At 44.1% G+C, this 72,089-nt stretch overlaps 1 protein-coding gene across 2 annotated transcripts; it reads left to right on the top strand.

The window, feature by feature from the left end:
• Positions 1-12,535: 12,535 nt before the first annotated feature.
• Positions 12,536-54,545, top strand: SMAD7 (SMAD family member 7). Of its 2 annotated transcripts, none has more exons than XM_032781527.2 (4): positions 12,536-14,635; positions 15,847-15,900; positions 22,568-22,639; positions 52,490-54,545. In XM_032781527.2, the coding sequence occupies exons 1-4, from the start codon at positions 14,137-14,139 to the stop codon at positions 53,026-53,028; spliced, it is 1,164 nt and encodes a 387-aa protein (XP_032637418.1). In that variant the 5' UTR covers positions 12,536-14,136; the 3' UTR covers positions 53,029-54,545. The 2 variants fall into 2 exon arrangements, with proteins under 2 accessions (XP_032637418.1, XP_032637417.1); XM_032781526.2 differs by having other exon boundaries at positions 22,565-22,639.
• Positions 54,546-72,089: the final 17,544 nt, after the last annotated feature.

Here is a 72,089-nt window from a genome sequence, read left to right as displayed (position 1 = left end):
CTTTTCCTGGAAACATTTCTATTGGACTTAGGTTTTACAAAACCTACATGTAGGACAAATGAGACCTCTCCATGCCTTTTTAGTACATTTGCACATTATGGACAAATACAATTGCCACCCCCCCTTCCCCCAAAACAATAACAACAAACAACGAAAAACTGATGAAAATTAATTACTGTGATTGGCAGAATTTTGTTTGTCAAAATCATACCCGGTCTACACCAGACATTTTTGCTGGTAAATAGTGTTAGCTAGGGTGTGTGATAATGCTCAGGCCTAAGCAATATGGACAAATTTTCAGTGATTTTTTTTTTATTTTAAACTTAAAAGTAATTTGTAATTACCTGAGGACAAGAAATTCAGACATGTAATTTTAAAAAAATTATTTGCACTACTATAAGTTAAATGTTGTACATGTTTAATTTTGATTAAAAAGCATGCTCCCGGCATCAGATCTCATATGCCAAATTTCAGTCACAGTGGTTCTCAAACTTTTTATAATGATGAGCCCTTTCACACAGGAAGCCTCTGAGTGCAACCGCCCCCCCCCCGCATTAAAAATTGGGATTTATAATTTAATTTAATTTGAATTTAATTTAACTGTGGCTCCAGCTGTCAGCCCCACTGACCCCCAGTTTGAGAACTCCTGGTCTAGAGAAACTTTCTGGGTCAGATTAGGAGAAAGCAGTGGTAATGCTGGGCAGTTCTACACGAACATAGGAATTCTCTTAGGGGAACAGACAAGCAGCCCATACAGAGCTTGATCCTCGCGTTTTTACTCAGGCTAAACTCCCCAGTCAATGAGAATTTTGCCTGAGAAAGGACTGCAATCAGACTCCTAGTTCGATATCTCACGTCCAACAATGACTAATGCTTTGTGTTTCAGAGGAAGAGAAACGCGCTCCATAATACATCTGGCTATGCCACTGCAATAAATATACAAAAGACATGTAAATAATGTTAAGGTTATGACCTATAGTGTTAAAAGGAAGGAACTCCAAAGCTATAACCATACCTGCCAACAATAGGAAAATGAGAAGACTGAGATTTTCCTCTTGCCTGCATGACATTCTCCCATCCTCTCTCCAGTTTCTTCTCTCTGCCATTGGGGGTGGGGCGGAATGTCAACATCATTTTTAATGAGGAAATTTAAATCTCCACCTGCCTTTAAGTTGTTCTAGACAGTGGTGAAACAAAGTAACTCTCTTCTTTCTGGGCAACTTGAATGTGCTCCATATCTTGGCTCCATCCAACATCAGCCAGTGCTGTGCTGACATTTAAGGTCCTGAGATTTTGAAGCCATATTTAAGGACCTAAGAAATCCCCCTAAAGCCTGAGACTCATGCCAAAAATCTTGAGATTAGCCAGTGAGGCTTATGACTGAAGCACGGTACTTAACTCATTGACACTCCACCCTTCACTTGTCCCTTTGGGCATAGGTGTTGCAGCGTGATGTTTCATACTAGGAGGTCTAGTTTCCAAAAGACAGCATTCATGTTGGGTCTGTATTCTAGCTGCTCATGGAGCATCTTGCCCAACCTCCACAGTGCTGCTAGCACAAGGTACTTCTGTCAGTGCTGTGTAAGTAATATGAACAGGGAGAAGGTGCTTTGGGACCGCAGACAGATCAGGAGGTTTGTGTGAGAACAGAAAGATCACATTCCTCCACTTCTAAGCCTTACCCTAGATGCTAGAGGTTTTGGGTGAATAAGGATAGGGGTCTGACATTGGCGTGAGTCTCATCACGCTGGCTAATCACGATGCCCGAAATGGCAAAGTTCTAGATATACACGTTACCCACAGCCTGGATCTGGCCCAGAATTTTCCAAAATATTACTACTAGTTGGAAAATGTAGAAAAGACACTTGACAAACGTAATAATTTTTTTAATGGTTTTGTGTTACACAATTGTAAATACAATTCTGAAAATGGGAACCCTCTGTTTTTCAAACATGTGTAGCTTAAAAAACACCCATAGAATTTTTAAATGTTCTGTTCACTTAAAAATCTCTCTTGTTGCAAGCTCTCAACTGGACTGATTATAAGGTCTGAAATATAGTGAATATAACAATAAAGTGTGCAGAGTAGATAATGTGACACCGTTATTGCACCAAAAAAAACAGTGTATAATTCTTTTCCATTCAGAATACATACTATACATTTGCATAGTATCTTCCATCCTACAGGATTCCACAGAGCCTCACAAACTATATACATGCACATTCAGAAATGCAGCCATCTCTGGGTTGGATCCTCCCAAGAAGGAACCTGAAATTTATAACATGTTTGTTGGTCCAACAAAAGGGATCACACTTTCTTTCTTTTACTCTGTGAATCAGATCTTCCATTTGCCTCCATTTTCTGATTCTCTTCTTTGTACTTGACTTTACTCTCTTTTTCTCCTCCCTCAGCTCCTGTCTCCCAAGCTACCTATTACCATCTTCCACAATATAGTCTGTGTGCACCACTCCCTCGATTCCGCCTCTGCTGAAATCCTATTCTTCGCTGTCATTGTTTCTCAACCTGATTAACGTAAATCCCTTTTCTTTGACCTTCCTAATCTCCAGCTCCCTAGATGCCATGGGCCAAATTCAAGGCGCAATGTGCTTGCTTCCTCCAGGGCTGAATATGGCCTCCACAGGGCTGCCAGCACAAATTGCTTGTTAGTGCTGTGTGAGTAATATGGGCAGGGAGAAGGGTGCAGTGGTGCCACAAACAGATCGGGAGATTTGTGTGAAAACAGAAAGACAATATCCCTTGATGACTTCAGTCCTCCTATTCAAATGTACAAAGAAATATAATCATATCACCCCATCCTGAGATAATTCCACTGGCTCCTCATTCAGGTCAGGATCACTATAAAAATGTCCTCCTTGTTATTAAAATCTTCCATGGTCTTGCCCCAGGCTACATAATAGATATTCAGAGATGATGAGGGCAGAAGGAATCACGGTGATCATTGTTTGACCTCCTATATAACAGAAGTCATAAGACTTCCTTGAATTAATTCCTGTTTTAATTACAGTATATGTTTTAGAAAAACAGACAATCTTGATTTAAAAATTACCAGTGGTGGAGAATCCACCACATCCTTATGCAAGTCGTTCCACTGATGAATTACCCTGTGTTAAAAGTTTGCACTTTATTTCCAGGCTGAGGCTTGTTCTGCAATACCAATTTATGATGGTATAACTCCATTGCTCAGGGTATGGATTTTCCTGAGCAATGTAGTTATACCAACCTAATTCCTGGTGTAGACAGTATTATGTTGATGGGAGGGCTTCTCCCGTCAACACAGCTACCACCTCTCGGGAAGGTGGAGTATCTACGCCAGGGGTGGGCAAACTTTTTGGCCCGAGGGCTGCATCGGGTTTCAGAAATTGTATGGAGGGCCGGTTAGGGGAGGGGGTCGTGGCCTGGGCCCCACCTCCTATCTGCCCCCTCCCCCCCCGGGACTTCTGCCCCATCCACCCCCCTGTTCCCTCATAGGCCCCCACCCCAGGACCCCTGCCACATACACAGACCCACTTCCTGTCCCCTGACTGCCCCCGGATCCCCGCCACCCCATCCAACCCCTCTCATTCCTGACAGGCCCCCCCAGAGCCCTACCCCATCCAACCACCCCTTATCCCTGGCCCCAGAACCTCTGCCTCTGACTGCCCCCTGCTGCCCCATCGAACCCCCCCTCCTTCCTGACTGCCCCCCTGGGACTCCCTGCCCCCATTCAACCCCTTATTCCCCCCTGACCACCCCAACCCCTATCCACACTCCTGCCCCCTGTCTGCTCCCCCAAACTCCTCTGCCCTCTATCCAACCCCCCTGCTCCCCGCCCCCTTACCGCACTGCCCGGAGCACCAGTGGCTGGTGGTACTACAGCTGCGCCACCTGGCTGGAGCCAGGCCACACCACCATCACCGCCCCCACCATGCAGCACAGAGCCGGCCTCTGCAGCTGCACTGCCCTAGGAGCTCACAGCCCTGCCGCCCAGAGCATTGTGCCGGCAGCGGAGCGAGTGAGCTGAGGCTGCAGGGGAGGCGGGACAGCAGGGCAGGGGCCGGGGGTGAGCCTCCCAGGACTGGAGCTTGGGGGCCAGGCAGGACGGTCCCATGGGCCGTAGTTTACTCACCCTGATCTATGCCAAAGGCTGAAGCTCTATCATCAGCATAGATAACATCTTCACTAAGTGCTAGAGCAGCACATCTGCATTGGTACAGCTGCAGCGCTGTAAGGCCATGTCTTCTACACTACAAAATTATGTTAACCTAATTTATGTTGGCATATAACCACCACAGGTATGAAATCACATGTGTATGTGCACACTTGGCTTCTTGTGTCAGCGGAGCACATCCTCACCAGGAGCCCTTGTATCGATTGTATTGTCAGCATGGGGACTTGTGGGATGGCTCCTGAAAGCCAGTAACAGCCAATGTAAGTAAAGCAGTGTCTACACTGACACTGCATTAACCTAATTACATTGACTGTGACTCTATGCTGCTCGGTGAGTTGGTGTTACTAAATTGTCACAGAGAGGCACTTACATCGGCCAAAGCCAAATTTAAGTGAAGACTCTTCCAGGGCTACGTTGACGTAAGGCAGCTTACATTGACTTAACTGTGTAGTGTAGCCCAGGCATAAGTGTAGATCAGCTCTGAATTCATTCAACTTCCAGCCACTGAAGGGCTTCTGGCAGGGAGAAGGGAAATAGCTCAGTGGTTTGAGCATTGGCCTGCTAAACCCAGCACTGTGAGCTCAATCCTTGAGGGGGGCCATTTACAGACTTGGGGATTGGTCCTGCTTTGAGCAGGGGGTTGGACTAGAAGACCTCCTGAGGTCCCTTCCAACCCTAATAATCTATGATTTTCTATGAATATTGTTCTTCCTTTGTCCAATAGGCTAAAGAACACATAATCAAATTTCTGTTCCTCTTGTAGGGCTTTACAGACTGTGAACAAGTCAACCCTTACCCTTCTCTTTGTTAAGCTAAACAGATTGTTTGAGCTCCTTGAGTCTAGCACCACAAGACATTGTTCTTGTGGCTCTTCTCTTAACTGTCTCCAATCTATCAATATCCATCTAGAAACTTGTTTCTTTCTTTCTCTCTTTCTTTGCACCTTTCCCAACCTTCTCCACTCATCTAGACCTAGTCTTTTCTCTATCCCTTCTTGCCATTGTTGGTACAAGAGAAGCACCTGTCACCTGGAACTGTCCTCCTGTGTATCTGTGCATGAGTGACAGCCCATCTAATTGAAAATGGGTGTGGAGCGAAATTCTTCTCTGAAGTTGCATTCCAGTTGATGTAAATGAGGGAAGAATTTAGACTATCTATTTATCAGAGGTAATATCTTTTATTGGACCAATTTCTGTTGGTGAAAGAGATAATCTTTCAAGCTTACACAGAGCTTTTCTTCAGGTTTATCAACAGACGTTGGCCCAACAAATAAAAGATGTTACTTCACCCACCTTGTCTTTAATATCTTGGGACCAACATGGCTACAACACTGCAAATATCTATTCATCTATCACTCATCTCTGGTATCAGCACATCGACTCTCTGTCCCTCTTCATTTCTCTCTCTCCCGCTATCATTTGCTATTTAATTTTTTAAGTGTTTTGAAATACACTTTGCATGACAGGCTCTCTACCAAATACAGTTGTCTTGTACCTTGTAAGCAGGGATCAAAGTTGGGAACAAAAGGGTGGTGGAACTCTCCTCATTCTGCTTTTGCCCTGGAGGCTGCTGCTGCACCAGCCCCTTCTCATTCCCTTGGTGCATAGCTCATGCCCTCTCTGTCCCTTAGCTGTGCTTACTAAGGGCGTGTCTACACAGAGTTTTTGTGATAAGTACAACCCCCTAGTTGTGTGCATAGTTATACCAGTGTAAAGGTACTTATATTGGGATGGCTAACTCCCGTAGATTTAAATTAAAGGCATTAAGGCAAATAGCTGTATAGATATAAGCACCTTTATACTGGTCTACCTGCATCCACATTTGGGGACTGTACTGCTTTAACCATTGATCTGATTCTAAACTGATATAGTTAAAGCAGTACAAAAACTGTGTAGACAAACCTGAAGAAGGTCCCTAAAGGACATAGGTTTGTGTTTGACTTTAAATATATGCTTAAATGCTTTGCTGGATTGGAGGTTAAGCGCTCTAGGGTAAAATTAGAAGCAATGAGATTAAATTAAGGAAAGGACAATTTACCGTGGCTGGGACGAGCAGGAGGAAGTAATCAGGAAAAAACCTATCCCAGTGATGAGACATAGCAGGTTGTAGAATAGCCTCACAAGTGAAACTGTCACTTGGGCCAGTTGCAGCTAAACTGGACAAAATACTGGCAAATGTGCTGGATGGGATAGGTTTGAATTAGTCTGAGTGGATGGATAAAGTGTCCTAATCGGCCTTTTCCATCTCTAATTTCTGTAGTATCCAATCACACTGGATAAGTACCTTAGCTCAAAATGCAAAGCCCCCAGGTAGTTTCCAACATCAACATTCAAATTATCATATTAGCCTACAGATTTAACACCCAGTGAGGGCAGGTTCACAATTCTCTTATACCTATTGTTTGTCTTTCTTGCAGACTAAGGAAGACAACTTTCCATCAAGTCACATTTAGAAGGTTTTCTTTGCAGCCATAAGGTCTATTTGCTATTTAAATGAGAGCTTCAGAGACTGAGGAGTAACCAGAAAAGTGCCAAAAATGGCATTCTAGCCCTCTGAGCTTCACTCTGAACCTTGCTTGCAAGCTCCTGAAAATAAAAGTTTATAGCAGAAGAAAGGGACAGAAGCTTAACTGTTGTTAATCTGCATGGAGTGCCACTAGAGTACACCAAATCTCCATCATTTTCCTTCTTGCCTTCCTTTCTTCAGACAGACTTGTTCCTGCCTACATATTGTTAATTGTTTGTAAATATGATCACCAAGATCTACTCCCAAAAAAGAAAAAACAACATGCATTTGTTATTGATCCAATCCTAGCTCAGAAAGTGCATGAAGAGGGATCATCTTTGTCTCCATATGTCTGGTAATGATGTCAGGAAAAGGTTTTACTCCCTCGTTTTATCTTTTGTGTGTGTGTCTTTGCTGCGTCTCGCACCCTGGTGCTGTTAGAAAAGCAATTAGGTTAATAGTGCCCTGGCTCCAACTGTCTGTCAAATGCTGAATTGCAATGCAAATTAATTCCAGTTTATCACTCACCTTTAACTTTTCAAAGACAATTGGGTAACAGGAAGGTCTCCAGAAACCTCCATGTGAATGGTATCTGGAAAAAAGGATACAGTTTTTATTTGTATTTGATTTCTCTTGCATTATCAAATGTATGTGTCCCTATTCTTGATGATGGATTTAATTTGTATGTTCAAATTACTTTTTCTTCCTCTTGTTAAAAAAAAAATGAAGTTGGGAAAGCAGATTAAAACTCACCTGCAGATTACATGGTTGAGAAATTTTTGTTTTTTAAGCCAAACCCTGTTTATTTAAATCAGACAACTAGGCCCTTTAAAGTCCATGGGATAATTTATCTCATTCCCTGGAGTTACATCACAGCTGAGTTTCACATGGTGGGACCACTCCCAAGAGTAAATTGAGCAGACACTGATGACCCCCACTACCATTACCTGAATGACACTTGTCATTTCCCCTGTATTTCAATGTCTGTTTTCTTGCTTCCTGATTACTTGTCTTCCAGAAGAGGAGATACTTGGTTCACATCTACTTGCCAATGAACAAATACAGTAAAACCTGGGTACAGTTGATATTAACATATACTGTGGCTTTAATGGGCCTATTTGTGTGATTTAAATAAACTGGTTTGGCCTAACAAATCAGATTTCATACAGTAACCATTCCAAAAAAAGAGAGCACATACTTTTTTATTCCTTCCATTTTAGACATGTGCCCACTTCCATAAGGATACATACATCTAGGCTTCAGGAAAACTAAAACATAGAACTAATGATTGGAAGAAGTTTAATGGGGGGGACAACTCTGTTTTTAAGATAAATAGTGAAAAAAAAAAAGTTAAAAAACACAGAATATTTGCAAATTTTAACAGGTTATGGAGTTAAAATTTTTCGTTGTGACATTTAATTTAACAATATAGGGATAAGTAAATAGTCAATTTTTTTCCAAATAGTACAATAATTTTCACCTGCAGAGCTCAAGGTACCTTACCAAGGAGGACACGTATTTGTATCCCCATTTCACAGATGGGGAAACTGAGGTGCAGACGAGTTGAGGTTCCGACTGAAGCTAATGGCAAAGTATTTGCCCTAGGTCACATAGTGAATCAGTAGAAGAGCCAGAAGAAGTATCCAAGTCACCTGAGTTCCAGTCTTGTGCTCTGTCCATTGGACCACACTGTCCTGGCATGGCATATTGCTAGTTACTATTCTTGTCACTCTGATTTGTATATATACACCTCTACCCCAATATAACGCAGTCCTTGGGAGCCAAAAAATCTTACCTTGTTATATCAAACTTGCTTTGACCTTTAGCATTTCCGTTATTAATGGCAAATCAAGCAAATCAAGCCAGGTAGGGAAGGCTGTGCCTCCCCAAACTACCTGGCCCTGCCCCCTATCCAACCTCCACCTACTTCCTGCCCCCTGACTGCTGTCTCAGAACCCCCTACCCATCCAACCCCCTCCCGCTCCTTGTCCTCTGACTATCCCCTCCAGAGACCCCCCCCACTCCTGACCGCCCCTCCCAAGACCCCACCCCCTAAGCCCCCCTGCTCCTTGTCCCCTGACCATCCCCTCCAGAGATCATCCCCAGGACCCCAACCCCTACCTAACCCCCCTGCTCCCTGTTCTCAACTTCCCTGACCCCTATCCACACCCCCGCCCCCTGCCAGCTCCCCCCGGTACTCCCACACCTTATCCAACGCCCCCGCTCCCCATCCCCTGACCGCCCCGCCCTGAGAACCTCCAAACCATCCAACACCCCCTGCTCCTTGTCCCCTGACCATCCCCTCCAGAGATCATCCCCAGGACCCCAACCCCTACCTAACCCCCCTGCTCCCTGTTCTCAACTTCCCTGACCCCTATCCACACCCCCGCCCCCTGCCAGCTCCCCCCGGTACTCCCACACCTTATCCAACGCCCCCGCTCCCCATCCCCTGACCGCCCCGCCCTGAGAACCTCCAAACCATCCAACACCCCCTGCTCCTTGTCCCCTGACCATCCCCTGAGACCCTCTGCCCCTTATCCAACCCCTCAGCCCCGGCCCAGCACTCGTAACACGCCGCTCAGAGCAGCGTGTCGGAGCCAGACATGTTGATGTCCTGATCCGCCAGAGTGCGCAGCCCCGCCCCCCAGAGTGCTGCTTTACCGCGTTACATCCAAATTCGTGTTATATCAGGTTGCGTTATATCGGGGTAGAGGCGTAGTAATTTCTGGATTACTATCACCAAAATAACTAATAATGCAAACATAAGTCACAATAGGAAATGTGATGATTACAAAGGAAAGATTATACACCTTCCTCACTGTGAACAAATTATTTGAATCCATCTCATTTATAATAGTCTGGGCAGCTTTTGACATAAAAGAAGAGTATAATGCACGTGGTAATCTAATGTGGTCTTTCAGCATCAGCAGAAAAGAGGCAAAGTATCTCTTTTTCAGGCTTGTCATATGTACCACAGGCTTGTCATATGTACCACAGTGAAAAGGTTTCGAGAGTCTATACATTGCTATAGTAAAAAGAGGAGACGGGTTAAAAAATAAGGTCACGTCGGAGGCTTGTGAAAGAGATATTAAAATACAGAAATGTCATTTATTTTCAATTTTTTCAAGTCTCCAAGTTGACCATTTAAAAAAAAATTGCACTGTACTAGAGCGTGCAGCAAACTGAAAAGCGGACACCCTGGCTGTCACCCTGGCCCTGGCCATTAATCCTTTGTTACTTTAAGGTTAGATTACTACAGTGCACTCCCCAAGGGGCTGCATCTTTCAGACATTGCAGAATGTGGTGGCCCACTTGTTTAGCAAGCTTACCTTTACATCTGGAATATAATAGTAATGTCTATGTATTTATTTGTATTCCTGTAGCACCTAGGATGCCTAGTCATGGAACCTGCTGGGCTCTATACAAACACAGAACAAAAAGACAGTCTAACTGAGTTCAGGGTGACATTTCTGATGTCTAACTTCCCATTATCTCCCCCATAAAGCCCTAAATCAATCTCAATAAATTCTTCACCCACATGCCCATAGCAAATAAAACATGGTCAAATAAAATATTTGTCTTTTATTATCACCAATCATATGGATACAGGATAGGTGAGTAGATTTTATTCCCAGGACAGTATGTTTTCCCTACAATTTTGCAAGCCAGCCCTAAAGATCTGGCTTCTAACTACCATAGGCCTTGATCCTCTCAGTAACACAAACAACTTTTATTCATGTGAGTAGTTAGTATTGAGTCCTGACGTGTGTATTTGCAGGATAGGGCCTACATTTGATCTTGCATTCCTTGTGCATCCAAAGCACCTGGAGAAGTCAATTCCAGGAATGCAGTGCATCTACAGTATGTACATTCTAGGACTTTTTAGAATAATAAGTCTTGGGCTGTCTGTGTTTTATGGGTTTTGTCTTGTTTATTTCACTGCAATTACTTTGGAATTAGGTTTGTTTATAGCAGCTAGCATTGAGAGCATGTGATTTTGGAAACTTGGTTCTGTTTCCAACTCTATAACTGATTTACCGTATGACCTTAAGCAACTCACTTGTTGGTCTTGTTCTGGACTCAGACAACACTTATGCGTATGAATAATCCCATTAAAGCCAAAAGACTACTTACCTGTGTCAGTGTGTGCAGGATTGTGGTTCTCAGGATTAAAGCATAGCACATACACATATAAGTCACTTAACCGCTGTATCCCAGTTTACCCCTCTGCAAAACTGGCATAATAATGCTGACTTTAAGGGGGTGCTCAAAGGCTTAATTTAGTAAAAATTGAAGGTCCTTTGAAGCATGGTACCATATAGTGCAAAGTGTTATTATGATGTTTTATTAATATCTGTGTCTCATTTGCCTCACCTGTGAGAAGGGGTAGTAACACTTACCCACCATTGGCCTCTGATGACAAGTGCTGTGCAAGTGCAAAGTGTTTTTATTACATTGTACGTGTCTTTGGCTATACAAATTAACTTTAACTGATGGTTTCGTTCATAGATTTTTTTTTAATATTTGCAATTTAGTTATTTATTGTATACAACCATGGTCCTAGGGAGGTGGGCAAACTATGGTGGCCCACGGGACCGTCCTGCCCAGCCCTTGAGCTCCCAGCCATGGAGGCTAGTCCCCAGCCCCTCCCCTGCCATTCCGCCTCCCCCGGAGCCTCAGCTCACTGTGCCGCCAGCACTCTGGGCGGCAGGGCTGTGAGCTCCTGCGGGGCAGTAAAGCATGGCTGAGTCCAGCCAGGCGGTGCAGCTGCCAGTCCTGCTGCTCTGAGCAGTATGGTAAGGGGGCGGGGAGTAGGGGGATTGGATGAGTGTGGGAGTCCTGGGGGGCCTGTCAGGGGGCAGGGGAGGGGCTGGGGACTAGCCTCCATGGCTGNGGAGTCCTGGGGAGGCGGTTAGAAGCAGGGAATCCCGGGAGGGGGCAGTCAGGGGACAAGGAGCAGGGGGGGTTGGATGGATTGGAGGTTCTGAGGGGGCAGTCAGAGGGTGGGAAGTGGGAGGGGGCAAGGCTGTTAGGGGAGACACAGCCTTCCCTACCCACCCTCCATACAGTTTTGGAACCCCGATGTGGCCCTCAGGCCAAAAAGTTTGCCTACCCCTGGTCTTAGGCCTCCATCCTGAAGTCAGACACAGGGCCTCTGAACAGTCACAGGGACTGACACTGAACAATCTGATTCCAGGATTTAGCTCTGGCTTTTCCTGGGTATTTTCCAACCCCCCTTTTATCACCCATCTGAAAAGCATCTTTTATGCAGGAACCTCTTGTAATCATTATACATTTTCTTTAGGAAGGGCCCAACCCCCTGCTCCACCTGCACTCTATTAAAAACAAATCTGCCACTCACTTCAGTGCAAAAGGAGCCACAAATAACAGTAATAATCTAGCATTCAGAAAAACAAAAATGCCAAGAATGAGAGTGCAAACTCTTTTTGAATGCGAATGCAAACCATGTCAACACCCCCCCCCCCCAATTCTCTCCAGCTACCCCTAACAGCAGCATGTCACTGAGAAATAGCCTCTCGAGTTAATCTCCATGAGCAATCACTTCCTTGGTGCACTGTGTCTTGATCACTTTTTAAAAAAGATCATGGATGTCTTGGTTGAATGTGATGTGAATTCTATACACTTCCCCTGCCCGCTCTCCTCCTCTCCCTCCAGACTTCAGAAATAAAAAAAAATAAAAAAATAGCTTTTAGAAACCCGAGCTGTTGTTTGCGCAACACAATCACTTTTTTTTTTTAAAGCGACTGGGTGTCTAGACGCCCACGTGATTGGGGGCCGGGGCTGGGCAGCGATACTGCGCACTGCGAGTCACCGAGGCAAAGCAGCGAGGAGGCGGGGGAGGAGGAGGTTGTTGGCTGGCTAGAGAGAAGAGCTGGCGGATGGCAGCAGCAGCAGCCCAGACGCAGAGGCATAGAGAGCATGGGCACTGCTAGGTAATAGCCACCTCCATTTGGAACCCCCCTCCTCTTCGCAGGCCACCCCCTCCAAAGGACAAGGAACTCCCCCCTCTCTCGCCTAAGGGAAGAAAGAAGGTGTGCGTGGGGGAGACAGGATCGTCTGCACTGAGATCACTGTGAAGGAAGAAGGGAGTGGAAAAAAGGAGGGGAAGGAGGGAGAAAAAAGCAAAGCAAACCAGGCGAGCCAAGCGAAAGGAGCTGCTTTTTTTTTTCTCCTTCTTCTGCTGTGTGTGTTGGTAGCCGATGCAAAGGCTGGAAAGGCTGCCTTGGAGGAGGGGAGCTGCAGCCAGAAGAGAAGGAAGAAGAGCTAAAGGCTGCCTTAGCATTGACTAGAGAGAGAGAGCGAGACAGCAGAGAGACTGGGGGGGCTGGTGATCATTTCAGCTCCTGCCAGTATAGGATCATCCCCTGTCACTTCTCACCCGTCCGTCGCATTTATTTTTTAAGGGCTGGGTGGGAGGAGAGGTGGGGGCAACTGTGTTTTTTTAAAAACTGTCCCTAGCTCCTGGTCTTGCTGAAAGACAGGCAGACAGAGAGGGAGCGGATCAAGCCTTTTGGAAGGAAAGACAGATGCCTCACTTTTTTAAATACATAGATCTGTATTAGCAACCGCCTCGAGGATTTTTGCGTGGATTAAAATCTTTGATAAGAAGGGGGAAAAAAGCATCAGGACGAGTTGGGCTTTTTTTTTTAAAAGGATGTAACATTCTTGGATGCATTTTTATTTTTAAAAACATTTTGATTATTAATTCAAACTTCCAAATTTTAGGGTTTTTTTTTTAAATGCTACGTTATTTTGGCTCTTTTTAAAAAAAAATCTACCCTATGTTATAGAAATTCCTTTTTTTCCCAATCCCCCCAAAAACCCTTTTTTGATGGAATCTGTGGATATGTTATTACTAAGGAAATAGTTTTTGGTGTTTTTTTAAAATCTTGTGCCTTGGTTTTGCAACAAAAAAAATTGGGGGGTGGGGAAGACCTTTATTATTTCTTTTTCTTTTTTATTTAAAACAGTCATCCTCGACTGAAACCAAATGTGATCTAAAGGTTTTGCAATCGCTTTGACAGACCGGCAACGCGAGAAGATCTGTTATTCCCTTATCTGTTTTTGGGGCATGTTTTCTCCAATTCTTCTGTTACACTGAACATTGATTCCCCCTTCTCCCCCATGTCTTTCAGTTTATATTTTTCCCAGTTCCTATATAGAGGTGGAAAATTCTAAATATAAATTGTAAGATTTTCAGTGGATTTTTGAAGGATTCAAGAGAGACAGAGGAAAACCCCCAACCCTTTAAGAGACTGGCATATGTTACAGATTGCTTTGGCTCTTCCACAACCACCACCACCACCACCAACCCTCCTCCCCACTGCATCCCTATCGTTTCAGGCTGCTTGTGTTTGCTGCCTGGACTCGGATCCCGGATTCTTCATGATTTGCGGACGACATGCTCGTTTTTTAGCCGGGAAACCTTCTTCTCGTCCCGCATGTTCAGGACCAAACGATCGGTGCTCGTCCGGCGACTCTGGAGGAGCCGTGCGCCCGGCGGCGGGGAGGAAGAGGAAGGTGAGCCCGGTGAAACAGCAGCGGACAGCCGGGCGCATGGCGCTGGAGGCGGCCGGGGCTGCTGCATGGGCAAGTCGGGGAAGATCACCAAGGCTCACCTCGGCTCGGAGGCGGAATTGAAAGCGCTGACCCACGCGGTCCTGAAGAGGCTGAAGGAGAAACAACTGGAGGTGCTCTTGCAAGCGGTGGAGTCCAGAGGGGGCGCGCGGACCTCCTGCCTCCTCCTGCCCGGCAAGGTGGACTCCAAGCTGGGTCAGCATTGGTACTCTCTCCCTTTGCTGCTGTGTAAAGTATTCAGGTGGCCAGATCTCAGGCATTGCTCGGAAGTGAAGCGGTTATGTTGCTGTGAATCTTATGGAAAAACTCACCCGGAGCTGGTCTGCTGCAATCCCCACCACCTCAGCAGGCTCTGTGAACTAGGTATGGCTGAAGGCACACAGAAGCTCCGGGGTGTGTGTGGGTAGGTTGGGTGGGCGAACGGGGGGGGACTGTTGTATGAACAGAAAACCGGAGAGAGATAGCTGCCTCTCTTCTGGCACGGCGGGTTTTCTTTTTCGTCAACGCCGTGTGTGAATCCATACCTGCAGTAAAACAAGGATGTGATTCACTACTGTATTTGTGGAGAAGGCAGTGTACAAAAAGGGAAATGTGTAGGTGCCTTGAATCCTTCAAATGATATTCATAAGATAATTTTGCCTTATGCAGGGCTGATGTTTTGCAGAGGGGTCCCAGGGCACAATCCTAATCTAGGTCTGCTTTGCTTTAGAAAATGAACCCCTTGAGCTAATGTTTAACAGAATTTCCAGCCAGTCCGGGATTTATAAAGCAGCCCAACATTGGAAGTTAGTGGTTCACAAATCCTCCACCACCCCTTAACAAGAGAACGCATAATTTATGGGTTCCAGTTTGTCCGCTTCAAGCATGCTTCCCTCTCCTGCAGTCAGCAGACTTCGCTTTCCAAATAAGACCCAGAAAAGTTTCACAGCGTTTGATCCGCTAGTGGCCAAAAAGAAAAAGAAGGAAAGTTTTCAAATGCCATTTTCTTTTGTTAATGGAAATGGGTTTCTTTTTGGCACGTTTAACTCCAATGTTACCTATCCGATAGCCTAAAAGAGCTATCCCTGACTTGCATTCCACCCCCCGCCCGTGTTTAAACATTGCAATTACTTGAAAACTTTGCTTAGTTGGTGTAGAATAGAAATCATCCAGTTCTGAGTAGTGGCTAGAGTTGTGGGAGGGGGAGAGAGAGAGGTAAACGGCAGCACTTGATTTTTTTTTTCTTGCCATTTCTTTTTTCCCTTTTCTGTGAAATGTTAAATGTGTGTGCAGCTAGCAAGGATTATCTGGCAGTCTGGATCAGTTGGTGATTTCCAGTGCTGGAGTGTTTTAGCCGAGCCAAGGAGGCCTGATCAGACAGCCAGAGTAGCAGATAGCAGGGAGACTGGCGCCAGGCGGCCCCTTTTGTTTATCTGACAGCTAAATATCAAGGCAATCACCGCCTAGCTGCCCTGCCTCCAACCCCCAGAGCTAAGACAAACAGTTTTGCTAAAAGAATGCCACTGTTATCATAAGTTCCTATCTTTTTTTCTCATGGCTCTGCCTTTATTTTCTCTGTGCTTTTCTAATTCCAGAGTCTCCCCCTCCACCCTACTCCAGATATCCAATGGATTTTCTCAAACCAACTGGTAAGTAGACCTTTAAAAGTAGGCTACTGTCTTCAGATAAAAAGGGAAAACATGCCTTTCTCAGGGGGAATGTCTCCTTCCTTTGTTATAATTCTTACGCATTTCACTTTTTGGCTGTTTCTGTGGGATTTTTGCCCCTTTGCCACCCCAATGATTTAGTGTATAATTTGGCTAAGAAAACGTCAAATTTTAAAACCCAGAACTATAGTAGGTAGTCCATTTACATTGTTGCCTCTTCTAGATGTACTTGCACCAAGTAACTTGAACACTCAGGATGGGCATGCACATAAAAATAATGTGAGTCAGTAGGTTTTGCCAACGTTGCTTAGTGAATATCTGCAAGAAATATAAAGTCGTCCTTATTCAGTTTACAATTGTAGGTAGTAAACGGAGAATGCATGACTTGTCAACTCACTGTATTTGAGTTCTAATGAACTTAGATTGGTACAAGGTACAGCAAAGGATTCTAGGAACATTAATTTTTTGTTGAATAAGGATACAAATAAGCGTTGGCAAATGTGGTTGTAGAAATCTTCTGTTTACAAAAAAATAATCTGTAATTAAGCATTACCAAATTAAAAATATATGGAGGGGAGCTAAAAGTTTCTAACACAGCTCTTCATGCATCTTGCTTGTAATTGAATGGCATCATGCCAGGGCAGAAGCCCATTTGAGGCTGGCACCAAGCTCTGTTGCGGTTGTCTGCATAAACTTCTGGTTGGCAGCAAGCTCGCCCTGTGTTAGATAAATAGGACTGGCACTGTGGAAGGAGACAGGTTTAGTGAAAATCGGAAATGGGGATGAAATCAGGGTGGTGCAGAGCTCCACCAAGCCTCTTCATATCTTTCTGAGGATGAATGAATGAAGATGAAAGTGTTGATTATACCACAGTTGTTTTTCTGGTTGTGTCCTAAAGTCATGCACCACTATATGTAAGCTTAGTACTTTACTTTTCAAAAGGGAGTTTAAAATAGCTTTGTTCCTGGGTTTGTTCCAGTTTCAGGGCAGTTTTTCTAAAATAGCTGATTTTCTAAAATTATTGCTATTCAGTTTGTTGGAGTTGGCTGGTTTCTGAAGTTCAAGAAATGTTAAAACCCCGAGGGGCTTGCTTGATAGGTTTCTCTTTTCATTTTAAAGTGTCTTTCAGTAAATGCTATTAAAAGTGTGGGGGGAGGGTACTGTAAGTTATGAGGATATTTTAGAGACCCGGGAAATGGGCATAGGGCCCCATCCAGATGATGAGTGTCTCTTGTGATATCAACTTCCATTGAAGTTAAGGTACCTAGCACCTCATAGGAAAGTATTTAGTGTCTTCAGTACTGGACCCTTTTAACCAGGTTCATTTTATCCACTGTAAACTCTGATTAACATAAGGAGTTTTCTCTTGCCATGTGGAAATAGGCACAGCTGCTTAATAAATGAATGGGTTACAAAGCATATAAGATTTTGCCTGAGCGTTAAAGAACACTAGACAAATGTTCACTAATTAATGAGGAGATATCCATGTTATTATAGCCTACTTCCCTTACAAGTGCTGCTTACATTTACTAGTTACTTTGACTTTAAAAGATTGTTTCTTTACACAGGCAAAGAGTCTACTGAGTAGTAAAGAATTTTCCTATTCGAGAAAGAGAAATGAATAACAGAATGGTCCCATAGAAACTTCACATGCTTAGATTTGCATATGTAATTTCCCCCTGATAATGATTTTTTGCATAGGGCATAAACTAATTTGTAAAGTGTTCAGGAGGATAACAGCCAACCTAAAGCTATAGGAAAGAAGGGTTAATGATTGCCTTCAGCTTCCTGGAAAGATGTTAGGATAAATCTGTTAGCAGGGTTTAAATATCCAATCTACCTTTGCCAGGACCTCATTTTCAGTTAGTGGAGTGATATATTTATTCGTTAGCAAGTGTTGACATAAGGTAGCAAAATGTGTGTAAACAGAAAAGCCGCAGAACATGAATGTGCCGTTTCGAAAGGAAAAGTTCTTCGGATCAGCCAATAGGAAGTGATTAATGCTGCCAATCGGAAACTCAAAAACAACTGGTTACTCACCAAAAAGTTTAATTAAAAAAAAAAATCCGTTTGGCAGTTGAACTCTGAATAATGTAATACATGGAACAATGACAGAGACAAACAAAAGTCTATAAGTCTGTCATTGCAGGTGGTTGTTACAACTACTGGCCTCTTTTTTTTTTTTTTCTTTTGCTTCCTCTTTCATCAAAGCTGTTGTGGAGGGAATGAGATGGAGAACTTAATGTCTGTATCATTGCTGCCTTCTGTGGCAGACAGAATGGTGCTGGGATCCTAGGTGTCCCACGTTCCTATATTTCCAAGCGTTGTGTCAAATATTATTTGCATTAGGCTGGTTAAGTGAGAGAGAGGAATATTAGCTTACAATGGAAAGGTGTTCAGTCTGAACCATTTTAAGCAAGGAGGAATCCTGTCCTCACTATTCACCACCTTTGGGAAAATAAGAACAGAATATTGTAGACTGTCCAGGCATGGCAAAGCCATTTTACTAGCACAGTTAAAACGTTAGCAAAGATCTTTCCACTTACACGTTGACAATCTAGAAGAACTATCTGCAGCTACTGCTAAGGAGAAGTGTATCTAACAGTAACCTGGACATCTCACATTGGCATGAAGCATGGTAGTACCAATAATGATACTTACACACTTTTGGCTAGGTCCTGCAACCCTTCACACAAACACACAATTCCAACGCAAGTGAGGGGGACTAATGCGTGAAGAGGGGTTGCAGGATCAGGCCTTTACCTAGCACCACTCACGCAAGTATTTAAAAGCTTTTATAAACGTGAATGAAGTTTCCTAGCTCCCCTGTAAATTAGCTTATTAATGCAAAAACTGTACAGATGTGTCAGCTAAGAGTCAGGAACGTTAGGTGACTTGGCCAAGGCCACACGGAATGTCTAACAAATCTGGGAACAGACTCCAAGATGACATGCAGATTTGCTGTGATTTAAATGTTTTTCACTATTTCTCTTAGACCAGTGGTCCCCAACCTTTTTGTCTGGTGGGCGCCAGATGAAGAACTGTGGCGGTGGTCGAGCATCCTCCAGAATGCCGCCGAATTTCTGTGGCATTTCGGTGGTGACGCCTCTCGATGATGTCGCTTGTCGGCAGCAAGCGGCGTCATCAAGAGACGTTGCCGCTGAAATGCTGCAGAAATTTGGCGGCAACACCTCTTGGTGACGCCGCTTGTCAGTGACAAGCGGCGTCATCAAGAGGTGTCGCTACCAAAATGCTATAGAAATTCGGCGGCATTTTGGCGGATGCTCGACCGCTGGCCAGGATGCGGGCGCATTTAGATGCGGGCACCACGTTGGGGACCCCTGTCTTGGACAATACAGTGAACTGTATTGTCCTTATTAAGAGTTGAATCTGCAGTCCTTCAATCTTTCCCATTAGCTTCAGTGGTAGTGTTATCTGGGTTAGGACTGCAGATTCAGATCCCAAATGAAAATGCTCACTGGGGATGGGAGGTTGTCAGAGATGTCTTTGACTGATCAGGTATGCAGAATTTTAGAGGCAATGTGATTGGGGGTTCAGTACAATGAACTCTAAAATAGAGAGGCCGACATACTGTTTATCTAAAAAACCCAGTTGCTGTTCCATGCTGGTGAGCTTTAGCAGAGTGAAACGCATGTCCATGGTTTGTATCCATGAGCTGGGTAACCATGACTCTTTTCCAAAAGCTATCACCTGTGCTTGGGTATTGGTGGTCCCGCCTGCATGTTACTACTCGGAATGCTCTTCTGGCTCATAGCTAATTTATACTAGTTCTGGTGTTTGAGTTTGTGAAGGTGCCTGGGCCCACGATTTAACAGTGTGTATTAAAAGGTCCTATCCCTTTTCTCTTATTTCCTTTCACTCGCACAAAGGCTGTGTGTCAGGCTGACCTGTCTTTGCTGGCTGGATATGTTCCCTCTGGAGGCTGTCACAGAGGTCTCCCAAGAGCAATATGAGGTGCTTTCCCCCAACTTCCCCTAGGGGGTGAGCATGACCAAATTCTGGGGTAATTTAGCTCTGGCTCTAACTCTACACCTCCCTCCCCTCTGCATGAGAGAGTATATAGTCTGGGCACCAGACTGGATGTTCGTCCGCTGACTTCTGTTTGCAGAGGAGAGTTAGGATCTCTCCTGTGTCTGTCACCTGCATATTAGGATGCAAAAAACTACTCAGGCTAAGCATCTAAGGCCCGTGGATTGCTCCTGGTCCTCAAGTGTTGTTGATTCCACGAAGGCAGGGGACTGGACTTGATGACCTCTCGAGGTCCTTTCCAGTCCTAGAGCCTATGAATCTATGATTTTAATGGGAATTGAAGGTGTAGCAGGAGACACTGCACACCTCTCAGGGCTAGTCATTACACTGTTGATGTGAAGAACATGATTTCATGTCCTTTGGAAAAAGCTCGCTTTACGAAGAAATCTGAGGTGAAAGGACTAACATGTAGCAACTTCAAATGAACCACTCAATCTTGGAGCATTTCACTGGTATCAAAAAAATATTTTAAAATGACAGTGCTCCATTCCAGCCAGAATGCTTGGATGAGGCCTGGGTGAGGCTAAGCATGCAAGGCTCAACTAGCCAAGGGTTAACGCAAGGAACAGGAAAGGATCATCATGCCTTTTGCATTGCCTATGCCTGCTGGGGTGTAAGAGGGAGCATCAGCAGTGCATTCAGTAGTGGCTTATTCTAAAGCGAGGCCCGTGACCCAGCACTGTTCTCGGTTTAAATGAATTGATAAAAGGAATTTTCTGTTGGATATTAGGGAGTGGGATCAATTGATGTCTGGAGAGGGACCAAATCAGTGGGCAAAGCTATGCTCAGGCAAAGGTCCAGGCTTTAGGGAGAGTCTGAATAAGGCCTGATTTCTAATGTACAACCTTGGTGAAGAAACAGAGAGTTGTTCTTTGTGTTTGAATTCAAAATGTAGGGTTACTTCATCTCCACAGCAATTTTATGGTTAGGATTGTTTTTTTTAAGTTAGAAGAAGTGGACATATTGCTATGACAGTCTTGAGGAATAGATCCCATCTTGTTCTCGGTTCAGATATGACTAGATTCTTCTGCTAGCAATGCAGAGACATTTTTAAGTAACTTGGGATCTATTCCTCAAGACTGTCATAGCAATATGTCCACTTCATCAAGGTTGCACATTAGAAATCAGGCGTCAGTTGATCCCACTGCCTAATATCCAATAGAAAATTCCTTTTATCAATTCATGTAGAGGCAGATTGGAGCTGGATATGAAGCACTAGGTCTGTAGTACAAACCAGTACCATATTTTTGACACCTGCATTCAGAAAGGTTTGAATGTGTTGAGGGAAAGCATCAGCAAAAGCATTTGAGAGTGATCTCAAGGGAAAGATATAAGGGAGTCATCTGTTCAGATATACAAGTGGACAGGGTTAAAAAAAAGCATATTTCCTTAAAATATAGAAAACAAACTCAAAAACATTTAGAAAGTGTATAGTGTACAGTATTTCACAAGTAAGTCCATTTCCTGTCTCCCTATTGTTTTCAGTTTGATTAAGTGTATCCTGTTAAACTGTATATTCCTGTTATGGATTATACTGTACTCTAATAACATGAGTTTATACCTACACACATGTTTTTTCCTTAGGTTTTCAGTAGTGAGTGCTTGGGGGAAAAAACGTGGGGGACAAAAAACTCTGGCCATTTGGTGCTGTGGCCCTTGCTTTAAGAGATGGTTTGTAGCTGAAATAATGATGCAATTTAGGGTGCCCTAATTTTGCGTAACCAACTGCGGCAATTTGCCAGCAGCCTGAGGGTTGCATGTACACTTAGATTTTTTTCTTGACTGCAAATGCCTTCAACCACAGTATTTCCTTATGTTTGCATCTTTCCTGAGAGATGATGAAAAATTGCATGTGTGGGTTCGTCTGCAGTGAAAAAGGTTGATCAATGTTGACCTCATGCTGCCATTACAGAAAGGGGGCAGTTTTTGGACACCAGGGGGCCAAACTTTGCCCCTCCCTGAACTGAACACTTCTAAATGTCAAGAGGAATAGCTAATGAGACAGATTCCTTTCATCATAAAAGCCCCTTCAGTGGTGCATGGAAAGAATTTGGTCCAGGCAGGCCTTTTGGGTGCATACACAACACGTTGGGGAAGCCAAGTAATTTCCAGTCAGTGGAAGGGAAAATGTATACGAGTTCTTAATGAAACTAGCAAAAAAGACAGGAACAAAGGAGTAAAGTTGACATTGGACTATTTGTGACAAAAGTGGAGTATTTTTTTCTCTCTTACAAGTTTAATATTTCCACCTGGCCAACCTAGTTGTGTACTAGATTCAAAGTACAAAGCAGCCGTTTAAACTTTGGAGCTCAAAAGATGGGAGACCTGATTTCATTAACCTGTGACTTGGACAAAAAGATTTCAGCCTTTATATAATTTTTGCGTGCACTGAGTAATGATTAAGTGGTAATGTAGAGTTTAGACAAGGGTGATGAGTTTAGGGTGGATATATGATGATGAATGGCAGTGTCTGTGCAGACAATTAGTAATAGCTTCCTGTTGAACACTTTGGAATGTGTGTTCTGTTCTTGACATTGTTTACAGGGTGCTAAGAAACTAACATATATTCATTTCTTATTTTTTTCCTTTGCTGCAGCAGATTGTCCAGACTCTGTGCCTTCCTCCACTGAAACAGGGGGAACTAATTGTCTAGCCCCTGGGGGGCTTTCAGGTAAGACATTATCTGTGGTATGTGTTACTCACTCAGGACTCTTTACTTTTAGTGCATCTAAAGCTCCTTTTGGTTTTAGGCTGTGAATGAAGTAAGAATGATGCTGGGACAGTGTAAGATTACAGGTCACTTAGGCTGGAATTTTCAAAGGGAGAATTAGGTTCCCAGTGCCCACTCATTTTCAGCAAGAATTGGGCACCTGGGGATGAACGGATGGATGGACCATGTGGGGAAAACTGAATTTTGGTGATGGTTCATTATAGGGTATAGATTATTTATGGAGGAGTGAGCACGTGAATTACAACTGTATCCTTATTGAAAAATTCAAGGTCAGTCCCAGCCCATGCCTTATTTACACAGGTGGTCCCTTTGGTTTCAGTGGGGCTAATTGTATAGATAAGGAGAACAGTATTTGACTGGTGGTCTTGAATCTTTGTGGGTTTCTGTTTGGTTAGCGTAACTAGTTTCTGCACAGCCTTCTGGCTACAGTACATTCAATAATAACATCAGTGGCGTGTACAGTATTATACCCTTTCATGAGGACAACTAATCTCGTAGGTGTTTTCCATTCCAGCCATTGTGTTCTTGTATGATACTAGGCAATGGCTGCCTGCATCCTGTCTGTAATAGGTTAGCAGTCAGCTGAGAAATATTAGGGCAATTGTATATGCATTTTATACATCAGGGGCTATATTGTATTTCCTTCTTCATGGGACTGGCCGGGTGGATAGAGAGGGCACATGGGAGCCCATGCACAGCGAGCAGGTATGTGCAGTATGGCTCTCAGATCTGCGGAATATGGTAGGGTGGCTGGCTAGTAACATGGCATGATCTGGGGAGATCTGTTGTGGTGTCTCTGCACAAGGATTGCTGCGTTGAGGGGCGAACATTTGACTGCACCGTCTGTACAAGTGCATGAAAGGACATTTCCCATTGCCCTGTTCTCAGCACCCATCAGATCTTTTTCGCCTGATTTTCAGAGGTGCTGTGTCTCCACAGCTGGACACTTCAATGAGAGCTGCAAATCAGACCTTTCACAGGTATAATATGTTATTCACCTCCTTCCTTTCCCCACTACAGCTTTGCCTTTCAAGAGGCATGGCTGAGTCCTAAATGCAGTTATTAATACTATGGCTTGTATTGTGATCACCAACCATAATTCGTCTGAAAATCCATACCCGCGTGGTCTAGTGTAGGTTGGAAGATACTTTCCTCTGTCAGTGAGTCTCAGTGATTTATGATTTGTGGAGCATTTACTCAGTTCATTGCCCTGTGACGGGAATTTTAGAAATATGTACGTTGCTGGTTGCTGCTGGTGTGTGTGTGTCTTCCTTCTCTCCAGGAATTGCATTTGGTGTGGATGTCTTTAAGTGAGTCTTGTTTGTTTTTCTTTCAGTGTAATATATACCCTGCCTGTTATTTGAGAGGGAAGCATATTGTTTGTTCAAAGGCCCTAATGAGAATTAATCAAAGGAAGGGGGAGAAGGGCAACTTGTGGTTGGTCCTTTTTTTTTTTTTTTTTTTGCTATGGTGCTGTAACCTTTAGGAAAAATGGGGGGGTAAGGGTTGGAGAAGGGACTGGAAAGAGAACAGAAAGAGATTAAAACAACACAATAGTGATGTTAGATCATTATTTTTTTCTCGTGAATATGTGGGGTGGGTGGCAAGGATTGATTCCACAGGATACAAGAAATAAGTAAAGGAAGTAACAGCTTTAAGGGAGGGCTTCTGAAGGTTGTGTTATTGATAACATTCGTCTGTCTAGTCTGTCTCCTGAAGGACAGAGGGAGGTGGGGTTTGGCTGCAAGATAATACATAACTTGCCTATGATGTCTTATTAAGGAGTTTGCTATGAAGTTTAATGCCATAGAACAGCCAAGAACGGCAAAGATACCCTACAATGGGAAGGTTTGTTCATATAGTCTCTCTAACAGCTAGCTTCCGGCTTAAGCAATGCACGTTCTTTGTTGGGGCGTGAGGTTCTTTTGGGGGTGGTGGGTGGGTCTGGGTTAGTCCAAAGTTTTCGGCAATTTCCCAGGCAGGAACACTTTTACCATCATTATCCACTCTTTCCCCCCCCAATGTAATTGTAGCTATTTAGTTTAATGAGGAGCCAATAGGAGTGTTGACTCACTAAGGGATACGGTTAGCTACACAAACCATGAAACAAAGCCGAATGCCTCCACATGAAAGAGCATTTGCTTTGAATTTGCTCTGATTTACTGGCAACTCAGTTCCACACACAGAAGTGCAGCTCTGAAAATTCCCAACTGGAGAGACCCAGTCAAGCAAGGAAAATAAACCGCACTTTGCAGCAGTTCTCTAAAGCTAACTTTCCCTTTTCTTTTTCCACAAACTTTGGTAGCAGAACAGTGTATTTGAACAGGGCTTTAATGAGCTATTGTCAAGGTGCACTTGGAGTGTTTTATTTCTGTCTGAAGGGAAAAGCTGTATCTTATCTCCATTTAAACAGACAGTGGTGTCAGATGCCATACATAAAGCTCATCTTCTTTTCACTCTTTAGAACTGGTGAGTTATCTGGTGAGTTGCTTTATGACTTTATCCCAAAAGGATGTTTCACTGGATTAAAAAAAGCCCCAAATTGACGTGCATCTGATTAGATGGTTCTGATTGTCCAACTGCACAGCACTGGGATTGAATGGATAAGGATTGTGCTTTGGCCCCAAAGGCCCTAGCATGAGGAGTCACTCTGGCCACCACTGAGGAGCAGCCACCTCTGGGGTGGAAATTGGCAGCTGTTAAACAGTGCTCAGTCACACTACACACAGCGGTTGCAGAACAGGGAAATGAAAACTGAACCAGTTGAAGGTTAAAAGGTGGGATATAGGAAGGTCGAAATGCAGTTGCCCCAGATGAAATTTGAGAATTGGGCCAGGACCCTGCATTTAACATCCCTATTTCTGGGGAGTGGCGGCGCTGCCATGGCATCTTTAGAGACTGGGGTGTTGCAAGAACGATAATATAACAGAAGCAGTACATTAAAAAAAGCTCATCCAGTCCTCCCGAAGAATGTTGAAAGCTGGATCCTTTCTTTTAAGGCGTCTCAGTTTCAGCTACGGAATATATATTTCATTCTTCTTCAGGAGGCAGAGGGCAATTTCATGGATGAATGGCAGAGGTACCAGGATAGCAGAGCTGAAAGGATGTGGGAGCGTGACCAGTGTGGAATGATGAGGGTAATATACTAAGAGCTTCTACAAATGTTTTCCCCTTGAAATAACCAATCTGAGCCTCTCTTTCACTTGCTCTGTTTTCTGTTTTTCTTCCTGGCCTAGGCTGTGCTGCAGTGAGCCAGCTTAATGAATGGGGCTCAGTTCGGGGTGGGAGGAAGGTCGGGAGCCTGGAGCCAGGGACTTGATTCTTTTGGCAAGGGAAGAAAAAAAAAAAAGGAGCTGAATGTGAAAACGTAATCCCATGAGGGTCTTCACAAAGGAACTAGTTCCTCCTGAAAGGCACAGAGGTGACCTTTAATTCACTGGTGCTGCCCTTTCATGTTGTATGTGGCACTTTAAAAGGAGCAAGCCTCAGAGTGGGTGGGGGCGAGGTTTGGGAAAGGGGAGGAAGGAACTCTGACAGCACAGCCCTACTAACCCGCTGGGACCTAGTTAACTTTGTTTAAAAATATATATAAATTTCCAAAGGTTAAAATCCGAACAGAGAAGCCCATGGAGTCTACATGCGGCTTGGCTCAATTTTTGTGCAATATTGGTTAATCCATTACTCCCAAGGAAAAACACGCTAGTCTTCTCTCTCTCTCCCCACTCAGTCACTCTCTTCCTCCCTCTCCTTTTAGTCTCTGTCTCTTGTTTTGTTTTGTTTTGTTGTTTGTTTGTTTTGCCTCTTTCCTTTGCTGACTCTCTCTGGCCCAGTTCAATATCCTTGCTTAAGAAATCTCCCACCGGACTCGGAGATGTGCCTGTCTGTGCCGTTCTGAACTGGACCTTCTTTCTTTTAAACTACACCAGTTAACAAAAACACAAACAAAAAGACACTGTAGATAAAAAGGAAAATAATTCCCTTAAATAATGGGGGCCAGGCTGTTTTTCAAATGTATCAGATCTTCTTCAGGAGATGTATAGTTTGTGATTGTGCTTCAGTCTCTAACAAACAGGCTGCAGTCACATAGCTCAGCGTTTGCTCAAAAAGAGAAGTCCTCAAAGGGCCTCAGAGCTGCCACTTCATGTGTGAAATATGATCAGCTGGCTTGTGCCCTGGTCATCATTGCTTTTTATTAAGGAGTATTAATAAACTATCAGACTCGATGGGTTACACAGATTGCAGTCCCAAGTGGAGGTGTCTTTGATGACATATGCTAATTTTGGACTGGATCTAGAGCCTATGGAAGTCGATGGGAGTGTTGTTTGTTGTCTTTTTGGGGTTTGGGATCAGGCCCTTGATGCGTGAAAACTCCTCTGGTTGTGCTGTTGAGACCTTCCATCAGGCTGTTCTGAAAGGCAGGCACATAACACTGTTGTAGCTTAAAACAAGCGTAACCCCTTTTCATTCTGGATTAACGCTTACTTTTGTTTAAGCCAAAAACTGAAGTGACAGAAAGCAACACAGAGAAAATTGACAGTGCTTTTTAATCCCCATTCCCTCACCCTTTCACCTCAAAACCTCATCTGATTTTAATAGAACACTTTAATTCAAATTTGATTCATCTTTACTACAAAAGCTCCAATGTGCAGCTGACTGACATTTCATTATGAAATAGCGGATGGGGCTGGAATGTTTCACTATGACTTTGATCCCTTCTGGTATCTGTGTCAGCCTAGGAGAATCACCTTTTTTAAATCTAGAACTATTCACAATAGAAGCACCATTATTTGGCTGGATCTACAGTCCTGTCCCATCCCCTGCCACCCCCCCCTGCAAATTAGATGGGAGTAGCAGGGTTCTGAAGGTTTGTCTGGAGAAATCCTGACTATGCCCCCCCCTCCCCTTCCCTCGAGCACACAGTTTATAACTGCCTGTGAAATGCCTTTATTTATAAATTGGCATCCTATTATAATCAGAAATTGAGAAATCTTCCTGTGTAAGTGGGATTGTATATTTGTCTCTGGGATAAACAATAAATTGTGATTTAAAAAAAAAAAGTAATTTATACTCAGTTTATTTGAGCACATGTACTCTTTCTGTTGTTTTAAATCTCACAGTGCATTACAAATTTTCCTTAACACTACCGACGGCACTAGCTTGTACTTGTGTATTAAATAACTTACCTAAAAACTCACTCCCGTGCTCAAAAGGACAAGGTTATCAGGGGTTAATGCTAAGATGACAGCATTGAAGTCTTTGGAGCAAACCAGGCCGCCTGCCAGACTAGGAGCCTTGCAGCCTCACACATCATCTGACCATGGCAGAATGTAGCCAGGCCAGTGAAGTGGAGTGAGACTGGGACTTGGCAAGGTCTCCATGTAGCTTTTGGCCTCTGACACTCCATTCTAGCTCCTCCTTGTGTTAGACCCTTTCTTCCATAAGCAGGCTGGGCTTTTTAAGGCAGAATCTCAACAGGCAGAGGAAATGGGAACAGAGCTGAGTAGCAAAGGTTATGGGGGAATAGAATGTGTATGTGCTTGTGCGTGCCTGCACGACCCTTGTTCATGGGTCTTGACTATATGTGCTATCAGTTTTATCTCAGTGCAATTTTATAGGGGTATTCCAAAAGAATCTCCATGTAAAATTGTGCCTTGAAAACAACTAACAATAAAAAAATAAATGAAATGCAGTCAGAGTGGGCTTTTCTCAGGTGTTTGGGGAAAAACATTCCCTAGGTCAGCCTTCCCTCTTGTTAAGCAAAAGTAGTTTCATTTCAGCAAAGGAGAACACATTACTATTGTCTGCTGCAGCTATTTCTAATGCATGCAGTTCAAACTGCAGTTTTATTTTTTCAAGACTATTGTGTTTAAGTGTTTCCACTGCTGCTGACTAATGATTTTCTGAGCCATTATTTCTGTACAATACTCTGACAGTTTAGGGGAAAATAATACATTTTAAAGTTTAGCGCCAGTGATGTGAGTGTGTGTTCATCTGTATGTTTGTCTTTGATTAACTCAGATGGGTATTCTCTTGCTGAATAAAATGTACCACCTGAATATGGTGGGAAACCCAATAATTTGGGACTTTTAAAACTAGACAGGATAAAAAGACTAATAAATGCCCCATAGGAAGCAATCCTGCATTGTCAGGTAGCTCGACTAAAGCTTTTCCATTTATGATCCTTTAACTGTTACACTGCAGGAACAAATAGCATTAACCACATGCATTTATCTAATAGTGGGAGATTTAAAAAAAAGAGAGAGAGATGATGTTGTTTCTGCACGTCGGTGCTGAGAATGCAACCAATGGGTGATCTTAAATACATCCTACAGGAAGGGGTAGGTGGGGAGAATGGCCAGTTGGTGGCATAGTGGTAGATACAGGAGCCCCATCCCTAAATCCCCCTGCACGCTGGGGGACCCTACTCAGTTTGGGTGGGGTCTGAGAAACCCTGTCCCACTTCCTGTCTCTTGTCCGAGCAAAATTGGTGGGTCATGGTGAAGGTGTAAGTAGTGAAGGAGGAGATTTGACCCCAAGTACAGAAATTTTAAGTCCATTGCTTTTGGATGTCTCCAGATTTTTGGAATCTAACTTGAGACATCCAGGCCTGTTTTCTCAGAGGTGCTGAGCATCCACAACTCCTTTTTACTTCATTTGGAGTTGTGGGGGCTCAACATTTCTGAATATCAGGCCCAAGGTATCTCAAGTCGGTGTCTGAAACTGAGGCAGCCAGAGCTAGTGGACACTTGTGGCTTAAGTGTTTCAGCCCTAAGGGCTTTCTTTATGAGCGATTAGTACAGCGAAAAAGATACGTCCTGTATCAGCTCTCCCTGAAGAAGATGCCTTACCACAGACAGTTCCTCCTGACTGTATCCTCTGCTGCACGTATTTCAGACATTCACATGTTCGTTCCATTACACTGAACTGTGCGGCCTGACCTGCTCCTTACAGCCTGTCGCTTGACCATTAACTAAGGTTATTGCAGGGTTATCAGCTGTTCCTATCAGCTCCACAGCCATTCTGACTCCTGGAGGCTTGGAGAGACACTGATATTGACCTCTCTCTCCCTTTGACCAAATGGGGGGCCGGTCAGTCTTATCTGCTATGTGACATGGTGGTTTCAAAAGATGAATGTGGAATTCCTGCTGGTGCCTTCTTGTAGTGACCTCGGAGTGAGCTGTGTAAAAGAATACGGTAACGGGCCACTCAGAGGTCACTGCCAGCCGTACCATCTTTCTTAAGTAGGATTGAATGACCTGCGCAGCAGCCTGGCTGCTTGCCTACTGTCACAAAGTAGCTTCCTTTCCAGTTTATTTTGAGCTCTAAGATATTATTAACTCCTGATACACAGTCTGGATTTAGTTGTAACACACAAAGAAAGCAAAGTTCAAGTTTACCTTCTTCACTTTTTACCTAAATATCTTTTGTTTCTCTCCCCATCCCCCTCCTCTTTGTGAATGGGCTGTTTGCTATGGGCTTGTTTAACATGGACACTGGGGAATAAGTTATGTCATGGCTGTTGTTGAGGAATCATGTAATGTAAACAAGAATATGGCCCAATCTTGTGTGGTGCTGAAGTCTGTGGGAAAGGAGCATCGGCGCCTCACAGGATTTCCGGCCTTTGGCTTTTGATTAGACTTTTTAAATCAATGATAATGTCTTGGGTGTAGTCTTGAAATGTTGTTGGCTGTTGAGTTGTAGGGGATGGTGGAGTGACCTCATCATCAGTAGCCAGGTGTCTCCTCCTGCCGTAATAGGCCCGTTCGCAAGAAAATCCAAACAAGGATTTCATTGCAGAGATTCTCCCTCATTGTCCAGTGGAGGAGCCCTTTAGTGGCTCTGGTCCCAGGCAACCTGTTCTCAACTCCTTGGATTCTCTACTGGTGACCCTGACAGGTGGTAGTGGCAGGGGAAATCTGTGGTAAAGTTAAACCTGGGACTGTATTAACTTGTGTAACTAACTACCACTGGAGTGAGGGATAGCCAGTGATCATCCCACCTACCCGAACTCCAACCTTTTCTCCACGGGGACTCTGGAGAGCACAAAGAGCTTTGAACGTGGTTTGAGGAGGGCAGGGAATGGTGTCATGTCAATGTGAGATCTCTTCCCTTCTCCAGTCCCACATTCAGGAGAGAGCTGTGTGCAAAATAGTTCTACATGAGTTCGATCTATCCCAAAGTTTGTAATATCTAGGTTCCCTGGGAACACTGGCCCACATCCTGGTAGGGCTGACTCAACTCTTCGTTCTTCTGAGCTCCATTTACAGAGTTTTGAAGGAGAGTTCTCTGTGGATGAGACCAGAAAAATATGCCCCTGTGTCCTTGACCAAGATACGTATTACACTTCTGGGGTGGTGCTCTTGTGACAGGTGGTTATTGCTTTTGTATCCTAGACTGCCTGCAATTCAGTGTGATACAGGAAGATGGTAGCACCACAGTAACTAATGTTGAGATGGGGGTCGTTCATCAGGCATGTTTCATTCAGTGGTCAAGATTCAGCCCAGGGTGCAGGTCAGCTTCCAACAGCAAAGGCCCACAAAGAAGCAGAATACAGTAACTCCTCACTTAACGTTGTAATTATGTTCCTGAAAAATGTGACTTTAAGTGAAACGATGTTAAGTGAATCCAATTTTCCCATAAGAATTAATGTAAATGAGGGGGTTAGATTTCAGGGGAACTTTTTTCACCAGACAAAAGACTATATTATATACACACACACAGTATAAGCTTTAAACAAGCAATTTAATACTGGTACACAATAGTGATGGTTGTGAAGCTTGGTTGAGGTGGAGGAGTCAGAGGGTGGGATATTTCCCTTACTGCTAAATGATGAACTAGCAATTGGCTGAGCCCTCAAGGGTTAACTCTCTCTCTCCTTCTGCAAGGCAGCAGGAATGGAGGGAGATATGCACATTTCCCCCTTTAAGTACACTGCCTTGTTAATTAGATCAGCTTGCTGAGACCACTGCTGCTTCAAGCCCCCTCCCGCCTGAGCCCTGGTGTGTCCCCCCTGCTCTATGGAAGATGGGGTAAGAGGGGCGCAGGAGCAGGGGGGAGGGGGACACCCTGACATTAGCCTGCCCTCTTCCTCCCCTTCCTTCCCCTCTCCCTCCAGCAAGCAAGCGTCTCGGGGAGCAGCTCCAAGGCAGAGGGCAGGAGCAGGGGGAGGGACAGCTGCAATTGCTAGCCTGCTGAGCAGCTGCTGCACAGGGAACTTAGGGGAGCAGGGAGCTGATAGGGGGGCTGCTTGTCCACCCTGATTCCAAGCCCAGACCAGCTAGCTGCAACGGGCTGCTCTTCCAGTGGACAAAGCAGGCAGCTGCCAAATGATGTTAGAAGGGAGCATTGCATAACTGTAAATGAGCATGTTCCCTAATTGATCAGCAACGTAACAAAACAACGTTAACTCGGACGACTTTAAGTGAGGAGTTACTGTACCTCTCCCTCTGGGTGTATCTTGGCTTGGGAGGGAAAGACTGGCGAAGAGAGGCATAATTCATACCCCCATATACCAGCTTTGGTCTAGTCTTATGGTTGGTCTAGCCCAGAGCTTAATTTCTGCCAGTTCATAGCCCTGGCACCTCTGGGCTTGGCAGTTCATAGTCCCGGCATCTCTGGGCTTGCCGCTTCAGTTATGAAAATAAAAAAATTGCTTGAGCAACGGCACTTAATTGCTTGAGTCCCTGCACCTCTTTCACTACAAATTAAGCACTGCTTTTGCCTCAAAGTGCTGTACCCAGTCGGAGAACCATTTTCTGCAGAATTGTTTTGGGTAGGAGTTTAAATATGTGATGATAACTTTCACCCTGTTAATTAACAGGAAACATTGGGACAAGACAGGAAATTGCATCATTTTTTATGAGGAAAGAGCCAAGAAAAAAATAGAAAGAAAAGAAAACGTAGTTATTAATGAAAGGAGAGAAGAGGGAAAGGAAAACAAAAGGAAAGGAAAACAAAAAAGAACCCTTTTCCCCCAGTGATCAGAAAGTTCTCGCAGTGCCCGAGTTTCAGAGAGAGGCTTGTTGGAGTACTCTGTTTTATTTTTATTATGTTGAACAATATTTTAATAGCAGGGTCACCTTTGCTTGAACGCTAAAAACTCAGCCTCGTTGCTCAATTTATTGAAGAATCTTTTCATAACTTTTCTCAGCTTCCTTCCCCAAACTGCCAGGCTGAGGAAGCTCTTGGCTTGGACGCTAATTTTGGTTTGGCTGCTCAGCCCTCAAAATTGGTCCCCACCCAGTGTCATTATCTTGGTTTTAACTTGCAAAAAAAAAAAAGAGAGAGAAACTTTATATGAGTTTGCACAGCCCTTCCTTTACCCTTTTAATCTTGCTGCACGAAAAGCATTGCAGCTTCAGCTTCCTAAATGCGGTGTCCTTAGCATTTGCACTTCAAGTCTGCGCTGTTTTCCTTATTTTAAATAACATCAAACCATTACACCTTTTTGAAAAGGTTCGTTGGGAGTCCTCTCTGAGATCTTCCTAGTGCATTAACTAAGACAAAAATGAATGCCATTTAGAGCTGGCTTGGTGGAGTTGACTTCAGCTGTTCACATGTTTGTGAAGAGCCAGTACAAGTCAAGCCTTCCCTTAATAAAAATAAAAATAAAAATGTGGCTCATAGGGGGCTGATGATATTCTGGCTTTGATCCTGCAAGTCCTTGGGTTTTCATCTTCTAGACACAAGTGTGAATGGAGGCACAGGCTTCAGTGCTAGGTATAGTCCTCTAAACTGAGTGTTTGTCTCTGTTCCCCCTGCATGTCTGCTGCCTTAACTTGCAAGTGCTCAAGGTGAAAGGGTTGGGATCTGGGTAGAGAATGGGCATCTATGAGGAGATACGGGTCAAGACACCCTTCCCCATGCTGATCAGGCTCTGATCTCTGACTCCAGATGTAGTTTGGTTGCCATGCAGCAGTGCTCTCACTGATGCAAAATTGGCTTCCTTGTGCACTCCCTCTCCCACTGAACTCTTTTTGCCTTGTTCTTACACACACACACTCTCTCTCTCTCTCTCACACTCTGCACCTGTGCTATACAGGACCAAGCTCTCCACACACACGCAATGAGTGACGTGCTGATAGCTATGACTGTAAATTGGTTGGGATGACACATTGCTGGGTGTGAGGGTGCCATTGTGTCTAATTTTACTAACCTCCCAATTTCATATGCATCAGTAGGACTTTTGGCTAGACTGATATCATTTCCATTGATTGCATACGCACAAAGCTGCAGCCTAACTAGTTCACTGAGTTATCTTATTGTTATTCAAATAGAGGCTATTACAGGAGAGGAGGAGCTCATTCCTCGGCTTCTTCTTGTTTTGTTTTGTTTTCATAACACAATGAGAGCCTCGGGTTGTAATTGTCAGTGTGTAAAGCATTGCTGAGAATTCAGCCAGGGTGACTTGTCAAAACACAACACTGACGCCAGAGCAGAGTGATGCAGGCAGGTTGAATGCAGGCCGAAGTGGTTTTGCAGGAGAGCTTTGTTGTCGATTTATTTTTTTATTTAATCTGTTGGCACAGTTCTGAAACACCAACTTCAGTTTAATCCCATGTGTCATCTTGTTTCAGTTCAGCCGGTGTATATGTGTGTGTGTGTGAATATAGTTCTCCATATATGCAATTACTCCTATCAAGCCTCTCTAGAAAGCAGCATGTTAAAATAAACACTGTGGGAGCTGGGTAGATATAGATTATTCAGGTATGTTCTCAAGAGCCTTTGTGTCTCGGTGGTTGGTTGATAAATTGCAGGCCCGCAGAAAAATAATGCTGATTTTTCCGAGGGTTTTTGCTAATAAAGAGGGAAGGCATATTTTGTCTTAAATTAATACTTCCAAACTGCTCACATTGGAGAACATTCAAAATATTATTATATGTATGTACATACATGTACATCATAAGCAAATGTGGGACTAAGAATAGTAATCTTCTTTTGATGGTAAAGATGTTGTTTGTAGAGTGTTGCTGCCAGAGTAGGTTAACTGAGAGCTAACTTTTTTAGAAGTGAGCAGTATGCCAGCATTCAATGGAGTAAAATAACTTGGAGCGTTCTGTTCTCATCATGCCTTTTTAAGGCAGATCTCCCATCACTATGGATCTGGTCAGCCCTTACCATCTTTTAAAAGCATACAAAGATACCTGGTGTTACCAGTGCTGTCATAATAAAATGTTCATTAGCTTCTGAAGCAACCTTATTTATGCCTGACAAACCCAGGTGCTGGGGAGGAGGTGAATGTTTCAAACAGTCTTCACTTTATAATCGGTAAAGTTGGCTCTGGACCGAATGACTTTAAGTGATGAAACTGATGCCTTTAATTTACAGATACTAAAATTCTAGAGCATTACCGCTCAGTGTGAGAGTCTTTCCAAGTTGGATAATGTATGGTGTAGTCTAATGGACATCTCAGTGGTGATTTTTTCCTATTTGCACTTCGATGAGTAACCAGGTTTTACATTCCAGGCAGGTGTAGTGGTTATCTGCATGTTTCAGGAACACTGATAGGACTGCATTTTGAAGATCTGGAGAACACTAACTAAAATCAGAGTCCCTTAGAAATAGGAGCTCCACACAACCAGAGAGATTTTTGCCCTGCTGGTAGGAGATTTAATGCCCGTCCGATACTATTCTATTGGATATAAGTGTTTTATTTGTGCAATACCATGTTGGACAGAGTAAATAAATGCATAAAATCATACTTCAAGCAGTGATGCAGGAATTAAATAGCAGAAGTCTTGTTTGGAAAACTAGCTGGGAGCCTGAAGTTTACATCACCAGGCTTGAACTGGCAAATTAATTTTCTTTGTAAACTAGGCTGAGGCTTTTTAGCTCACAATAAGGAACAAACTCATAAATCTTAAATGGAGTGCAAAGTGGCCTGTAGTTTTTCTATTCTTTTCCACTGCCTTGCAGAGTAAGTATGGAAAATGGATCCTTTAATATCACAGGGCTCAATCCTAGAACCATTACTCATGCCTGTAGTGATTACTCAGGTGAGTAACGATCACTGGCTTGTGTAAACTGTTGCGGGAGGGGTCCCAAGAACTGTAGAGCCTCACAGATAATGCCTCCATTCTTTTATAATGTAGTCAGTGGATTTGGGAATGTGCAGTGTGAATGGTGGGGGATGTGGAGGGAGATGGAAAGGGAACACCAGTATAACAGTGAAGTGCCAGGCCCTGTAAATGCCCTGGAAGATCGTTGGTGTGGTGCCTAATTGACTCTGGAAGGCAGGGGATTCAATGTAAGGTACTGTAGCTCAGCTGCTTGTGATAACTGGAGTGATGGTAACAAACAGGCCACCCTTCCCCCATCCATTTTCTTTCTTCGTCACAGACAGATAATGTTGAGATGAGTTGGAAGATACAAATTCTGCTCTGTGTCTTTGCTGCTGAGGAAGGGAGATGTAAAGTAGCTGGGGCTGGAACAAGTTTATTTTTGGTGTGTTACTTTTGTGCACATTTGGACAGAGTCTAAACTACAAAGTACTGTCAGCACCTGTGTCTCTGTGAGGTGCATGGGTGAGCAAGGAGTCTGCATGGTCTGCTCGATTCAGGTCCCATCTCTACCCCAGCTACAGCGGAACCAGGAGACCCAGTTACAATCCTGTTGTCCTCTGACCTAGTTACAGCATAGTTAAAAATTATAAGCTAGATGGCACCCAACTGTGTCCCCAGAGCCAGGCTGAAGTCTTGGAGTTCCTCTGGCTTCAGCCTAGTTAACAAGACACAGTTAGGTTTTGTCTAGATTGCAACTTTTAATTGTGTGGTAACTAGGTCAGGGACAACCGGGCTGTGACTGGGTGCCCTAACTGGATTAGAAATGGAGTTTAAATGGGATTGAGAGCCAGGAACTCCTGAGTTCTGACTCAGGTGTTTCCACTGACTCACTGTGTAGCCTCGGGCAAATCACTTAAACCACTGTCTGGCTCAGTTCTCCCATCTGTAAAATGTGGATCCTCACACTTACCCATTTCGCAGGAATGTTCAGAGGATTAATTAGTTAATTAATGTAATGCACTGTCTAATTGCTAAGTAATATTAATCCAGAGAGTAAGGTGGGAAGTGATGGGATGGAGTGGGGAAGGGACAGATAAGCAGCTTCTTGCTTGTGACCCTACTCTGAACATTTTGAAATGTCCTTCACTGTTTCTTTTGGCTATTAAATTTCATTCTTAACCTGGAGTTACCAGGATTGTATTTGGAGAGTGGGGTGGACAGGACGACAGAGGGAGGGGGTGGTGTGGGTGGAACAGACCACCAGAACATATTTTGTGGGCCTGAATGCGTGTGCATGGGTGTGTGAGAGAGCTTTGCTGCATGCGCTTTGGAATAAGAGTGATTAGATTATGAAGGCAGACAGAAGTAATGATTAACTTTTTCAGTCTGCATGCTGTCTCCAGTCTGGCGCTTGGTGTTGTTTTTCCCCCTAAGTAGGCCCTGGCCCTGAGTCGACAGGGTATTAGGTTGTAAAGAAAGACAGAAAGAATGAAAGCGAGGGGAGGGATAGGGAAGGGGGGTGATTTTTCCATCAGATCCGGGAATGGAATTTATTGGCTGGAATGCAGTAAATGTTCAAAATGCCATCCCATCTAAACAATTTTCATAATTGTTATGGGGGGGGGGTCGGGGCATGAGGGAATGAAAAGAACTTTTGTTTCTAACTGTATTTTTCCACATCTTATATCCGTATAAGAAACATTTCCCTACTCTCTAGAAAAATAGTGTTTTAAGCAAGGGGTTTTTTTTTGGTAAATATCTGTTTTTGGTCTTGTAATAACTTTGGGGAGAACTGTAGGTCAGTGTGCTACAGAGAGTGGGGTTTAAATTTGTTTTTCATTATTAAAATTCAACTCAGCAATTGTGTGTGTGTGTGTGGAATGCATTTAGGAAAAAACCGTAATACACGTCTGGGTATTAAATATCAATTTGGAAATACAAGGCTCCTATGCATTGATTTTTTTATTAAGTCCTTTACAAGCCTCTTAACGTGTAACCCGCATAGTTACATGTTGTCCTGGAAAGAAGAAAAAGTTCAGAGCTACAACTTTTGCTGAGCCCCTGTCTCTCCTTGCTCAAAGGTGCAATAAGGAGATCATACTTCCTGCAGAATGAAAAGGTGACCGGGCTACAGCAGTGTTGTGACCTGGGTTTTATTGTTAGACTCTTTCTTGGATTTGATTTGATTTTTATTTACTGGAAAAGGTTTACAGTCTTCATCCTGCAAGTCCTACTCCAGGAAAACTTTCATTCTGGAAGTCCTTGGGCATAAAGATTGCTTACCCTGGTTTTCTGCCAGGCTACCTTCATTGGCTTTGACGGAGTTATTCCTGAATTACATTGGTATGATTGAAAAGGAAGATAAAACCTATTGACATCAGTGGGAATACAGGCGGGAGTAAGTATACACAGGGAAATACGTTTTGGCAAGATCAGTTGCAGGTGTGGTTCTCTTTGGTGAGTGATCGGAAGTCGCCAGCCCCATCTGTGCCTTCTCCGTGCTCTTAAGAGCTTAGGCTCAAATAGGGGTTGGAGACAGGCAAAAAAAGTATGTGTTTCACGAGGCATAAACTTATCATGCAAATGAGTCGCTAACCTGTATTTTCCCCTCTTGGGCCATGCAACTAAGTCAGTAGCTTGGCAGTGCAACAGCAGCACTCCCGTGCTGGCTCAGGTTCCCTGCAAGTCAAGGGAAACCACTGAAATCTTGTTGTTTCTCCTTAAAACAAGACAAACCCCGGTTGTACCTGGTATCTGAAAAGCCTGGGTCAAGGCAGGAGGGGCAGGGGTGAGGGTTTCAGGCTACACAGTGTGGGATGGGATCTGCGGCAGACAGATTATTGTTCTTACCAGAATAAAATTACACGTCCAAAATGAATTTTGAAGGATTTATAGCGAATTACCTGAAAAGACACCATATGGGAGCAGTGTAAGTGCAATATATGAGGGACATGGAGAGCGGGGAGAGAGAGGTTGAGGTATGTGGGAGAAACTGAAAGATCTTGGGGAGAGAGGCAGAAATAAGAAATGGGGCCTGTCTTCAGAATAACTTGGGAGTGTTTTGTTATTGCAGTCCAAGATTAAGTGCTGCCACTTACTCAAGCCAGGTCTACCCTAAGAGTAACTGAGATAGCAATACTGGCGTATTGTACCAGCAAAACACTTCTAGTGTGTATGCAGCTTATACCAGCAAAACTGAGTTTTTCCAAGCTTATTCTAGTACCCATCCCCCCGCCCTCAATCCCCAAAAGCAATCATAGGACACACCTCATCACACCACTGACCAACATAGCAAAGCCAGCAGAAGTTTGCAGTGTAGACCTTGACCCTAAGTCAAGTCTCCTTCCTTACACGGGGCTCGTTATAGTGGAAGGTACCCACTCACTGAGAGAAAAGGGGGCAGAATCTGACGCTACCGATAGATATATATATAATCTCCTGAAGTTGATAAGCATGTCAGTTTACAAAGATATGGATCAAATCAAATAGTTTGGAGCAAGAGCACTTCATGGAAGGAAGAATAGCTAAACCAATGACACTGGAGAAAAGTGAGCGTGTTGTTTATACTATTTCTTTGACAGGGTCTGAAATAAGAAAATTTGCCACAGCTAAAATAGTGTTTTTTGCTGCATAGGTTTCCCATTCAGCTGTAGCAGAATGATACTAATAGGGCTTTGGTGTGTGCATCCCCCCTAGCCCTTCTTGTTTGTCTGCTCAGCTAGTCAACGGTTTGACATAAAAGCCTACACAGCAGTGGTTTTCAACCATTTTTTTCATTTTTGGACCCCTTTGGAAATTTAGACATAGTCTGCAGACCACAGCTGGAAAACCACTGCGATACAGAACAGAACCAAAGTGTATGGTAGGAGCTTCTTTTCTGTTGTCTGAAACCCTATCAGATATTTTTTAAAGCCTTTATTAAAGGAGTTTTCTCTCTCCTTCTCTCTCACCACCACTGACATCCCCCTCCACGTTTGTTGTTCTTATCCAAACACAGGGTTCATTCCTGTTTAGTGGGTGGCGGGGTAAGATTCCCACTCCTGCATCCCAGAGTTAAAATAAAACGTTTGGAAAGAAGAAGATTCCTGGATCTTTGGGGGTTAGAAAAAGAGAGACAAGTAAAGAAAGTTCTTGAAATTAAAACTTCAAAAATAATTAGGCTGACTGTATACTAAACAACAGCAAAGAGGCCCATTTACTGTAAATATTATGAATGGATTTGGCTGACTCCAGGATCCCCACCCTTCCTCTAAGGCTTTTCTCTGAGTTAAGTTGAAATTCGGCCTTCAGACAGCACAGTACTCTATAATTTGCATGGCTGATGAGGCCCAAAGCCTGGGACAGAGGAAGCTGGAGTCAGCTGGCTCCTTTCTAACCACTGGAGACAGGCAGACAGGCATTTTTGGTGTGTGTGTTTTTCTTCTAGCTCCAAACACACTCTTACAAGGACTGGTGGCTGCTGCCTTGCTGGCTTTTAAAGAAAATTTAACGGGGCATAAAAGAGTTCTTCTCTTCTTGGGTAATTTTTAGCACTAGTAATTGATTAATCATCATCATCAGACAGTAGCAATGACTAGTTGTACATTTATGAATCAAATTTTTGGTTTGGCAGAGTGAGAGAACTCTGCAGATTTCAGTTTCAGTTCTGTTCTTGTCTGTTCTTGTCCCCTGCCCCTTCCCTCCCCTCTCTTTAATTTGTATATTTAAAAAGTAGATTAAAAAGCTGGCACTGAGAATGTAGGGCAGTGTCTGACCCGTAATGTGTTTCGGGTTTTTTTAATCATCCTGCATTTTCCAGGCTTTAATTTCCTGTGTTGAAGACACACTTCTGGGGCCCAGTTCCGCTGTTGAAAGCGGTAGCGTTCAAAGAGAGCTGGCCCATGTGGTGACGCTGTTACAGTTCAGGATGTCTGCTGTCTGGGGCTGTTAGATAGAACTCTGAGGAACTCATTGACCTCAGCCCTAGGGCCTCACAGGAACATTTTCTTTTGAATCAGTGTCCACCCAGCCCCACACTTGAATTAATCCATTGAGTTTTTGGATTTGAATGAAAGACTTAAAGAGGAAAACTCAGCCCAAACCACTATGTTTCAGGGTGAAACACTGGGGGACACCACAGAGTTTCAGATACCCTCCACCTGTAACCATATTTCAGAAGTCATGCTGGCTTTGACTGAAACTTGGTTGCGGTTTCACCATAATGTTTGTCAGCCTTGGTGACCATTAGAACAACCTTTGGGCAAGTTTCAGGTTTGCATCTTCTAAACCAGGCAAATTTCACTTCGTTTTGTTGTGGCAGTATTGCACAGACCTGATAATAATTAACAAGGGTATGAACCAGGATCACAGCTCTGATCTGGGAAGTTCGTCTCCAGATCTGCACTTGGTGCCTGACCCCTTACTCCAGAATGGCTTGACCCAAAACCTTAATGTGAACATCCTCATTAAACTTTAAAAGTTCAGAGCTGAATCTAGACTTAACAGCTTGGCCCGGCTCTAGAAACTAAACTATCATAAAAGCTTCACATATTGAGGGCAAAACCCTGTAGTCTTTAAAGACAGAACTCTGAAATCAAATGGGAGTTTTGCATGAGTAGGAATTTCAGGCTTAGTGTTTTAACAGGAGAACAAGAGGATTTTTTACACACTAAAAGATTTTAAGTTAAAAAAAACCACACATAGATTGGAAAAAAAATATTTCCACTTTATTTTCCCTGAATATGAAAGGGAGCAGAGACATATTTGTCTGGGCAGATGGGCATCTTGTTAAATAAGAAAAAATTCCTAAGGCTCTTTAGCTTGCAGAGTTACTGTATATGCTGAGTAATAAAAGCTGCCTAATTAGACATAGACACACATTTACGGACTAGCCTGTCAATCCACGGATTAAGGACTCCATAAGTACTCATTGACACGATGGACTGTAATGGCTCCTAAAGAGATGTTATGGTCTATCGTGTCAATAATCCACTGATTAAGGGCTCCCTAAGTACGTGTTGACACGACAGACAGTAGCAGCTCCTTTAGAGTCTGTTGTTTAGTGATTCAGTTTCCATGATGCCCCATTGGGGGCTGGTGATCACTGCAGTTTGGGAGTTTATGTCCATATCAAGATTGGGTTGGGTTTATTATCGTCTGTGAAAACCACAGCAACAACAACAGAAATTTAACACGTCATACTCCTAAATTAGCCTTTCAGAAATGACTTGTGTCATGAAGAGTTAGAGCTGTCTTCACTGCCCTTGGGTATAATGGGGTGTACAAGAGATGGGGTAGGAAGCCTTTGAGAGCAAACTCTTCTCTTGGATGTGTGTGTGTGGAGCCTCCACTAAAATCATTGGGGGGAACCAATACACCATTCAAAAGGCAGGATTTGGATTCTTTGATTTTGCCATTGCTAGACAAATCAGATGCTTAACCCGACACTGTTAACCTGAAAATCATTTACACGGGAACATTTTGTGCCTCCTGTTTTTACAAGGAGCCCATCCCACCACCTCCAAAATTGCTAGAAAGATCGGAAAGGAACAGAAATGCTCTTTTTTTACCCATGGTCACTCGGTACATTAGCCAGCACTGTGTGTATAGACAGTTTCACTGTTTCATCGTTCATGGTTATTTCCACTTTCCGCTGCATGTTACGTCACGGCCATGCACTTCTCTTGGCACGCACACTCTTTTCCCCAGATTCAACAAAAGGCTGTTTGCCATTAAGAGCAGCAGCAAAATTGAGACTGAAGAGGCAGCAGGCAGAGAGGGGTGAACAGATAGGTGAGAGAGGTGGGAGATGACCATGTTTGGTGAGGTTGCTCACTGGCCTTGCTGAAAGAACTTACAAACACGGGCAGGACAGCAGAAAAAACCCTTATAATGGTTTAAAAATCAAACCATGGGGACATCCTATTTAAAGGTCTCTCGGTGCGAAAGTGGGATATTTTAGACTAAGTTGATTTCAGTGAATTCGGGCAACCCTCCCTTTTATATAAGTGCAACAAAGAATGTATTTGGAACAGGCATGTTCATGAGACCATGAAGTACTTTCAATAAGATTGACACCACACTGGGCACTCTTCTTTAGGTGGGGAGAGATCGGTTGGGAACTCATCCTTTTTTATTCTGCCCTCCATGGCTGTCTGTTGAGCTGGTCTGTCTGTCTGGCCAGGAAAAGCTGGTCATGGTGTAGAGTTCATGAATGCCACTCCAGGGTCAGCCGAAGGGGATTACTTGAGAATGACAAGATGCTTCCAGCCTAGGGAGGAGCAGACTGAGCTTCATCTCAATCTTGGACCCCCTGGGAGGGTAACACATTGTGCTTACACTAGTCCAGCCAATTTTTTTAAAGCCCATATTAGCTTTCTGTGTGCTAGAAGGGAGAAAGACAGATATGGGAGGGAGCATTGTTTAATGGAGCCATTCTCAGCATTTTCCATAGCCCATCACCCCATGTTACAACAGAAAGTTTTGGGGGCTGGCTCCCATATAGCCAAAAAGAAAGGCAAGGTGATCACAACCCCCTGAAACTTGTTTGTGGTTTCCAGGTTAAAGACCCCTGATATAGTGTCTATAGAGGGGGACTGGGAATCAGGACTCCTGGGTTCTAGGCCCAAATTTGCTACTGATTTAAAGTCTGTAGCGGATAAGTTAGCCTTTCTGTGCCTTAAGTATGGAGGTAGTATCAGTGTGTCTGTGATGGCTGGTAAACTCTGCACGGATGATTCTGATAGAGGCACTGGGAAACTAGCAGCTCTTCCTCATCAACTTTTTATCATTTCAGGATAGATTGTTCAATAAAGTATATTAAATTTGGCACGTTTCATATTAAATCCAACCACAGTAGCGTGGAGAAGGGAAGGAAGGAATAAAAACACCTGAAGCCTTGAAAATGTAGAAGGGTCTCAAGGAAAACTTTAGGGTCACATATAGATTGTTAAAACTAAGAAATCTAAATATTGTTTAAAATAGTTCTATAACTTGAAATGTAATAAAGAATTTAATGCAAACAGCACAGTGAAAAGAGCCAACAAAGATCATTTTAAAACTTGATCGCAAACAGATTCACACTGCTAATTTCAGGCAAGAGGTCTTATTACAAAAATCTTACAATTTTAAAATAAATTCAGACAATCAGATAGAGGGAATAGGGACTAAGATAGTGTATCCTTTGCAAGGCTCACTGTTTCTACAGAAGTGAATTGAGTAGCGAGAAAAGTTATCTTAATCAAAATAATAATTAAAAAAAATAGGTATTTTCCCACCATCTTTGTGAACTTTGCATGGAAACAAAAATGAGACCTTAACATCTAAAGACAGAATTTCCACTCATAGAGAGCATACATTTCCTATTTCATTCGTATATATAAGGAAATATATCAACCTTGTGTCCAAACAAAGAGAGCTTACCTCTGTGTTTCCCTGCAAACAAAATACGTTAAGAAAAATAAACTGTTAGTCTGTTTGCATTACCTAGAGTGCCCAGGAGCTTAGTGCTGGCAATTCCTGATTCTTGAACTGACCAAGAGTTTAAAGTCAAACACAGGCGTGGGGAAGGAAGTAGCATTCTCCACGTTTCACATATGGGCACTGAGGCACAGAAGGAATAAACAACTTGCCCGAGGTCACACAGGAAGTTTGTGTCAGAGCTGGGAATTGAACTTAATTTTTCTGAATCCAAAGGCAATTACTTAACCATACACTAACACTAGTCTTTTTCTTTAGATAGGTCTGCACAGCCAACCTCTGAGCCTGGATCCACAGGCATGGGCTTACAGAACCTGTGCTACTGGGCTTATAATACTTGTGTGGACAGTGCTTTCAAGTTGCAACTTGGGCACTAAACCCTGGGGGAAGTGAGGTGGGCTTCAGACTCTGCACTCCAGCCTGAGCAGCAGTGGCCACACTGCTATTTTTAAGGTTGTAGCACAAGGCCAAATCTGTTGACCCGGGCTTGGAAGTTCTCTGCCACGCTTGTAGACATAGACATAGCTGTAAATGTTCTAGCCCTTGTTGAGAGCACAGATGCCATTTTCTTATTAGGGTACAACAAGGTTTAGCTATATATGGGCAGGGATTACAATCCCCAGAAATTTAAAAAAAAAAAAAAAATACTAGTATAGTTTAGTCCCAAAAAATTTTCAAAACCCTATTTTTCAACAAAACCCCAACATTTTGAGAAAAATTTAAATGAAAACTCTTTGTTTTCCTTGATTTTTACGGAGGGAAACCTTCCAGATTTCCCCATCAGCTCTAAAAATTAGTGATAACATTTTATGTAAGTCCTCCCCTTTAGAATCCTGGGAAAACCCACTACAGGCATGTGTTGATCTTAAAACAACATTCTAGTGCAGCAGTGCCCAAACTATGGGCAGCTGGGGTCACCCCACCAGTGGGTGGGGTCTCAGCAGTCCAAAGTATCTTTAGGCCCCGCTAGCATTTATAGTGAATGGGAGATCACGCTGTGCAGAGGTCACCATTCTATAGAGAAAAATGGGGTCCACCGTACAGCATGAACTCACATGTATGTGAATTCACATGTATGATGCATATGTGAAGTCAGGCTGTGTGGAGGATATCATGTTTGGGATTGATGGAAACAATAAATGGGAAAATGGGGTCATGCAGGCAAAAAGTTTGGGAAACACTAGTCTAGTGTTTCATTCTTTCTATGAAGGTTGGGCATTGTTAAGACTCTCACTTGCATCTTCACACCAATCTCCTTGGTTTCAACAGCTTTTAATTTCTCTTGACTGTCATTCCTGGTTTTTTTTCAGATCTTTTGGGTTTCCTCTCTAGATCTAATATCTTCACGGAAAGTGAGTTGAATTCCTCCTTTCACCAGGAGAGTGAAATTGAACTTTTATAAACCTTGTGCACCATAAGGATACACAGAGATATTTGGACCCATAACTTATAGAAATTAGGAGCCTAAATACCTTTGTGGATCTGGGCCTACGGATATTCTCAAGCATAGCTTTTATAGTGGTGACTAAAGAAGCCATGGATTGGGTATGTGCAAGAAGAGACAACAGGGGGGACTACAAGGAGGTAAAAAACCTTGTAAATTTTAGTTCTGTTTTGTGTCCCAGGAGTGACTGAGCCAATGTATTTGTCTAGAGTTGTCTCCCCCATTCCTTCTGCTTGCATTTAAGGGACATGTTAACAGCAAGGGAAAAAATGAAAGCATCCCCTCTGAAAGCTCAGAAATAAGCAATATGTAAATCTGTTCTGGTGTAAAGTTAAAGAACATCTTTTAAAACACAAACTCTTTATGGAATGTTATTGAAGTTGCACGGGGGCTAATGTGTGTACGGATTTTAGAAAATACAATATCAGTATTAGTTGTGGTTAACTAGAATCAAGAGCAGGACTGGATGTCCTCAGGGTTAGCTTCTATTCTTGACTCTGCCATTGAGATTCACCAGGCAGCCTTAGGTAACTCACAGAGTCCTACATTTTCAAGAGTGGCCACTTGCATTTAGCTGTGTGTATCTTTTCTTTGGGAGCCTCAGCACAAAATCAGTGGCCACTGTTAAAGAATGTGGCCCTAATTATTCTATGCCTTGCTTTTCTCATCAATAAAGATGGGACATGCTTGGGGAGATCCTTGGCTGTAAGCTGCTATGTAAAAACTAGTAATAATGATTAATATACATAAAGGTAGGGAGTAAGCTCCTCTGGACAGAGACTGTGTTTTGTTCTGTGTTGTCCTGGATCCTGATTGGGCCCCCTGGGCACTCTGTGATACAGATCATAGTAATCAGTGACAGCAGAAAATTGAACGGTGCTTATACCGAAATAATAATGTTGTGCATCCACAGTGTGCTGGGAGCTCCCCTGGCATTCAGTAAGGGATGATCCCTGCTCTGAGGAGCTTGCAATCTAGAGCTTTTAACTCTGAACAAGGACCCCAAAGTATATCTCAGCCATTGCATATGGCACCACTCAAATGGAGCTAGCTCTGGCAATCAGCTGATGCACAGAGCACACTGAGGGGAGGGGGAAAGTTAATTGGTTCAGTCCTATAACAATATGGGGGAGGGATAGCTCAGTGGTTTGAGCATTGGCATACTAAACCCAGGGCTGTGAGTTCATTCCTTGAGGGGGCCATTTGGGGATCTGGGGCAAAAAAAAATCTGTCTGGGGTTTGGTCCTGCTTTGAGTAGCAGGTTAGACTCAGTGATCTCCTGAGGTCCCTCCCAACCCTGATATTCTATAATATTTGCCAAGTATGTATTAGCTGGAAGGCCTGGTTCTAGATTCTAACATGCCCACAAGTAGTGGGAAGAGAGGAGTGTCTGGACTCCAAGGCTTTGCGTTGGCACATCATAGAGCTGGGGCCAGAGTTTCAAAAGAACTCAGCTCCCAGCCTACTGAACTTTCTTGTGAAAACTAGCTACTTATTTTGATACTTCGGTGGAAGCTGAGACCTGTGCATACCTGGCCCTTATGGACCATTTGGGAGGTTCCAATCTAAGGTTTTGTCGGGGCCATCTGTAGTGAGGCAACATGGTCTGGACTGTGGGTCACAGCAGATCTGGATTCTGTTTATGTGTGGCCTGGGGCAAATCTGTGCCTCTGTTTCCCCATCTGTAATAATGGAGATAATTATATTTACCTTTGAGATCCTTAGCTGTTAAGTGCGCCGTTTTGTAGATTGCAGGCACTTTGGAGAAGGGACCATCTCCTCATTATATCTTTGTTCAGCACCTTCCACAGTGGGGCCCCTGGCCACTGCCACAATGCACAGAATAAGTGAATGTTTCTGTAAAAACCTTTAGTGAACTTCTCCACATAATCTGCCTTTTATTCCCCTCACCCCTTCGCACTTCTTTCTTGGCCACACCTCCCAAAGGCCATACCTAGGTTTCTAACAAGAAACACTGCCTTTTAGCAGCAGCCCCAAGGAAGTTTGTGGAAGGGACGAAAAATCAGCCCACAGCTACAAACAGCATAATTGTGAAAGAGCATCTTTGATGATTTGGTAACTTGCCCAGCAGCAAGGACTCATCCTGTTTATCTGAGCACTACCTATATATTCTCATGGCTTCAGGGGTAGACATCCAGTCAACAGCGTAGTCCCTCAAACGGAAGACACTTTGACATGTTTATACTGCGTTTTGGCACTAACTCGTTAAAAAAAAATCCTGATTACCAAAAGCTTGTCCTCGAGGTCTGGTCACCCCATGTCATTGAAAAGCCTAGGGGGATTCATTCATGAACTTCCAGTCTTCTATAAAAGGCTGTTCATTCATAGCCAGGGCAGCTCTTTTTTTATGCGCTGGTAATTAAATAACTCTTTGTAAGCGGCAATGAGCTACTTGTTAAGTGGTCTTCACTAACGCAAGTGCAAACATGAGGTGAAATAGCCCTTTTCCCCCCGCCTTCTGAAAGGGGTGATTTTTTATGGTAAAGAAAATAAAAACTTAAAAGGAATTTCAGTGAGATTCGGCATGTTCAATACTTGTTGTTCCAAAATCTCCTTAACTGGAGTAAAACAAAAATTGTGAGCTCCACGTATCTGACAAGTTAAGATTTGGGGTTTTTTTGGTTTTGTTTTTTTTCACTATGGCTTTGCTTTCCTGACTCTTAAAAAAAACAGGTCGTTTTTAAAAATGTATACACATACAAAAAAATAATAATTAAAAAAATCCCATGTGCTCTGAAGTGTGTAGTAGGCTGGATTCTCACCTCCGTTACACCAATATAAAACTGGAATGAAATCCATGGGACCTAATTCTGATCTAACATGGTTTTACAACAGAATCAGTTTCAGTGATCAGAATCTGGACTTCAGCCAAGTTACTTTCAGATTTGCACAAGTTCCATGAACTGTTCTGTGATTAAGCTAATCTACTGTCTTTACTCAGGCAGAATTCCTGCAGCCTGGGTAGGGATGGTAGGATCTGGCCCTTAAAGCAACGCCACAAGGCGTTGTTGTAAAAAGAAGAACACGATCTAATGAGTCTGTGGAAAGAGATCTCCACATCCTGTCTGTGCCATGAGATTTAGCTTTAAGGGCTATGCAGAGAGGAGGGAGAGAGAGACACACACAGCCTGCAATTTATCTGGCCTAAGCAATTAACATAATCTGAAAACTTCTTTCACTGAGGTCTGTCTGAAAATTGCTGGGTGGACTGGTGGGCTGGGAAGATGAAAGGGAAGAAAGCAGTCTGAGAGATTTTCTTTCAAGCAATAGGGTGTAAGGGCCTTCTACCCAGATACGTTTCCTAGTTCTTTTTACTTCTCTCATGCAATTTCCTCTTCACCCACCCCTTAATTTTTCCTTCATGAGGAGCGAGTGCTTTTCCTGTCTCTTCACACATAGGACAGTAGTGGAGTGTGACTTTCACAGACTCATTCCCCCCCAGAAGTGCATATGCTGAGGTAGTTGCAGAAGGTTAGGGTAAAGGTAATTTGATACCCGGCTCAGTTCTTCCCAACCCCACTACGACCTCCTCTTCCTCCGCCCTTCTCTCACTTAGCTTTTTTCCCCTCTGCTTGCTGCTTATTTGGTGCCAGGTTTCAGTGGATTGAGTTATATGAAACAAAGTATTGTGAGGCTCCAAAGGGGGAGGTTGAAAGACCCATCGGGGCACACCTAAAAGTAGGCCGAATGAAGCCTGTAGACTCGCACGGCTATTTCCCTTTTACATAGCCCCATAAGTGCATTGCACCAACAGTTCCAGCTCCCCCCATCATGTTTTTGATGAGTAGGTTGACAACAACTTATCCTTCTAGTTTCCAAACGTGTGCAGTTGGGCCCATTTTTAGTAGCTGCTTCCAGCAACCAGAGAAATATTTTCCTCGCTGGCATAGAAGTGGGGAAATTAAAAGTGTGTGGCTGGATTTATTTTTTAAAAGCACAGTACTGTACTCTAAACGGACTCCAAAGACTTAAAAATGCCTGTGTTGGGGAAACAGGCATATTAATACTCAGTAAAAAGCAGAAAAAATACAGCAACTGGACTGGCTAATTTAGCCACTCTACTCTCCTTCTGTTATTGTTTCTTCAGGATTTTATTGTGCTATATTAAGGTGCTACACAGGTTTGTTGGGAAGAACTATCAGGCATTGTATCACTAGCAGTGGATTGAGTTTAGGGGATGTTGTAGTTTTAAGAGAATAAATAAGGAAACGTTATTTACTCCTCATATCACAAGAACTGGTGGTCACCAAACGAAATTAATAGGCAGCAGGTTTAAAACAAACAAAAGGAAGTATTTCTTCACACAATGCACAATCAACCTGTGGAAGTCTTTGCCAGAGGATGTTGTGAAGCCCAAGACTGTAAGAGAGTTCAAACAAGAACTTGATAAATTCATGGAGGATAGGTCTATCAATGGCTGATAGCCAGGATAGGCAGGGATGGTGTCCCGGTGTCCCTGTGTTTGTCAGAAGCTGGAAATGGGCAACAGGGGATGGATCGCTTGATGATTACCTGTTCTGTTCATTCCCTCTGGGGCACCTGGCATTGGCCACTGTTGGAAGACAGGATACTGGGCTAGATGGACCTTTGGTCTGACCCAGTATGGCCGTTCTTCTGTTGTATGTAAGAGATCTTTACATGTGTGTGTGTGTAGATTTATTTTGGGAAAGTAATATTACTTTCTAGCTTTCAGCTCTGAACTTGCTTTTTGTTTCTTTAGTTTTTGTTTAAATAAAATATTAGAGATTAATAGGTCCCAGGTCTTAACATATCTATAAAAAGCTGGAATGATATTAGTGAAGCAGCACAGAGATGATGGACCTAGCTAGAGCTGTTATGAGAGTCTTAAGATACCCCCCATTTCCCCTTCCTTTTCTGTCCTTTCATCCCATCTCAACCCCAGTAGCAGCAACTGTGGCTTAGCTGCTAGCAGGAGGGATAAATTGAAAGAGGAGGGAAGGTCTAAAAGAACTTTTTTTTTTTTCTTTTTTTTTTTTCTTTTTTGTTAACAAATGCAAGACTTCCGGTCTCCACCCTGCCACCACAAGCCACAGACTAACTGCAGTTCAGTGAGATTTATAGTTCATCTGACGTCTGAATCGTAGCATTTATTACCAGGGTTCCAGCTATAGGCGTAAATAGGCTCTGTAAATTATAGCAGATGATCTGTTGTGCCCTCCATTTCTGTTGAGCAATGTTTAACTTGCCTTTTATGTCTTCCCTTTTGGGGGGGAAAAATTATATATCAACAAAGCTTGTCTAGGCTTAAAGCCTTTGAAAGCAAAGTGATCTATGGAATGTGTGAGGCTGTGGGTACCTTAGCCCTCATCCTGGCTTACCCACACTTCACATAGAAAAAAAATCTCTGCGGCTGATTAGCAGCTCCAGTATTATGTTATCCACATTGATTTACTGTTGCTTAAATTGATTCGCTGCAATGAGGGTTTGAGGGTGGGGAAGAAATCAGTTACTGTAGGTGCACAGCAGTTTTCATCTTCCAGAACATTTCATGTCTTCACTGCAGAGTTAACTCAGGGGATAGGCAGTGTGATCTGAGCATCGAGGTTAGCCTGACCTAGATGTCTTTAGGGTCACCCCTGAGTTACCGTGTCTTCACTGATGCTGCACTCACCTGCATGTCTCGCTAGGACATCTGAGGGCACATCCTAGTAAATCGAGCCTCTCAGTGATTCTTTCCCAGTGAATTGTGGGAAGGCATTGGAGGACTATCAGCACATGAGTGGTTTAGCCTGTGTCCTCAGTGCAAAGTGGGTGAGTTATCAGTCCAAGTGAAAGTAAGGTACCACTGCACTCGGGACGAGAGATTTTTGTGTATGTGGCTGGAACGGAGGGGATTAGGGGCAGCACCTTAGTAAGAATCTGGGATAGCTGCAGTGAAGACGGACTCATGGACATCGGCTAACTACTGCCTACAACACCCCTGCAAGGTGAAATATTTCACCCTCGTTTTAGAACTGAGGAAACTGAGGCAGAAAAGACCAACTACTAGCGTGGCTGCAGAGGACATGGGAATTGGAGCACAGATTAGAATGGCAGGAGTTAATTGGTGCCCACCCCTTTACTTAAACCACTAAGTCAGACCTCTCTTTCCATGGACCTCTCTACACAGAAAAGTTGTGCCACTTTAAACTATATCAGCATAGTTTAAGAGATACAGTCCACTCATGTAGATGCAGAAACACTGATATAAAGGGACTTATACCAATGTAGTTTATTCCTATTCAGGAAGTGGAATAAGCTATATCAGTGTAAGGAACTTTCATACTGGTATAACTGTGTCCAATTTCTACTGTTATAACTGTTTCAGTAAAAAATTGCACCAAAAATAGTCATATTGGTACAAAATCTGGGTGTAGAGCTCTCTCTTACTCTCTCTTTATGGTCAAAAGGCCAGTTTTTCATCGGCACAAAGTGCCTAAATCCATTTGAAAATCTGCCCCAAAGAGACTGAGAGTAGAGCTGGGAGTCAGGTTCTGTTCCTGGCTTTCCCAAAAGCTCACTGTGTGACTTCGGCAAAATCATTCTTATAAAATTTTCAAAAGCACCTGAGTGACTTAGGAACCAAATAGCCCTATGACATAGGATCCTAAGGCAAAATCCTCAAAGGTATTTAGGTGCCTCACTTAGGTGCCTGGTGCCCTCTGAGAATATGGGCCTACATCCTTTTGACAATGGGATTTAGGCTCCAGGTCTTGGCTACGAATAATTATAATAATTACAGGTCATGGAAATGCGTTGTCAGAACTTTGGGAAGAGGGCAGTCTGTAAGTGCTCAGGATTTATAAGGTTATGTTATTTATTTCTGTTGTAATAAAGCTCTTTTTTTTTCCCCCCTTCTCTCTGTAGATTCCCAAGTTCTTCAGGGGCCAGGGGATCGGTCACACTGGTGCGTGGTGGCATACTGGGAAGAGAAAACGCGTGTGGGGCGGCTATATTCTGTCCAAGAGCCCTCCCTGGATATCTTCTATGATCTACCTCAGGGGAACGGCTTCTGTCTCGGACAGCTCAATTCAGACAACAAAAGCCAGCTGGTGCAGAAAGTCCGCAGCAAAATTGGCTATGGCATCCAGCTGACTAAGGAAGTGGACGGCGTGTGGGTATACAACCGCAGTAGTTACCCTATCTTTATCAAGTCGGCCACACTGGACAACCCCGACTCCAGGACGTTGCTGGTTCACAAAGTTTTCCCAGGATTTTCCATCAAGGCTTTTGACTATGAGAAGGCATACAGCTTGCAGAGGCCTAACGACCATGAGTTCATGCAGCAGCCATGGACTGGATTTACTGTTCAGATCAGCTTTGTGAAAGGCTGGGGCCAGTGCTACACAAGACAGTTTATCAGCAGTTGCCCATGCTGGTTGGAGGTTATTTTTAATAACCGATGACTTGAGACAGAGTGGACTCATGACATTATAACTACTTTGCTGCTAATATTTCCTTCTGAGTGCTTGCTTTTCATGCAAACTTTTTTGTTTGTTTGTTTGTTTTGTGTTTTGTGTTTTTTTCCCCCCTCCCCTGTTTTGAGAAATAGCTTATGGAAAGATTTTTGCCTTGGTATTTTGATAAATATATATATTTTTTAATGTGTGAATGACCAATAACTTAGAAGGGGGAGGAGAAGATGTGGGAGGGGATTACATAAAATAGTCATTTAATGCCTCTGAAATTATTACCCTAAGCAATTGGTGGAATTCAGTCACACGCTGTTTGTTACAGCTCCCTCATAAAAAGGGTTTATACATATGTTTTTGACACACGAGAGGTCTTCTGCTGCCAGACGTCTCGTCATCCCCCTTGTCCTGCGGCGTGCGCACACACACAGGGCCATCTTGCTGCAGCTTCTGCGTAGAGCGGTGGCACATTCCCGCTGCTACTTGTTGAAGCTCAGCATCTTCACTCCTGTGATAGGAAGCCAAGCTCCCCCTCAGTGGCGACTACCCTGCATTGTCCCTGACGCAGAATAAATGTATGTGCCGGTGCACCCAGGAGGCATCAGGAGCCAACGCAGTAAAGTATCATTCAGTTCCTTGCTCCTCTTTTTTTTTTTTCCTTCTTCTTCTTTCATGTATGCTTGTTGCTTTATTTAAAGATCACGTCTTGTCACTGTTATGCCAACAGTCCATGGTGGCAGCATGGGTTTTGGAAGACGCATGCCTACACTTTGAGTGCTTTTATTTTTTTATTGATACTATGAGGAAAAAAACCATGCATGGCCCATGCTTTTCAATTTGAGCTGAGATGCAACCTTGATGAGAAAACATAAGCCTACAAAAGGAAAGCGAACAAACAACAACAAAATGGGAGGGGGGGGGAATGTATTCATGGTCTTTGGTCCATCATAACCTGCCGTGATCAGGTTAGAGCGGTACCAGTCATATCCAGAAATGCAGTCGCTCTTTCATTTCTTCTTGAATTCATACACTAGTATGATACTTTTACACTGTTCTTAGCTCAATGAGCATGTTTAGACCTTAACATAAGCTATTTTTCTAAATATAAAGGTTTAAATGAACAAGAGAAGCATTCTCATTGGAACTTTAGCATTGTAGTGCTTTGGAAATAAAACAAAAGAAAATGGAAAAAAAAAAGGACTCCTTAAAAAAAACCCTTGAGATTTATTAAAGAAAAAATGTATTTTATGTTATATATAAATATATTATTACTTGTAAATATAAAGACGTTTTATAAGCATCATTATTTATGTATTGTGCAATGTGTATAAACGAGAAAAATAAGAAAGATGCACTTTGCTTTAATATAAATGCAAATAACAAATGCCAAATTAAAAAAAAAAAACAAAAAACACGAGATTGGTGTTTTTTTCTATGGGTGTTATCATCCAGATGAATGTTTTTTCTAAAGGAGTTTATGTTCCATTAAAAAATAAAAATGTACACTTGAGCTGACATTGTGCAGAGTGACTCTTTTATGGGTGGGGGTGGGGTAGATGGGGGGAGGAAGCCTACCTGGAGCTGGGTCTAAGGACCCAACTACGGGATCTAGCAGACACTGCTATTTAACTAAGGGGGAACGACTCTCACAGTATGGGCGCTGCTCAAGTAGTCAGGTTTTGGAGGGAGTGTCAGCAGGTTGGGGACTCAGGAGATGTACCATCAGTTCCTGGCTCATCTGAAAACTTTGTGTGATTTTGGATGAGTTACTTCATGTGATCTTCGGTATTGCTGGATTTCTTCCAATGCTGGCCTCAGATGCTGCTGGTTATTGCTGCTACCACCCCACTCTGCTTCCCAGTTAGTGGGAGCTGAATCTGGAGGTAGCGCACATGACCAGGCTGGGGAAAAAAGGGGACTAGGGCAAGAATAGGGACAACTGGCTCCATCCTCAGGCCCATTCACCCAGCCCAGACTAGGGTGACCAGACAGCATATGTGAAAAATCAGCACAGGGGTGAGGGGTAATAGGAGACCCAGCAAGGCTCAGGGACGTGCCCTCGGTCACCCAGGAAGGCTATAGAAGAGCAAGGGTCTTGAATCTGATCTCCCAAGTTCTCAGCACCATAAGCACTGTACCATGTATTTACTAAATATTTATTTGTAAGTATTTACATGTGCTTGTTGTAGTGTTCACAATTTGGAAATATGTCAGCATTACTGGGAGAAAAAACATGCCCTAGGCTGCCCTCCATTCCATCGTGCAATTCCCTCTGAAAAGCAGGCAGACCGGTATGCTGTACAATTAGCCAGTTAACTAAGGAGCAAAGGGGTACTTCTTGGAGCGTGGCATTACAGTGGGTGTCAGAATGCCTCGTATTGCAAGTACCTAAGGCTATAGTGTTTAGTAACTAGCTTACTGTATCCAGGCCCTAGGTTTTAGCACTGAGACTAGTTGTAAGCTTTACAGCAAGAATGCAGGGAAGAAGCTGGTGTGTGGGGAGAGATTACAAACTTTTACATGTGTATCCAAAAGTGGAGACAAAAAAATTCCAGGGCCAAGTGTTTAGTAAATACACCTTTTATCATAAAGTCTTGCATGCTGGCTAACTATAGTACTATGAAAATGCATCCATCCCCCTCTCGGCTGGAGGGCAGTTACCAGCTAGCACAGAGAACCATGGGCCACGAAGGGGATGGGAAATTTTAGTCAAAGACACTGGCATGATGGCTACGATTGTGGACAGTGTTCTGGCATTTTTAAGTGTCATGCTCAGCAGGCAGGCCGTTCCATTTTTAAGGGCTCTGCTGAAAGAGCCACGCACAATAGTTTGCATAGTAACTCAGCTTTAGTATCTCCGAGAGGAAGGGCTGAGTCATGTTTGACTGCGACGTACCAGGGCAACGAGGTTGATAAAACTGAAGCAAACATTGGACTCCTGGCCGGTTTCTGGTGGTTGGCAGCTGGATGCCTCATGTTCTAAGAACTTGGGAAGCAGGTGAACCATGTCTGGTTACCAGGATGGGTTTAGGGCAAATGGGAAACACATTGTGACACTTGGCTGGTGGGTGACTCACTCTTGCCCATCGCCCTACTGTTAGAAGCCATCCCTGCTACCCTTAGTTATACACTGACCAAGCTCTTTCTGCCAGTCCCCTACTCAAGCCTGTGGCTCAGAGAGCGTTCAGGTTAATGGCATGGGAGTGGGCCTGGACAGAATTGCCAGCAGAGATGGGGTATGGAATCAGGCATTAGGGCACTTCCAGGCGTTCAGCAGGAAGATGGGCGTATTGAGAGGGTATTGAATTATTGTGGGGGACGGGGGGGGTATGTCGCTTGGGTGTGTGAAGAGAAAGGAAGACGAGCTGGGGTGGGTAAATTGAAGGCACAGTATGGCTTGTGCTGCTAAAGGTAGCAGGGTGGCTTTCAGGGAAGGCAATGCATGGAGATAGGAAAGAAAATTATGGTAGTGTTGTCACATTTCAGGGCCCTAGGAAAATCCTATTCCATGTTAGGGCAGTTTCTGACTAACAGCATGTGCCATGTTTGGCTGCTGAGCAGATCCTGTCTGGCATAGGCTTGGTTACAGCTGGGGGGCCAATCAGTGCTTTCTTTGAAAGGGAATTTGGCGCCAGCAAGCATTTGAAGCGCAACATTAGTCCTGGTGAAAAGTGGCAGAACCCTGATGCCTGAAGCCCAAACAGATACAACATGAGACTTAGCAGTGCAGGCTCGTAGCAGTGCAGGCTTCCTCCTAGTCACCATCCCTGGGTGAGGAGATATTCAGTCTCTAGGCCATCTCAGTTCCCAACCTTTTTGATGACTCAGCTCTGGACAGAGATGCCAGTTGTGATGGTGTTTTTGGTAACATAGTTTATAAATGCCTAGACTAGGAGAAGCTCTTTAAGCCAGGGACTGTGTTGTCCTATATGTTTGAACAGCATCCCACATGATGGGGATCTGAGCATGACTGAACCCTCTGGGAAATATAAATCAAATACGTAGGTCACTAGGAACTGACTGCGCCCTCACTTGGGCACATTTCACCCTGGCCACCAGCCAGTCATCAAAATAACTGTCTGTCAGGTGCTAAGTTTGAACTGGAGACTAAAAGATAAAAGACACAGTACCCCATTATCAGCCCCCAGCCTTACCTCTTTAAACACGGTGTCGGTGTCAAAGTTAGTGATTCTTTAAATGCTATTGTTGTTATTCAGCCTGTTTTGCTTAATATGCTCTTAAGTGACGGCTAAGGGCTTGTCTACACTACCACGTGGGGTCAATCTTAGGTTCACAACTTCAACTGTGTGGATAATATAGCTGGAGTCGACATACTTATATCTACTTACTACGGTGTCTTCACTGCGGTAAGTCAATAGCTGACACTCTCCCGTCGACTCCACTTGCGCTCCTCGTTCTGGTGGAGTACCAGAGTCGATGGGAGAATGCTCAATAGTCGATTTATCGCATCTATACTAGCTGTGAGAAATTAACCCTCATAGGATTGATCACTGCCTGGATCTGGCTGGTACTGTAGCCCTTGGAGGTCAAATGTTCTGGGAACGTCATTGAGACCATAATTCAGTCTGTTTTCTTAGTATGCTCTGCCAACTGATGTGAAATATTCAATTATCTCATCACAGCGTTTGCATGAGCTGAGAATGCTAGTTTTTGCTAGCGGTTCAAACATATCTGCATGTCTAAGAAATTCATATAGGGCTAGATCCACAAAGGTATTTAGGCTCCTAACTGCCACTTTAGGCACTTAAGGCCAACATTTAGCTCCTAAAAAAACCCTGCTCAGCTGCTGCTTAAAATCCCTGAGCAACTAAGTCAACTAAAACTCCACTGATAAAGACCGACTGCCTCTCCCGCCCCAAATCTGCCAGTGAGCATGTGAACAGCTGTGTCAGTCCTAATGTTCAGAGCCTCAAGCACATTTATGGCTATGGCTACACTACAGCGTGTACAGCAGCGCCACACTACCCATGCAGAGGTGCCGCTGTAGCAAACAGCTCACCCGGCAACTTAATTGTTTCAGTCCCTGCGCGCGGCGGTTGCTAAGTCAGCGGGAGAAGCTCTCCCACCGATATGGCACTGTCCGGACTGGTGGTTAGGATGGTATAACTTACATCACTCGGTTGGTGGGGGGAGGGGCTCTTAGTTACACCCCTGAGTGACATAACATGCATCAATGTAAGTGGTAGTATAGATATAGCCTTTGCCTGGCTAATGAAAGTCAGCATAGTGCCCACATGGCCTATGTGTCAGAGGTAACCTCAAGCTTCACCTGTCTTGCTAACAGAATGGGGCCCACATAAACCACTGCTGCAGGAGGAGATGAGTGACACACTCATGCGGACCCCCCCCCCCCCTGCACACACAAACACACACACAGAACAGACAGGATGTAGGAGACCTGCGTCTAAATCCTCTCCCTGCCTGATACAGAGCAGTGATTCATATATTCACAGGTTCCAAGTCCAGAAGGGACACCTGTGCTCATCATGGCTGACCTGTATACACAGCTCACAGTACTGCCTCAAAATAATTCCTAGTGCAGATCTTTTAGCAAAACATGCAATCTTGATTTTAAAATGGTCAGTGATGGTAAATCCACCACAAAACCATTGGTAAATGGGTCCAAGGATTAATTACGCTCCCAATTAATATTTTATGCCTTATTTCCATTGAATTTGTCTAGCTTCACCTTCCAGCCTGCGCATCATGTTATACATTGCTCTACATGTACAACTTAAAGACTGTAATCAAGTCACCTGTTGAGCGTCTCCTTGTTAAACGGCACAGATTAAGCTCCCTGAGACTATCATGATAAGGCATTTTTTTTCTGATCCTTTACTCATTCTTGAGATTCAGTGCTGTACCCCTCCAGAGTACAAACATCTTTCTTGAATTGTGGGCACCTGAACTGGACACTGTATTCCAGCAGCAGTTGCACAAGTGCCAAATACCGCCAAAATAACCTCTCTCCTGCTACTTGAGAGTCCCGTTTGTGCCGCCGAGGAGCACATTAGCTCTTTTGGCCACACATCTTAGTTGATCTCATGTCTCCCACTTGACTATCCTAACCACTGGGCTATGGAGTCTTTCTGGTGCTGTCTCTGGCCCAATGGATACTTCATTATTTATACAAAGTGGAACGGTTTCAACAGGAGAAGCTGAACGAGACTAGAAAGCTACATACCAGAGCTGGGCAGAACATTTCCAACCAGCATGAATGTTTAGCACTTATGTGGCACTTTTATTTTGAAAGGGAGAAGTCGCATCTTTCAGTGGTTAAAGCAGAGGACTTGCTCTGCAGGACCTTGGACAAGCCAGTTAAAAAAAAAAAAAACAAAAATCCCGCTGTGCCTCAGTTTCCCCTTCCGCAAAATGAAGACTACCAAAGCTACATAATGCTACAGGTTGATTTATTAATGGTTGTACAACAGTCTGAGCCCCTTGGATGAGGTGTGCCAAGCATTATAGACACTTTATCTGAATCAGCCTCATGAGAATCCTGTGGTGTAGCTGATAGCCATTCCATTTTTACAGACGGGAAAAATGACCCCAAGAAGTTAAGTAACTAGCTCAAGGCCACAGATGGTGTCAGTATCAGAGTCAACATTAGCTCTCAGGATTGCTGCGCAGTAATTGCAGAGCGTAATAAAGTAGGTACAAGTCATCTAACTTTTTGCTGATCAAGCACATAAAAAATGCTTGAACCATCAAGCCACTGAGACTAGAATAGGGTCGATAATGTTTCATGTATTATAGGAGCAGAACCAGGTTGAAGAAAAAGGGGTTTGTTATTAAATTTTGTTTTAAGCCTGGTGCTGTAATCCCAGCAGATTCCCCCAGGCTAAATCAGTTTGGGACTGGACAGGGGTGTGCCAAATTCCTCCCAGGAGCTGCAGGAAGTGGTGTTGGTGGTTCATTAGGTGGTGTCTTCCTTTGAGCCAAATACCAAATTCATGGTCTACCACAGAACTAAGGGATACTGTGCACTCAAGGAGCCTCCTTGCCCACATGCTCAGGGTTTAGCTGATCGCCATATTTGGGGTCGGGAAGGAATTTTCCTCCAGGGCAGATTGGCAGAGGTTCTGGAGGTTTTTCGCCTTCCTCTGCTGCATGGGGCATGAGTCACTTGCAGGTTTAAACTAGTGTAAATGGTGAATTCTCTGTAACTTGAAGTCTTTAAATCATGATCTGAACACTTCAGTAACTCAGCCAGCGGTTAGGATCTATTAAAGGAGTGGGTGGGTGAGGTTCTGTGGCCTGCAACGTGAAAGAGGTCAGACTAGATGATCATGATGGCCTTCTGGCCTTAAAGTCTATGAGACATGAAACTAAGGCCCCCTAACTACTTGCAGTTAACTATCAAGGCTCCGTCCACTGCTCTAATTATGTGTGTCCATCAGACAGCTCCTTAATGACAACATTGACCCTGGTGCATAAGTGAGTGCAGCAGACTACCAGCTTGGAGTGGAAACATTTTAAACTCATTGTGCTCTGGAGTAAATGGTGACCCCAAAGTGCAGAGAACTAGTGAATCCAGGCCTTCTGTGAACAAACATTCAGCATTGTTTCTGGAGCTGGTTTATCTGTCTGCACCGATACTCTCTTGCCTTGTACGTACATTGTGTGCTCATTGGGGCAGGCATTGCTCACTGTTCGTACAGCACCTTGCACAGTGGGCTCTTGCTGCATGACTAGAGACCCTAAGCGCTATGGCAATACAAACAATAAGTGCTTTACATGATTGTTTGCTGATGGCTTATCTACACAAGAAATTTCCACTCGTTTAATTGAACTCAATTTTAAAACCAATTTAATTAAATCAGTGCAAAGCCCTGTGTAGATACACTGAGCTCGGTTGACGAGTGGTTTCTTGCAGTTTAGTATAAGTTGTAAATCAGGACAGTGCCAATGCAGCGACACCAACTTATTGCAAGTATTTATTCGTACGGCAGTAGCAGCTAGTGGTCTCAGCAAGGGATTGTGGTATTGGGGACTGATCCTTTAAGGGCTGAGGTTTCCAGATAGAGTCTGGGCTGGGTGCTGCAGTAAAAGGCCATAGTGTTGTTTGCATGCCCAGTTAGAACTGGTCACCAAAATCAAGCAAAGCTGCTAAAACATTGTGTTATCAATGATCACCACAGAAATCAGGTTCCCATTCTGCTAAGCGATTAGACAAATATAACAAAAAGCCCCAAAAACCTTACAATTGACGTATAAGACAAGGGACACATGGATACACATATCTGCCAGGGGCTTATCTCTGATCTCAAATGTGTCAGTGTACAGCAGAGTCCTTGAGGCAGGCAGTGATCTGAAGTGAACACTGAGTCCAGAGTTCTGGAGGGGGCCCGGCTAACCCAGGCAAAGCTCTCACTGGAGCCAGCTGGAGTGTTACCTGAGCAAGGCTGGCTGGATCAGGCTTTAATAGGGTCCAGATGTCATTCAAGAACATGTCAGAATAAATTACCTCCAACCTGTGCATAATCCACCCCATTTCCTGATTTAGACCGTGCTTCTGCCTGGACAGCGTCATGTTACATAACACACTGCAATGGCTGGAAGTCAAAGCTGATTCTTAAGCTGGATACTTGCTGGCAAGTTCCAGATCAGCCCATCCAGTGGTGCAGAAGCTAAAGGACCCATGGCATCTGAGAAGCGATTTGCCAGCTATTCTAGTTATTTCAGAATGGCCTGGCACAAACCTGCTGCCGCTGCCTTTGGCCATGCTGCTTGCAGGTCTCCTCATACTCCCTAGCCAATGGTACTCGGGGTGGATGGCCCCTTGTACTCCACATGGAACCCCACTGATTTCAGTGAGATCCTGCACTGGCAGAAGGGGCTACCTGTGTGGAGCACTTCCAGGCTCAGGGTCCTGTAAAGTGCAACCTTCTGCAGGCCCAAAAGTGGGTCAGTTCCTCATGACAGGCCAGGGCAGATTGACAGACAGATATGTGTGTCTTTACCTTGGAGGCCTCACCTAACTTCTCCCTGGCCTACACTTCTGCCATAGTCTTTTATCATAGAACATCAGGGTTGGAAGGGCCCTCAGGAGGTCATCTAGTCCAACCCTCTGCTCAAAGCAGGAGCAATCCCCAAACAGATTTTTGCCCCAGATCCCTAAATGACCCCCTCAAGGATTGAACTCACAACAGTGGGTTTAGCAGGCTAATGCTCAAACCACTGAGCTATCCCTTCCCCCCAACACCTCTTTTTCACTAGTGGTGGACCACTCTGTGTGTCCACGTCTCCCACAACCATCTCTGTGCCTATTTCCACACCATTCCCTGCACATGCGCATCCCATTCAGGTCCAGCTCACCACAGCACTACCCTCTTCTCATTCCTTTTCCTATCGTCTCCCTACTTCTGTGAAGCCCACAAGAAATGAGTCAGCATTACTGTGCTGGGCTTCTCAGTGCATTCGTGCCTACTCCGTGTCTATTTTGCTTAGATTGCCAGGCTTACCTTTTTGATAAGAAAGTGCTGAGCAAACAACTCTGAAAACCAGGTGCTTGTAAGGTGTCTCAGGTTGGGTACCCAAAATAACTAGTCACTTCAGAAAATATATTATTATCACTATTTATTATTTGTAGCATGGTAGTGCCTGGAGGCCCCCAACCATGATCAGGACCCAATTGTGCTCAGTTCTGTTCATACACATTGTAAGCTCATCAGGGTAGGGACTGCCTCTTACTGTCTACCGAGAGAAGACAGAGCAAGAAAGGGATGGGGAAACAGAGTCACAGAGAGGGGGAGTGCAGGGATGAGGTCAGCTTGTGGATGAAGAACAACTGGCTGAAGTTGAACCCCACCACGATAGAGGGGATGCTGGTGAGCAGAGGAAAATTCTCTGAAGAGCTTCAGCCCAGGGGCAGTCTTTGTGGGTTGAAGATACACAGCCACAGTCAGGCAATGGCTAGGCATACTCTTCAATTCCTCACTGACGCTGAATGCGCATGTAGCAGAATCCACAAGTAACACTTTACCATGTCTGCTTGGCTGGGAGACTCCTTCGCTTCCTGTGGATGAAGACCTGGCTTCTCACCTGCATTACAACAATGTGATATACCTGGGCATAAAGTCGTCAGCACTTAGCAAACTCTAGCTGTTCAGACCACGCTCCTTAACAACACAGGCTACTGCAAAGGTGTAATACCTCTCCTTCATGGGCGGAGCCCCACTTAGGGGAAGCTAGCCCCCAGCTCTGCCCCTTCAGCCCCACCCCCAGCAACTGAAGGCCTGACACACCCTGCCCCTTCCCTGTGGTTGGGGGAGCCCTGAGTGCCTCCCTCCCCCCCAGATGAAGGAGCCCTGGGCTGCCCGAAACCGCGAGCATTGCCCCCGCAGCTGCCTGGATGTGCCCTGAGGGTCCCCATCCCGGTACCTGCCCAGCGATGTTCTGAACCCTCCCCCTCCCACCTGCCCAGAGGAGCCCAGGCCAGCCACAGCCACGCTTCCCCTCCCCAGACCCCAAGCTGCTGCAGGGAAAAGCCTCTCACTCTCCTCTGAAGAAACTTTTGATATGCCCCATGCAGGTTCTGGTGTGGCTGAGATGGCAGTATATGCTACTCAGCTTCTTGGGTTCATCAGTAATCTCCCTGGAGTCCCTGATGAACCCAGGAAGCTGAATAGCACATACCATCTCCGCAGACACCCTGGAACCTGCATGGAGCATAATAAAACAAAAGCTTCCCCCCAAAACACCACAATCGGGGGTCTGCTGGCAGCAGCAGTGCGCAGGAGGCAGCGCCTCCCCTGGCCTATCATACCCACTGCCCAAACTGTCCTTCACTGTCCTCCTGTACAATTTTGTATCAAGTTCAAGGTCTCAGTCTTTATCTTCAAAGCCTGAGGCCATGGTATCGAAAAGACCATCTAAATCTCTGAAACGATGATCATGTTCAATAACTCTGCTCCTTTGGAACAATGGAACTCAACTGTAATAGTAAAGCTTGTCCATGGAGGAGACAGAACTGTCTCCAGGGGCGGTCGGAGACCTTGTAAAGAATGGCCACAGGAACTAAGGACCATCAGAAACTTCACCACTTTCTGCTCCAAGTGCAAGGTGGATGTTTCTTTGACCTGGTCTTCTCTTACATAAACACATAGCAATAGGTATTCTTATATTAAAAACCAACAAAAAACCCACCACACCCTATGACAAGAAGACACTCCACCGCACATGCATCTCCTTCTGAGGAGAGGAAGGGAAACCCAATAACATGTGACAGATGTTTAACCATATTGCTCAATGCACTACTGTGAGGCCTCAGCTAGCACAGTAATAAGCTCAGTATAAGAATCTATGTAGAATAGAAAAAATGTGACTTGCCCAAGAGCACACGATTGTCCAGAGGCTGAGCCAGGAATAATAGCCAAGTATCCTAATTTCCAGCCCAGTGCCCAGGCTTTTGGGGGCATGGGCTAACTGCATTTTGTACCTTGTGTAGATAGCACTGATCACATTGTCAGTTCTTAACAAATACACAGTCATAACAATAATGAATAATAAGTGGCATCATTTAAAAAAAAATGTGGACCAAGTTTATTCCAACAAACCAGTTTCTCTCAGAGCAGCCCAGATTTCAGTGGTGCAGGCTCAGTTGCTGTTTACCCACCAAGATTAGGCATTTAGAGGTTACCACAGTGTGGTTAGTGGCATCAATTTTTTTTTCTTTTTTTTTTTTTCTTCAAAAGATTACAGAAGCATGACTCTCCGCTGAGCCCGTTCCAGGGCTGTGGTGCAAACATCTCTTCTGTGTCATGCCTTGCTCCTAATTTCTCTCATTTCTTAGCAGCTGATTTGCTTGACTGGGAGAGAATGTTCTCACTTCCTTTGCAGCCTGTAACAAATGTGTGTGGAAAAAACACACCTAAGGGGTTAAAAAAACACCCCCAAGGGAACTGATTGAATCAGACCTTCAACTGGGGAAGGCAATCTATCGTCTGACCTGTTAGCTCCCTAGTGTGAGCTATACAAATATAGAGGAAGGGTGGGTCTAACATGCAGGACAGTGATGTGGTGTGAATTTAAGGCAAGCAGGGAGTGCAAAGAGCATTCAGTCAAGTCAAGTAGCAGGGACAGCGGCAGTAGATGTGCTTGAGGAAGGGACCGGACAGCTCTCTTGCTGTGCACTCAGGGGAATATGTTACAGGGCCATGCTGAGGCTGAGGCTGTGTTATAGGACTAGAGCAAGTGGGAGGACCCCTCTCCACTCCTGTGGTCCCATCCCCTTCCGCCCTTTCTGCCTGCAGCCCCGCCCACAGTCCCACCCCTTTCTGCCCCTTCCTCGAGGTCCCACCCACCCAGGGTCCCCCTCATTCCACCCCTCCCTCAATCCTTTGCTCCTTTCTGCTCCCCTCAAACCACTACGGCCCCAAGATTGGAGAAGCTCTGTTCCCATGCCATGGCCCTGGGGCCGCAGCGGGGAGTGAGTGCTTCTCCAGTCCCAGAGCTGCAGCAGGCGTCCAGGTGCTGGGGCTTCCTCCACCATCCCCTGCACTTCTGCAGGGGACCAGGATCGAGGTGCTGGGGCTTCTCTGGCGCTTCTGCTGTTCCAGACCTGTAATCTATGTTGTTGCCCTTCTCTTTACTTTTTCCAATTCTAATATATCTTTTTTGAGATGAGGTGACCAGAACTTCACACAGCATTCAAGGTGTGAGTGTCCCATGGATTTATATTTTGTGGCATTATGATATTTTTTGTCTTATTATCTACCCTTTTCAACATTCTGTTACCTTTTTTGATTGCCACTGCACACTGAGCAGATGTTTTCAGAGAACTGTCCATGATGTCTTTCTCGAGTGGTAACAGCTAATTTAGACCCCAGCATTTTGTATGTATAGCGCGCATTATGTTTCCCAATGTGCATTACTTTGCGTTTATCACCACTGAATTTCATTTCCAATTTGTTGCCCAGACACCCAGTTTTGTGAGGTTCCTTTGCAACTCTTTGCAGTCAGCTTTGGACTTAATTATCTTGAGTAATTTTGTATCAGCTACAAATTTTGCCTCCTTACCGTTTACCCCTTTTTCCAGGTTATTTATGAATATGTTGAACATTTATGAATATGTCTCCTTCAGGGTCTCCCTAAAAATACTAAAGTTTGGATGAGCTATACTTTCATTTTTTGCTCCATATACCTGTACTTCCCTGTATGTTCAGATGTTTGGTTGTTCTTTCAGCCTGCTGTCCCAACTCTGTGCAGATAGCGGAGATAGTAGGCTCCGATCGAATGACCCAATAAATCCACAGACTCAGTTCATAGCAAAGGAACTTGATCAGGTTTATTGTCAATGAAGCATGGTCCTAGTGTCCAGGATCCATGGTTACAGGTACATTAACATATGTATGCCCGTTGCAATGGACTAGCTCCGTTAATGGTGGGACTTTCCATTATCCCCTAGGCCAGCCAAAGACACTCCCTCTGAGACTCCATTTTATATACCAATACAAACAAGTTACGCATTACTCCTGATGTAGCCTGGTGCCACCCTCTGACATATTTGGTTGCCACCCATTAGCTGGCACATGTTGGTTTGATCAAAACATCTCTATCCATCATGCTGTCCTCCTGACCTCATCTTTAGGATGGGTTAGAGTGTTCCTGTTATTTTTGGGCAATGTGTTTGGTATTGAGGTGTTCTTGTACCACCTTGCTGGAATGTGTTTGTGTATGTAGTCTTATGCCTAGCACAAGAAGAAATTCACAAGTGTTTCTGCAATATCAGCTCTGTTCTTGCCAGATTCTGTGAGCAGGGCCTGCCTCTTGCTCACAACTTAACTTTGCTTTATATTAGCAATGTAGACCATTACTTTAGCCCAGGCCTCAGGCCTCATACCAGACCTCTGATACAAGGCCTTATGTTTCAGGTCGTCTTCATACTACACACTGAAAGCCTTTCCACCTGTAACTCAGATCTGGTCCACACCTAAAACCCTGGTTGACCTAGCCACATCGCTCAGGGGTGTGAAAAATTCACACCCTGAGAAATGTAGTAAAGCTGGCCTAAACCCAGTATAGACATCGTTAGGAGAATTCTTCTGGCAGCCCAGTTACTGCCTCTCATGAGGATGGGTTTACTACTGCAATGGAAAACTCCCTTCTGTTGCTGTAGCACGTCTGTGCTGTTGTAGCGCTTATAGAGTAGACATACCCTCAGTGAATGCTAATAGGACATAGTGGTCCAGAGCTAGACGGGACTAGAATGGGAATTTGGAGATCTCTATTCAGTTCCCAGCTCTGCCACAAGCTTACTGCGTGACCTTGGATAAATAGCTTCACTTCTCTTTCCCTGAGTTTATGCAGCTGTCAATTGCAACAGTAATGCTGAAAAATCCATCCTTGTGTATGTAACCCTGCACAAGAGGGTTTTTCCACAGTATCTTAATAAATCATAAGTAGGAGCCAATCTTGAGCCTGTTTGGCCTTAGATACCATATAGCTGAATTTTTCACTGTAAACAGGTCCTCCACCTACATCTCTCTCTGACTGATTTGCCTTCCAGCCTTCACTGGGGGTAGATGCCAACAGCCTGATTCTTCTCTGCCTTGTGAAGCCATTTCCACCAGTGCAAAATCCGATGGGAGCATTTAGATCCACTTAGCACCTACATAAATGGCTTCCCAAAGAGACAAGGAAGGGAACAGTCAGGCCCCACAGGTTCTTCATGAACACCCAAAAAGGATGACTTTGAAATTGTTATTACTAATGGTGCCAGGAAAATGATCTCTTTATCTCCACCCATTTTGTAGTGCTTGGGTTTGGCTGTGTTCACAGCCCCGTTGAGTTTGCTTTCTAAGAACGTTTGTGCAAATGGAATTTACTGGTTACAGGGAAAGCAAATGGGAAGCTCACACACTTGGGGAATTTGCCATTAGACTCCAGCTTGGTACAGGCAGAAGCACCCAAAGCAAGGATTGATGCATTGGTAAGGAAGCAGCAAAATGGGGCCCAGCCAGGGCCACTCCTGTCCCCACCAAACCCCTCTGGTGCCAGAACAATGCAGGGGAAACCTCCTACACACACTCTGAGGCACCAGAACCATAGGTGCTGGAACTAAGGGTACTGGGGATGCTGCCACACCCCTTGGCATGAAGTGGTTTCTATCATATACTGGGTTTACAGTTTGGTTCAATGGCTCTCAGCACCTCCCCATACACATTGTTCCAGTGCCCCTGACTAGGACTTAGGTGATACCTCCCTGGCCCTGTGGGCTTGGGAGAAAGTAGCAAAAAGGAGCCAGGCAGAGACTCAGACAGCAGGCGCAGAAGCAGCCAAAGCAGGACCTTTGGAGAACTCTCTACAGTTGTGAGTGGACTTTCTCTGCCTTGTGCTGTTTGGTTGTTTGCACCAACCCTTCCCTGGGCTCTCCATCACAGTCTCTTCACCTCAGTGTCACTCTTCTTACCCTCTTCTCCCCATCCCTGTCCCCTTCAATGTCCCTCTCCCTTCCGTGTAGGGTGACCAGATGTCCCAATTTTATAGGGACAGTCCCAATATTTGGTGCTTTTGCTTATATAGGCTCCTATTACCCCCCACATCCTGTCCCGATTTTTCACATTTGTTATCTGGTCACCTTGCTTCCCTGTAGCTGATCCCCTCCTGCTAAACTCACCAAAAAATAATAATAATAATAATTATAATTGTGGCACTAACATGACTTGGTACGATCCCATTGTTTGTTCATCTGGTGCGTTCTACTTCTTTCCCCAGCCTGTGTCTGTCTTGTCTAGTTAGACCATGAGCTCTTTGGGGCAGGAGCCATCAAAGAGGGACTCTGTCTGGACAGTCTTTAGTGCAGTGGGGTCCTGAGCCATGACTGGGGCTCCTAGGTACTACTGTGATACTCATAAATAATAACAAAAATAGCTTGAGCTCCTGGCCATAGATTTATAGACATTAAGGCCAGAAGAGGCCATTAGATCATCTAGTCTGACATCCTGTATATCACAGTCCATTAAATTTCACCCAGTTGCCCCTGCATTGAGCCCAATAATTTGTCTGACTGTAGCCCGCCTTCCAGAAAGGCATCTAGTCTTGAACCGAAGACATCCCCCACTTCCCTTGCTAGTTTGTTCCAATGGTTAATCACCCGCATTGTTAAAAATTAGTGCCTTTGAATTTGTCTGGCTTCAGCTTCCAGCCACTGGTTCTAGCTCTGCCTTTCTCTGCTAAATTTAGTACCTGGTATTTTCTTCCCATAATGGTACTTCTACACTGTAGTGAAGTCACTTCTCAATCTTCCTGATGATAAGCTAAACAGACTGAACTCTATAAGTCTGTCACAATAAGTCGTTTTTTTATTGGGCCTCAAATCATTTTTACCGCTGTTTTCTGAACTCTCTGATTTTGCAATGTCCTTTTCAAAATGTGGACAGCAGAAATGGACACACTATTCCAGTATCAGTCTCCCCAGTGCTGTAAACAGAGGTAAAGGCACCTTCCTGTTCTTACGCACTACTCCCCTGTTTATACATCCAAGGGTCACAAACACGCACTAGGAGTCCGTGGTGCTTTGTCTGTCCACCATGACCCAGTGGCAAGTTCTATTGCATCTCTCATCTGGGCAAAGTTTGGGTATCCCTGATAGACAGCGACAGGAAATTCTTCCCATCACTAGTGTGAGTTGTCTATTTTAGAGATCACGATCAGTTCTTCGGAAGTGTGTTCATACAGACATTGCCAACTGTATATTAAAGACAAAAGCTGAGTGCCTTCTAAGGATAATATTCCATGTGACTGAGGTCTAAAGAAGAAATACTACTGTTGTTGCTGCTGCTACTGTTTGTAGAACCCACAATCCAATAGACAGACTGTGGCACCCTTTGCTACAAGGCAACAGGGAGGTGAAATGCACTTCCAGTGCAAACTTGCCTCAGAGTTTGCTAAAACCACTTCATATTAATCTATGCAATTATGTCCTGGCTCTAAACAACCCCTTCAACAAGTTTAAACACGGGGAGACCTGAAATATACAAAACTGGCATGTTGCGTACTGAACATCCCTCAAGCGTACGTTTCTCCACTGTGCTCCCCTGGGAGCTGGTAACCATATGTCTCACAAAATCCAACGTGTCCCTACATCTAATTCCAGATTGGGCCATCTACCATCTTTTTCACATTTAAAAATACACGATCCTCTCTGTTTGCCTGATGAAAAGTTGGGCACTGGTTTCATTTTCCACCAGGCCCTCTGGCATGGTTCTATCATATTAAATAGTATTTCAAATTCTTAGTTGTTCTCTGAGTGCTTCCCTGCTCCTCCTTCAAATCCCTCCTTAAGCCCTACTTCTTTCCCGACAAGTTCCTGTAAGGATCCCCATGTCTAAGGCATTCCTACAGACCTTCCCTTTGTATCACATTTGTCTGCTTGCCCTTGGTGTCCAAACTGTTGCTCAGCTGAAAAGGAATCCCACCTCCCCTGAAAGAGAGCTATGCCTTGTGCATTGTTACTTATCAGTGCCACGCACACAAGAACACATTGTATTTAAAATCCCTGTAAAGCAAATATCCCGCTCCAGGATTCAAACCACCCAAGGGACAACCCCCCTTATGAAATGGGGAGATCTGGGCAACTCCATCAACAAGAGTCGCAGACTCCTGGCTTCGTTCACCATTACCTTGTGCAGTCAGCTATACCAGTACAAAGTAGCTGTCAAACATGACCACATCTGAACGGGACTTTGCAGTGGTGTAAATGGTGGCAAAAGTATTGAGACTCTAGTGAATCGGGCTGTCTTTCTCTGAGATTCTCCTACTAAATAAACCCAATGCATTGCTTTCAGGGTAGATTAGCGTACAGGTCTAATTTCAAAGAGGTAGTCTTATAAACTGAGGGCTTGTCTTCTTTCTATGGACATTAAAGCGCCCACAGTAATTTCTGAACAAACAGAGGCTTACCCTGTTCTTTGGCCCCTATTCCTTACCTTGGCTCCTTCCATCTCATGGCCTGATGCTCACAACGCAGGATGCAGGTCGCATTGCCATCCTCAAGAGTGAATTTAGCCCTGCTGCATGAGAATAGAGCCTTTGCTGTTGTGCAGCAGTATGGTGCACAAACAAAGGAGGAGAAAAATGTGTCCCCCCCCCCACACTGATTTTTCATCAGAATTTCAAAATTCAAATAAATAAAAAAATAAAAATATAGTTAAAAATGAAACCAACTCTGCTGCTCAGCTATTTGCCAGTTGGTTGGTGCACTCATTTCTGTGATGATAAATGTGTTACACCTATCAGCCAGCTCTGAGGGCCATAGCAGTAAGGGTATATCTACACTGCAAAATTATGTCAACCTAAGTTATGTCAGCGTACAGCCACATCCGTAATTAAATCGCTTCTGCAAGTCCACACTATGCTCCTTTTGCCAGCGCTGCACGGTCTCACCAGGAGCTTATGCACTGATTGAACTGTCAATGGGGGGCATTGTGGGATGGCTTCTGGAAGCCAGCAACAGTCGATGTCAGCAATGCGGTGTTTATGACGACACTGCATCTACCTGTGTCGACCTATGCGCTACGCCTCTCGCTGCGGTGGAGTTATTAAGTCAGCATAGCGGGTGAGTTACGTCGGTGGGAGTGACATTTTAGTGTAGACTCTTACAGAGTTAGGTCGATGTAAGCTGCCTTGTGACAATCTAACTCTGTAGTGTAGACTAGGGCTATGACAACGCAAACTTTTAAAAAGAAACGCTCTAGTTCAACCACCAGTAGCTGGGCTAGCTGCAGGGCTCACCAGATAGAATTGTATCACCTGTGTTATGCAGGATGTCAGATGAGATGGTCTATATAATCCCTTCTGGGCTTAAATCTACGCATTGCTGCAAGGGAAAAAAATAGTTCCAGAAATTATATATAAAACCATACATAGTGGTGGGAACGGTTAATCCCCTTTGGAGAAATAGCTTTGCTGATATTGCTGTCCAAGATGGTTGGTATTTATTATCCTTCTGAGCAAATATATGCTAATATTGTGTAGATCTGTTTAAAGTGTTACACTTCACTGAGATTGCTTCACAACAGGTATTTTTCTTC

This window comes from Chelonoidis abingdonii, chromosome 6, assembly GCF_003597395.2.
Source record: "Chelonoidis abingdonii isolate Lonesome George chromosome 6, CheloAbing_2.0, whole genome shotgun sequence".
NCBI lineage: Eukaryota > Metazoa > Chordata > Testudines > Testudinidae > Chelonoidis > Chelonoidis abingdonii.
The sequence above is the reverse complement of the archived record's forward strand: the minus strand, read 5'-3'. Positions and strand labels throughout refer to the sequence as shown.

Coding starts and splice junctions, on each gene's coding strand:
- SMAD7 (XM_032781526.2), top strand. CDS start 14,137: ATGTTCAGGACCAAACGATCGGTGCTCGTCCGGCGACTCTGGAGGAGC. Junction 14,636..15,846: donor CAGCAGGCTCTGTGAACTAG/GTATGGCTGAAG, acceptor TTCTAATTCCAG/AGTCTCCCCCTCCACCCTAC. Junction 22,640..52,489: donor AGCCCCTGGGGGGCTTTCAG/GTAAGACATTAT, acceptor TTCTCTCTGTAG/ATTCCCAAGTTCTTCAGGGG.